The following is a 72,089-nucleotide window of genomic DNA, read 5'->3' as shown; positions in this document are numbered from 1 at the left end:
ATCAAAAAATGTATTTTTTGTCAGAGATAACCAAATACTCTATGATACTTAAAGAGGCATGATTCCAGGCCTGATGTAATGTAATGTATGAAATCAGCAGTAAACTAGAGTCTGGCTCCAACCCTTACTAAATATGTGTTTTTTTCCAAGCCATGTAATCTTTTTGTTTGTTTGTTTTATTTGTCAAATGTCCCTCTACCTTACAAAGTTATTTTAGAAGTCAGGTGAGATAATGAATGGGAAGATGATTTGTATAAAATTAAAATAGGTTATGCTTGCATAATGTTCCAAGAGAAGGAAAATAGCTACATTCAGTTCGTTTGCCTCTGTTTTCTTTCTAATTGACCATATTCAAACAAACATATAAGTAATATTAATATTCCATTTCAACAAAGCTGATTTTTTTTACTGCCTAATGGAAAATGATAGACTTCAAAAGTCCTTAGACATCCGATTGCAAACAGGGAAACCTTACTATCAGTTACTGGCTGGATATATAGATATTCTTCCTGTGTCACTTTTAGTGAAAAAAAAATAGTGTGTAAAAACATATAGTTAAGCATAAAGGGCAAGTTCTTATGTATCACTTGCGTTCCTTAGACGTATACAAAAATTTTCATTTTGATTACATTAATACTTTTTTTGGCCTCTGGGTTAAAAACAAAAATAAAGCAACATTATTTAACTGTTTAATTGCTTCCATTTTGTTTGGGAAACTTAACCTCAATTTAACCTTTGTGGCTACTGTGCAGGTCAAAATCAAATGACTTTGACGATCTCAGGCTCAGAATAATAAACTCTTTAGGGGCTTTAAGCCTCTTTACCTTTAACGGGGGAACGGAGCAGTCTTCAACTTGTTTGTGTTCGTTGATTGATAATGAGCAGTTTCTCTGTCTACATCTGTGTGGGACTATGTGAGTCTGCTTTAGCCTGCTGGGAGTTGAGAGGAGGGATAGGCAATCACAGAGGGTTTAAAAAATTGTTCTAAAGATGACATTTGGGAGGCAAATATTTTGGACACAGGCCAATAGGGATTTTTTTAACTCTAAAACAAGCTTGGCACTTTACATTTTCATTTTAATCTGTTTCTACAATTCAATGTAAGTTGACAGTTCACTATTTCTAAGTAATGGAAACTTTCTCCAAATGGCTACCTATAACAATAGGTTATTTTAAAAATATGCGATAAAGGAAAAATTCCAGTTATAGTATTTTATCCTGATTTCATCATTTCCTACAAAATCTATCAGGAATCACTTCTTATTGTCAATTACAGAATATTTGATTCTTCCTTTCATTTTCTGTTCAGTTTGGCAAAAAAAAAATGCCCATGTCCAGAATGGAGATAATCTCCTGTAGAGTTAAATATTTTTTATTAATTGTAGATGAGGCAGTAGTAATAAAACTCATAGAGCTGTAGGGTTTTTCTTATCATAAGAATTTCACAGTATAAATAAGTTCAAATATAACTCATGCCTTTTAAGCCATTTATGCAACGAAGGGAATGCTTGTTAAATTGCAACAAACTCAAGCTTTAATAACTCTATTCATTTCTTTATTCTATTCAGTCTTTAATTCTATCAATGTTGTGGTGCGTTGGGTTTTCAGGAGCATTGGTTAAAATGGAAAGCATCATTTCCTGATCCAAGGTGCTATGTTTTGGTAAGTCATCAGGAGAGCAGCTGGGTTGGAATTTCTGACTGAGAAACAGCAGGTTAGAAGCCAGGAGGACTGATTTACATGATCAGGAGCCAAGAGTCTGCTTCCAAGTGGACAGGAGGACTTGACGCCGATACACATGGTCAGAAGAACTGACTCCAGGATAAGCAGTGTGTTCTCATTTATCCCTAAGTGAGGACATCTATGCTTAAGTGAAGACAGGGAGACTGTTTTTGAGCCAGAAGGCTGACTCAAGAAAACTATATTTCTTTATAGCTTGAAAGGCTATCCATGGAGCAGAGGTCCCGCAGAAACCATGCTACACATCTAGTGACCGCCCCAGTACTCTTTACACAAAACTTATTACATGACTCATCTAGCCTCACCACATACTGAGCTTCCCCTGAGCAGCAAAAGCAGTTTGTTGTATCCTGAGAGCAATTAGTATGAATCTTTGGGTCACTGAATCTACAGAATTCTCTCAAGGACTAGGAACTCTCCTCTGATTAACCTAGAACAAGAGAACTCAGACCTTCTTGTCTCCCTTTGAGCTGCTAGTTAGACAATGAAGGTTAATACAATCAAGAATGTGATTCAAGGTCCACACAATAAAATAAACCAATTTCAGAGAACATATCCTATACTTATTCCTGGTACCGCAACTGGAGAAATTTCTTCTTAGGGTCCTGAGAAATTTGATGTCACATATACTTACAATAAATAAAACCATGAAAATAATACGGTTTTTAAAAATAACATTCTATAATTCGAGAAAAGTAATTCTATTAGGGGTCAAAATGATACACAACTGTTTGAATATTCAGATCAATCCAAGAATAGACTCTTACGGAGAGCCTTTAGAGCGGATGGAAAGCAAATGCTCCATCCCCAATGTCACTGCTCTCCGGAGGGTTTTGGTACGTACTGAGCAGGAGTACAATCAACGTTAGATCACTTGACTGTTACCTGGTGGACAGTGATTCTTTGGTGCTGCTAAAATAGAGTATCAGATAATATAGTCAGCCATGGGGAGATAGGCCGGATAATCAGTTATGAGGGATAAAATATGGAAAAACCATTGACACCAATAGAAGAATACTGGCCTCCATAGAAAGGCAAACCACAGAATAACGCAGGAGGAATGAGGCTTTTGTTTTTGTTTTTTTTGCCAGATGCGATACCGAGTCTGCTGTAGCATATACAACAAAATGGGGTAAACATTTAAGATCCATTGTTTTTTTTTTTTTTTTAAGATTTTTTTTTTATTTATTTGCGAGAGAGAGAATGAGAGACAGAGAGCATGAGAGGGAGGAGGGTCAGAGGGAGAAGCAGACTCCCCGCTGAGCAGGGAGCCCGATGTGGGACTCGATCCAGGGACTCCAGGATCATGACCTGAGCCGAAGGCAGTCGCTTAACCAACTGAGCCACCCAGGCGCCCCTTAAGATCCATTGTTGGAAGGGAAGTCTCATCATAAATTATGAACCTGTCAGAAAAGTACTGCTTACCTAAGGTATTTCCTTTGTTCTTGAAGAATATTTATCTTTTATGAAAACCAAATTTTCCCATATATATATATATTAGAAAAACAAGTTCTTGCATAGTAATTCTGGATGACAAAGAAACATTAAAAATCTCTGTTATACAATGAAGAATCAAGACATGTTGGATGTTATAATATAAAATACATTATTTTACTCTCCTATCCATTTAGAGAAATTGCATTATATAAACTCATCAATGTATTTTAAAATGCCAAAAGTGTGAACTTAAATAAAGTTGAATAAGAGATCTTGGCTCTGAAAGCTTTAGTAAATATTTCCTTTGTGCTTAAGTAACAGATGCTTTCTACAGAGGCTAAATGCAAGTTCTGGTAAAGAGTATTATAAGACCTTTTATAGCATTAGTTAAATTATACAGTAAATATTTACTGAGGATCTACTATGCGGGGTATGGAGATACAAGAGTAGGAAGACAGATCTAGCCCCAGCCCTCACAGAGTTTCTAATTTAGTGGCGAGAAAGGCCAAAAAAACAAAATCTATGATAAGGGTTGCAAAGTGTCTATTAGATTAAGTGACCTAGTTATCACCTAGTTATTTGCAACTTTGACGAGCTCATTTTTGCAGAGACAAAAAAGTATGCAAAACAGGTACAGGTATACAACCTAGGTATTATATGTGTGTGCATGTATATTTACATTATAGTTAGATATAGATATATAATGCATGTATTGAGTATGTATCATACGTGTTCATATATATAAATACATGTATGTAGGTACCTACATATTGTAGCATATTTAGTTGTGAAAGGAAGAAGAGAAAAAGGGGAGTGGCAGCTGGTGGGAGGTGCGGGCTAGAGGAAAGTTTTAGATGGAAGAGAATTGTAAAATCATGTTAGGAACTGTCTGGTATAGAAGTAAGAGTTGAGGCTACAGGAGTGAAGAGATAGAAGGCAGAGTGAGAGCTGCAAGAAGAGAGAATGTGATCCAGGACAGAAGTTGAACAGGAGGAAGAAAACATTTGCAGCTGTGTCAAAACGGAATAAGAAAATTACAAGTGATGAGACCCTTATATTTATCCATCGAGTGGCAGAAAGTTGATATGGTTCTCATTTGATGGCTATAATTTTCTCCACTGCGGTTAAGTGGCTAAATTGTCTCTGAGAGGGAGGGAAAGGCTGCAAGTAAGAAAGTTAAGTACACTTTGAAATGACTGCCGAGTAGAAGGGCAGAAGCAGGTGATGAGGAAAACTAAGAACCACTGGGCAGAATCACAGCCTGTTTGGTGCTGGTCATCATGAGTGTGTACTGTTGCCAACTTACATTGTTTTGTGATTTTCTCTAGCAGTTTCCGGTGGAAGCTTGGAGATGACAGGCGGTTCAAATGATCCAAGACTGGGGTTTAGCAGAAAGAAACAGGGGAGAAGAACTGGCCCAGAGGAATGAGGTGTTATCTTGATAGTGAATGATAAGTTAAACAAGGAAGATTGTCAAGAAATGAAAACATGGTAACCATTGAGAAAATAGAATCATCGGGGCTCTTTGGATGTGGGAATGAGACAAAGAACTGAACTGCTCTACTGGGAATCGCTGAATGAGAGTGCCCAAACGAAGGAGGCTGTGATAGATTTAGTCGTCTCAATCTTTTATTCCAAACCCCTCATGGTGATGACAAGGCCCATATGTGAGTAAGGAACTTAGTCACTGAGGTCGAGACAAATGGAGATGCGCCCAAGGAGCTGAGAGGGTAGGTTGTCAGCTGAGCAAAAACAAAGACATTGAATTTGCATAAGATAGCAATAAGATTTGGATGGGAAAAAAAGGACTTAAATTGGGTGCTAAAACTTTCAGTAAATAACAGGAAATGATTTAAAAGTCAATGAAACTAACTAGGAAAAAGAATGAAAGGAGACAGAGCCTAGTGCATGGCAAAAATGAGAAGGACTTGTTCCTAAGAGTTGAGGTGCAGCGGCTTAGGGACTTTCCTGAGAATTGAGTCCAGAGGGCAATGACCCATAATAATCCAGCGTGAATTTTAAATAATATGCATTTCATGAAAATCCTTACAATACTTCTAGATATCTCTTCTTCAAACATTTTTAGAACACTTCTATTTTGGACAATTGTAAAGTGTACATATTTTTAAGTGCCAGATGACAAATCATTATAAAATGGACATAACATGTAACCACCACCCAATCCAGATATAAAAGATTTCCAGTATCCCGGCAGCTTGCCTCTGCTGCCTCCCAGTCATCAGCTACCCATCTAGAGACGTAATTGCCAACCTGGCTTTTATCATCATGGGTTAGTTTTGTCTATTTTGCCGCCACCATGACCATGTCTCTTGGCCTACGCATATGTACCAAAAGGCATTTATAAGAGGTTCATGACAGCATTATTTCTAATGGCCTTCTTCACATTTTAATGAAATAAAATTTGACAAGGACTTCCTCTATGAAGCCTGCGTGTGTTGTTGAGTTCTATTTTTGACTGGAGACCATGGCAAAGTGAAAGATAGACTGAATTAAGATGAGGCTCCAAAGCTTTAACTTGAAAGTAGATCATCATGGAGTGAAGTACCCAGGAACATTAAGGACCTGGCATGGGCAGGCCTTGGCTCAAAGGTGAAAAATAATAAAGCAAATAGAAATAACAATCGATATTTTTGAACACTTACCATCATGCAGACCTTCCTTTAATAGCTACATATATATTATCTCTGCTACCTTCACAACCACTCTGTAAGGCTGCTATTCTTTTACCCCCACATTATACCTGACTAAACTGAGGCATAAAGAATTGAGATTTTGGAAAGCTTACTCCTGTCTCCACTGGTTTCCATGGCTACCTTCATTCACAGGCAATACTCCCTCATGGCCAGGCTCCTCTTCAACACTGAACCTTGACCCTCTCACAGAGATTGTGGAATTTCAACTAGAAATGCACAGAAACACATCTGCTACACCATGCGAACTCTGTTGAAACTTGAGACCTAAAGAAGTATTCAAATTTACAGTCTTTGGTGATTATCTCTGGAGTCTACATCGTCCGTTCTCTCTGATGTAACCTAGAAAACTTCAGAGGTTGATCTCCCCTGTGTCCTTGCTGTATTATTTCCATTGATTGCAAAACTCCTATAATTTTATTCTGAGGTCACAGTCATCATCAGTTTCAGTATGAGAACCAATATTGCTAAAGAGAAAGAGGAAGGATGCCTAGAGATTGGTAGCCATACCAAAGTCACATCCAAAAATAAGAAGAGAAACATTCTGCAACATGTTTTCTGAGATTTAAACAATTGCCAATGGGTAAAATAAGGCAAAACTTTTAAAACTGTAATGTCAAACTGTGATGGCAGATGAAACAATCCTGCTTCTATCACTTTTTATTCAGCTTTATTGAGTATCTGGAGATTTAAAATCTTTTCCCAAAGCACAAGAATAAAATACAACACTCAATTAGCATTTGGAGCTTTGAGAAAACAGTGTGGGTGACAGGGGTGACAATGATCATGTGACGAGGGCAACATCACATCCCAACTCAAGTCTCTGTACAATTGGTTTTGCACATTTGTGGTCCTTTTATTTGCTTAAATACATGCACAATGTAGAGAAAAATCTATGAATGTGACTCTCTTTTTAACAAGAAATGACATGTTCAGGTAGCTTGAAGAATGTTGTTCTGCCATATTTAGATGTCTATAAATGGTATATGAATTTGTGAAATGAAGGTAGTAAATGTAGCTATGTTATATGTCTTGTAATACTAAAAATTATATTGTTACCTGAAAGTAATGATTTATCTTTAACTTGTTTATTTTTGAAGGATGAAATATATTCTTAAAACCCTGGTAAAAGTCTTTATAATTGACCACTGCTCGGATACCCGAGGAGCCTTTGTACATTCTTTAGCCTATGATTTTTCAATTATGATTTTATCTAAAAGAGTTTTTTTAAGGGGCAAATAAGGAAAACAAAAGCCTAGTGAATATAAGCCTCTCTTTGAAGTATTCTGGTTAACTGCAGTAATAAAAATGATGTGCTATACTGTGTTTGCTGAACAAAGGGAGCCTACCATACACTCTAGAATAGCAATGAAGGGGTTACTGTTTATCATATTGTACAATGGAACAGAAAAGGCACACTGGCTCTCAAGTTCAAAGGGCTTGAGGGAACTTTGGTAACTTTATCCCCTTTAGTCACAAACTGCAAGATGGCATATGGTTAACATCCTTTTTTGGTGTTATTTTTAACCTTGTTTATGAGACATAAATAAAAAGTATTCTGAACCCTATAATGACTTTTCTCTCTGGATAGAAACTCAGTTGTGCTAGGCCAGACAGTACCTCTTCCAGTTTGACTATTTGATAACTTTTCTCTTTGCTGGTGAAGTAGAAATGGATGCTGGAAAAACTGAAATCTAAAAAGGTAATATATTACATTTTTGCTTTTCTTTTTTCCCCTCTGAGTTTTCCCATGGCATAGGTCTTCCAGACCGAGATGGCTAAGATAGTTGAAAGGGAGATTTAGAAAACTGTCAAAAATCATTTGGGGAAAGACAGTGTCTCCACGATTTTCCATGAATCAAATGGTGGTGACAAGGGAATATCATTTTCTGACTAACTTAATTTCTGACTCTATCACAGCCAGAGGTTTGGTCCTTTTAAATCACACAACATTTTTTTTTAAGGGAAAAGAAAAAGCCAAAGGAAGTAATAAATGTCAAACACTCATCAAAAACAGGCTGGGCACTTTAATTTTTTTTTTTTATTTTAGTCTCTACTGGAGTTCTTTGAACTTGTGACAAGTAACCCATCTGCAGTTCAAATCGACTGTAAAGCCAGTTTACCATGCTACCTGTTTGAAAACTTACATTTTTCCCTCAGGACATTAGGGATCTGGGGCCATAATGGATTCTGAAACTTAGACCTCTATTACCTTTAATTTTCCTTGGTATAGAATTAGAATTTCATACAATGTAATCAGGTAACATTTAAAGTATTAAGATGCATAAACATCTAGGCACTGGCAGAATACTCAAATCATTTGTTTTGGGACAAGAATGTGTACCTACTCTGTAACAGTAATCCTCGCAGAGAAACTAAACAATGCCTGCCGTGATTTTCCCTAATCTGATTCATCAACAGTATGTGTGCATTGGCTCTCCGTAAATGAAATGGAACAGCAATAAAGACTCAGAACAACATTTTATAAAGACGCTAATTTTTGCTAGTGCTTACATGTAGCAACAATTGGTGTGTTTATATTCCAAATGTGAAGAAAATGGTTTAGATGGAATGAATGTCATGACCCAAATAACTCAATAAACCAATAAAAGAAAAACATGTGGATCAAAATCAGATAAAATATGATAAAGATTTCTTGTCCTATTTCGGATATATTAAGTAGAATGGCATTTCACTTCTCATGTTTGCACCTTTTCTGTGATAACTCAAAAGCAATTGCAAATATTCATGATTTACCTGACACGAGAGAGAACCACCTCTCGCTTTAAGCTTTGAGGTCAAGTCTTTGTGTTCAAAGCCTCCTTCTCTTTCTTTCTTCTGACAGTTCTTGCTTACACAGGGTCAGAGCATGACCGAGTCTACCTCCTTCACCATCTAGATTAACCTCCAGCACTTCATTTACTAGGCTGTCCCTTCTCGGGGGGTCAGTGGGCAGATGAGAACTCCAGGTTCCCAAACCAGTGTTCTGATTTCCAAAAGCTTCTATTTCCAAAGGTCAGATGCTGCCATTGGCTAGTTGTGACTATTTTATTAAATTCACCTCACTTCCTGTGCACAATGGTATTCATAGATAGATGTTTGGTAGTGATGTTTCTGCTGAACTCTTGAGGAATTCTTTCCCACCATGTGAAAGTTCAAGGGAAAGAGAAAATGTGACATACTAATCCAAAGCAAGATTTATATACTGTATTTTGAGGAGATAATGCTACCCTTTTCAATATCATTCTCTCAACCTTGTGAAAGAAAAAAAAAAAAAAACTGAGACAATCACTCTTGGTTTCTGCATGATTTTACATATTTTCAGACTGGTGAAAATAAATCTTTCCTATGTTTCATTTATTTTGCCATCTGATATTTGAATAATCATATTTTAAATATTTCTGGTGACAATGAATATTTGCCTAGTGTGCTTTTCACAGAGTCCTAGAAACAGACTGCCTATATTTATTTATTAATCAGTGCTACTTCACCACTCTCAGAGACAATGAATAAATGGTGCAACCAAAATTATAACCTAGTATTCCTCACTTCTAGTCATAAATTCCAACCACAAAACCTCATTCTTCTTTTTAAGGTATTGCTATAGGAAACTAGTCTTATTCTAAAAGCAAAACTCTAGGGATTATCTAAACCAGAAGGGATGATTATTTTTTCTTTTCTGAGCTGTGGCTTTGCCATCTGCTCTATTTCCCTTGTTGCACAAAACTGGTTTCTGTGACCAAGAAACTGAAGTTCTGGCAAAGAAACAGGATATCTTAGGATGATCTGAAGTTTTAGAGACCAGGGCATTTGAACAACTTCAATATTGAGATATCTGTATTTTACTTATGTTCCTATGAATTAGTTTTCCCAAGAACATTAAAATAAAGCCTTGGAACATTCAAAAACCACATTGTATTCCTAACTAATCAATGATGATTAAGAACAACTTCTTCACTCGGTTTATACTACGGATGATAGGGTATAGAGAATAATATTTTTCTATTGATTCTGGGTCACTTGTCTATTCTTGAAGAGTTTGTTTTTTATGTCCTCGATTTGGATATCGCCTTTAGGATAAATTACCACCAAGGGCATGAGAAAATTTTCTAAATTTTCTACTCCACCCTCTCATTCTGAAAACAGGAATTGGTTCCCTAAAGCTGTGCAAGACTGACCTCTCAATGAAAAGGATGTAAGATATATACATATATATATATATATATATAATTGCACATGTGTGTGTTGGGGGGAGGGGTGGGAAAGGATCTGATGAGGGGTTTGGGGAAAGTGTGACCTAGATATGCTACTGAGAAAAAAAGAAGAGCATAAAAATAAACAATTATTATTTAAATTTCCTGCAATAAATCCTAGGTACTTATTTTAGAAATGAAAACAGGAATATTTATGGTGCTGGGAAAAAATTGATATCTTTCCTTGCTAAGGTCAAATGTTACTCAGGAGGAGATGGAGATGCCATAAAGGAGGACATTTAGTTAGGAGAAGACATTAAAAGCAGCCATAAGTGAAGAAGTGGGAGATTAGTCCAGTCAAAAAGGAAGTGGAGCCCTAGGAAGTATAACAAACCTTGAAAGGAGGGCAAGGCGTCCTGCTGTTTCTGGTGTGAGGGGGCTGTCTAGATCAAGGCTCACTAAGGATACCAACATGCATAGCAAGAGTTCTTGACGCTCTATATGATCATCTGCCTAAATTTTTTTTCAGATATTTTCTATACTTCAGAGGGGGTATAGCTCAGGGGCAGAGCATTTCACTGCAGATATTTTCTATACTTTGTTGCATCTACAACAATTAAAATGCAGACTAACATTTAGTTGGTAGTCAATAAATACATATTAAGTGAATGAGTGAATAAATGAATGAATAAATGAATAAAATGATATGAGAATGACTGAAACTTTTAAGCCTAGCATACCTTTACAAGCTTCATGGGAGAACAAGATAAATAACATATAATTATCTCCATTATAATAATAATATTTAAACATATGTTTAAAAAGTAATCTGTACCAGACACGCCAATGGGTACAGCAATATACTACTAATATTATTGACAATCCTCACAGTCATTCATTAAAGTGATCATTGTTATCTTCTTTTAAGAGAGGAAATCTTCTTTTAACAGATATGCAGGATCCTTTGAACCAAGAGCATCTATAAAAGCAAGGTTATGTACATTTGACCCTGTCCCGGAGGACTTTGTACACTTTAACTGGAGTAAATTTAATGCTACTAAATTTAATGCTACTTGATCACATTATTGCTTTATGTCAATTGAGAAACCATATCAAGTATACCTTTTACATAATTACTCTTTTCAGGATTGCTATATTTTCAATATATAATCATACTACTGTATACATTCAATGAAACATATACAACCTTTAAAAAGATGGTAACTTTTTTGCATTAAATTACTTTTCATGAGAGTAAGAGCTAAGGAAATCTACATCCATAACTATCGCCGTATCTATAAATTTACCTATAGATATGGGTGATAAAACAACTTTTTTATAAATATAATATAAATATAACTTTTTTTATAAATGTAAGTAGAAAGACTTACACTTAAGCCAATTTTTAATTCACCAATCTTGGGTAGACTGGCCCAATGTATGGTAAACATCTAAATAATTTTTTTCCTATCCATGCTCCATCAGCCTTACAGGCCAGATGAGTATTTCACAAATTATAGACTAAGAGCTTGCAGAAACTCTACTATGGCTTATTCAGAGTCAAGCTTACAGACAGAATAGATATCTCATGGATGATCCGTGGAAAGAAGAAAACATGGTTTATCTGTGGAGGAAGTTGAAGGAGTTGTCTTTAAGAAGCTATAATATTGGGTATAAATTATACATTTATAGGTCTTTTCAAATTTGGCATAATTAAAATAAATAGAACCTAGCAAATGGAACTTTTTCATTTACTTATAGTAACTTCCCTCTTTATTAGCCCTCGGACAATATATTTTCCCACTGACTCAATTTCTTTACGATACCTCCGAATTCTAAAAGACGTTTCATTATATGCATATGTATGGAATCTGTACTCTTATGTAACCTTGTGGACTACAACCAGGTATGTGCAGGCAGGCAAACTGAAGGTCTGGAAGTCTCAATATTACTTGGTAATATTGTAGGTAGTGCAGAACACAAGGTTAGGGGTTCTTGCCTCAGAACCAGAAAAACCCAATCTTGTAAGGCCTATAATTTTAGTGTTGGCAACAGGACATGTGGCATCTTTTTCTTAGCTTGATTTTGTATTACATTTCACTTCCCTTATTGGAATATTTTATACTATATGTCCTTCTGTGTCTATGAAATTCATTCAATAAAAGTATCTAACACATAGTTTTTTTGTGAGGATTAAATTAGTTTATATATATAAAGCATTTATAATATATCTGGCACATTGTCAATGCTACGTAAGTGTCTGCAGTTACTGCTTGCTCTCTCTACACACACAGACACACACACACACACACACACACACACACACACACTAACTGGCTTTAATAGTTATCTCTAGAAATGATGCTCAAACTCATTATTTCCTGCATCAGATTTTACAGTATTTGAAAGCCAGAAATTTATCCTACATCCCTTCAGTGTTCATTAAAAAGAGAGCACATATTAGATACATATGATAATCATAATCATGTTTCTTGGTCCTGAAAGGAAATAATGCATCCCAATATAAACTGTACCAACAATTAGTGCACTTTTTCTTTATAGTGTTAGAACTGACATTTGAGTAATGGAAGTAAAAATCTATGCTGGCATACCTGAAACTGTTAGATGTAAAACATAGCATAAAATATAACACCCAGTGCTCCATTCAGTACGTGCCCTCTTTAATACCCATCACAAACAATGAATCATGAAACACTACATGACAAACTAATGATGTAATGTATGGTGATTAACATAACATAATAAAAAAATAAATTAAAAAAATAAATAAAAAACAAAAAATAAAAATAATTTGAAATGAAAAAAAAAAAAACATAGCATAAAGTAATTTCCCTTTAAATGAAAGTTGTAAACAAATTATAAATGAGTCAGCATTATCACTACTTCCACCAAAGAGAGACATGGATGATAGAGCCTCCACTACTATTTATGACATTATGTTATTTTTTCTTTTTCTTGTACTAATTCAGTCTGTATTTTTTGTTTCAACCAGATAACGAATATCTTAGATCTTCATTAGTCCGTTTTCCTGCCAATACAGGTTTACAAATATTTTCTCAGTTCTTCACATAGATGGAATACTTTAGACAATTCAACATGATGATTCCAGAATGTGTTACAAGAGAATGTAAATATTTGAGAAAAATAAATAGTAACCTGAAGCAAACTACTTGGGAGGCCTACAACAATGTAGATAACTCTTTCCCCTGTTCTCTTTAACTTTGCTGACTATTTAGGCATTGTGCTTCTGGCTAAGGATGGCAGTAGAAGAGCCAAAATTCTATAAGAAAAATTACTCCTGTGGTTTTGTTCTGGCTCCTGTAACAGCAATAAATTCAGGGATACCAGATATATTAAGATAACGTATTTTCATTAGATTTCTAACCGAATTGTGGATCCATGTGGTTCAGATAAAATGCATTCATGTACATAGATCTGAGATGCTCGTCATAACCATACAGGACTCTAGTACCCTAGAGCACTATTCATCATAAGAATGAGCCACATTCATGCCTAAGAAAACAAAACCCAGTTTTTAATTTGGAGGGGAGAGGGCTTGGGAGCTCTTCTTGAGACTGATTGAGGCTGACTTGAGCCAGGGCACTGTTTTGCTCTTCAGTGGAAATTTAGATACCAAGTCATTGTCTCTGGTAAGTTTTCCTGGGTCATCCTATGTTAATGTTGGCTAGTTTGCTTCCAGACTCTTATGAGTTGAAGTTATTCAAACAACTCTCCCAATTTTCTGCACTAGGTTTCTCATGTGGCCTCTATTTTGAGTTCCTACCCTAGTCATCAGGCTACTGACTCATTTTCCTCGCCACCCAAGGTTCTGCAGATGCCCGAACCTATTAAGAACCCCCAAGATTTCTACTTGAGTTTTGTTTTCAAAACTTTATTTTTATTTATTTGTTTATTTTTTTTAAAATAGGCTCCACACCCAACATGGGGCTTGACCTCACAACCCTGAGAGCAAGAGTCTCATGCTGTACCCACTGAGCCAGCCAGGTGCCCCTGAAATTTTCAAAACTTCAAGTAGGGCTTAAAAAATTAAAAACTACCCCAGGTATGAGGGCTAGTAAACAACAAAGCTAAGTTTATAATCTCATCTAATCATATTTATTTGATTCCGAAGCTCATGTACATATTCTCTGAGCTATTACTTTTGCTCTAGCTTATGCTTCTTTTTCTGTGAATATAAGAAAAAGACCTCTGAACCAAATCTCAGAATTGTAACTATGTTCTTTTCTCTTCTTTGGGTATTCAGAGGGCTACGCAACTTTGTTAACAAATAGTTTGAATGAACCAGAACTAAATATTTATGTTCTACCATGTCACCATACCTGCCCGACTACTGGAAACCCCCCTTCACATACCTCTCTGTCTGCACTACTCAGCTTAGCCTAGTACACTAAGCCAGTGACAGATCTCAGCCCTCCAACTCCCCAGCTTCCTCTCTGCCCCAAACTCTGACTACTTTGCTTCCTTATGAGCAAGCAATCTTGCTTGGATGAAGCTCACGATGTGTTTTAAAGCACAGGAGATATAATTGATATACAAGCTCTATATAATAAATAATAAATACATCGCTAGAAAATTGTTAGAATCTCAGCATGAATGCTTTTTCTTGAATGTTAGACTAGGAATTAGAACATAATTTCGTAAGAAATGAGGGTCCACTAACCATTTGGATAGGTCAAAGTGGTGTTTTAGGAAATTTTATGGTAGTACTGCAGGAGCAGGGAAAGCAAGAGGCCATTCTGGCATTACAGAGCATGAGTGAGAATGGATATGAAAAAGTGACTTCAAAATTAAACAGCTTTAGTGTGAGCCTGTTACTATGGAATATGAAATCATTATCCTCTGGCAAATTTGGGGAATTTACATTTTTGAGTTAAGAAGAAATACATAAAAAAACAACAACAACAACACAAGAATGACTTATGAGTACCCAGTAAGAAAGAGGTACTGCCTAAAATTGGACTGAAATGGGAGGCCAAATACAACTCAAAAAAATTAAAAACAGAATTGAAAAGAAACTTGAAGTGCCAACTGGCACCCAAATGGAAGGAAATTGCTTTAGCTGGTGAGTGAGAAAATAGGGATGATGAATTAGCTGAGGTTTGGTCACCAGAGGACTTGCTAGAATTTTTCTGAAATGATGTGAATATTATATACAATAGCTTATTGAGAATATTTACAACCTTAATATAAGCATTACTTAATCATTGATGTGTCCATCAAATCACAGTTATAGATTGTTTATCATACACATAGAAATGACAAAGATTGTTAAGTGAAATATAGTCAAATTTATGAAAGTCATTTCATATTCCTTAATTTAATTTTCAGGATATTGGGTAAAAATTCTTGTCAAATTAATTTCACCAATTTTAGCAAAAGGTATGATGCCAAATTTTAAAATACATTATTAAGTATATTGTTTTAAAATATGTTTTTAAACTCTCTCATCTCTATTCAACTTTCCTACATATGTGCACATTGCACACACAAATGTGTGATTATCAACTTTTTGATGATAGAGATCACTATATAGGTTTTCTAAATTCCCAGAACCTAGTGTTTTGCCTAACACTGAGTAAATTTGTCAGAAAACAGTAATAAACTAAATCCTGTACTTAAGCCAACAAAGTGTCTGTTATTTTTTAGCAATAGTTCCTGGGTCTTTAAAAATGGAATTTTACTTCTAAATATTCCTACATAACATAGACCTATGCTTGAAAACACATATACTTCTACTTGTAATTCCTAATAAAAATAAAGACATTATAATGTCACAATTAACAAGATGATCTTTAGCTCATGACTATGTCTGTACAAAACTGTGGAAGTCAAAGCTAAAATAAAAGTGATTCAGTGGGCATTTAAAATGACTAAAATATTTAATAAAGCCACCAAATATTCCTTAACACACACGCACACAAACACACACTCAAACACACTCACAAGGACTATTTAACAAAATTAAATCGGCATTGTTTTTTAGTCACAGCTATGAAATGCCAAGTTGTAATTTTAGGGCAGGGAACACTTTTTCCACTTTTAAATCATATTAAGTGCTTGTTTATATTTCTCACAATTAACAGCCTGATTGGTGTATTAATTTCTATTTTTTGTTTGTAACCTGTCTGATTTTTTTAAGCAATAAATACGCAAAGTGTATTTGAATTGCATTAGGGCAGCTTAAAAAATGGAAATGGTGGCTAGGTAATTCTTACTTTGTTTCTGTTCTTTAGATGTTATTGAAGAGAATAACTGAATTAATTAGATAAAAACTTTTCTGCACTCAACTCAGCAGAGAACCACTGCTTTTAGACATGCCTTCCATATTAGCATCCTGTTTATTCTGGTGAAGCTGCCTGTCATTGCAATTTGGCCCTCTAGATATAGAACCAGGTCCCTATGGCCACGGTGATTTGTCTGTCAGGTGGAAGTACCAAACTACCAACCAAACTACCTGAGGGAAACAGAGTCCTTCCCCAGGAGATAGATATATAATATCTATACACACACAACACACACACACACACACACACACATATGTATATATATTCAACACACACACATATTCACATACATACCTATGTATGTATATATATTCAAATATATAACATTTGTATAATTTTAAAATAATATAATTATATAATGTTAAAACATATAACATTTATACATACATATAAACAGGAAAGGGAATATGATTAATATAATATGTAATATATGTAAAGAAAATACTCAGCATATGTACACATACACATATAGACATATAGCATGTGTGTGTGTGTGTGTGTGTGTGTGTGTGTATTGTGACGTTTGCTCTCCCACTTCCAGTTTGAAATGGAATGGTCTCCCTGCAGTAAGGGAATGAAGCCCAGACAGTTTTAGGTCCAAATAAGATAGGAAGGTTCAGTGGACTATTTGAGTGCCTGCTTCAATAAAGTCTGAGGCAAACCTCTATCCATCTCCTTCCCAGTATTCTACCTCTTTTCTTAGGCTAAATTGAGTTCAGTTTATGTAATTTTCATCCAAAGGGTTTCCTTGACTTTCTCAGCTAGACAGGCACTTACTATCAGAGTTGTGAACAATTTACAGCCCTCTATTACTCTACTTTTTCTTTCCTCTCAAGACAGAATGTCAGAATAGAAGCAAAAGGGTTATTTTTATAGGCTTAACCTAAATGTGTTCTGATTTACTTTAAAGAAAATCATTTGCAAAGTTTGCTCCTTTAACAAAGATCAAATTACTTGAAATTCACCTCCAACTAATCATGACCCATCAGTGTATCCACACCACTCCTGAGAATTGCAATGCCACCTCAAGGAAAACGAATGGTTCTAATTTGCTACTCATACGTATGGCTGATCATTGGCAACCTCAGAGGGACTCCTCCTGCGAACAAAATGAATCTTACTGTACAACTAGTAGAAGGCTTTTCTTACTCTCACTGCTCTTTGCTCCCTCCCTCCTCTCCTTCTTTCTTTCTTTCTTTCCTTCCTTCCTTCCTTTCTTCTTTTCCTCTCCCTTACCTCCTCTCCCCTCTGCATCTGTCCCCTTCCTTCCCTTCCCATTCTCTCTCTTTCTCTTTGGAAATTCTCCTTCCTTCTGGTATCCTGGATCAAAAAATAGCCTGAAATTGTCAACTGGCAAAAAAAAAATTATATTATGTACAAATATATATACATACATACCAGATTATTTGGCAGTATTTATCATCCTACAGAGCTGGAACACTCTGTTCCTGATATATCTGATTTGGTTTAATTGTTGGAATTAAAATGCTAATTATTTGATATATAACTTTAAAAATATATGTTAAAAATAAAATAAAAATATACGTTAAGAAAACCTAAGAAGTGAAACATAGCTTTGAAGTAGTTTATCCTTGGACACAATATCTATGTCATTAGTTCATATAAACCCTGATCAAAACTGGGCCAGATACAGGCATATGAACTGATGGAGATGGGAATTATGTGAGGTTGGCCTTTTAGCATCATAGAGATTTTAGAGCTTCCAGGGACCTAGGAGATAATATAGTCAAATTCTCCAATTTTAAGGATAATTGAATTTAAATCAAGAGAGGTTAAGGGAATTACATTTAAAAAAAAACAGCTAATTGATGGCAGAGCACAGATTAAAATCAGGGTCACCTATCTCTCAAGTCAAACATCTTGCCTCTGTAACATGTTCTACGTTAGCCTAAAATAAAGTTAATGAGATAAACATCATATTATTATTTATTATTATTATTAATTATTATTTAGGTTTGCACAGGGCACAGATTTGACTCTGTGGCAGAAATAACTTTTGGCTAAAATAGTGACTTTAATGTCTTTAGAAACTTCCATAGAATATATAAACAGGTTATAGTAATTATTTTATAATAAAAAGTAACTTTTTAAAAGAAGCATCATTTAACTGCTGAAAATAAGGATAAAGCATTTTCTCTAGGATGAATTCACATTGTTTCAAGGCAAAAAACATTTTTCTCTCCTACAAAACTTGTTGAGCAAGTATAGCTTGAAGCAGGAATATTTAGATGGAGAATATGATTTGGTATCCCCCTGAGGTAAGATCAGTTTTCAAAGGATTAAGCTTGGAAATCTTCTCAAATGATTTACCTGCTTGTCTGGTTGGTCATGAGAATCGAGGTGGCACTGAGTCTTGTTTTACTTTTCCACCTGGGTGGGCTTAATTCTGTGAACCAGGTACAGAAATTTCTGTGAATTATTTTCCATTAAAAATTTGCTCTTGGCATGATGGAAAATAAAGACTGAAACACCTGTGTACCAAATACAAACAGCTGTGTGCCTTATAGACTCACTGCAGCGTATACCACATACCAGACCTTTGTTTGACCCGCCCGTGAGAGTGAATGCAGGGGAAGAGTGAACCAAGGGAAGATGACAAATCTGAGAGCTAAATTCCACTCCCCTGGTTCCTCCCAGCAAGTCTGAAGGGCTTTGTTCTTTAGGATCTAGTTTGCTGTTCATTGGCTTGAGCCACAATCTTTCTTTTTTTCTGTTCTTATATACATCAATCTTTCATTGATTTGTTTTGCTTTCCTGATTGGTAAATCTCAGGGACACATTAAGATTGTGGGGTGTGTGTGTGTGTGTGTTTTAGGGGAAAAAAGGAATAAGAGACACTGCAAATATTAAATTTTAAAATAACCTATTAATTAAAGTTTTTAAGAAATATAATTAAAAAGAAGCACAATTTATAGACAGAAATTGTGTTTCGTGAGTTCTAGCCACAGAGCAATTTCTATACAATGGAACTTTCAAGTAGATTACTTCTCTCAATCCCTGGGTAGCTGGTTCACCTGGTGAATAGGTTGGTATTTGTCATATGACCAGGACCCAATTTCCCTACTATTTATTCATACTTCTGAAGCAATTTGCTATCATGGGACAAATTGAAGAATTATTATCTTTCGTAAGACCTACATAGAGACTATATATTGCAGACAATATCATCTTTTCTCCTAATCTCATTCTGATTTCCTCTCTCCTCTTTCTCTTTCTCTGTTTACTTTTTAGTTACCTCCTCTGAAGTGCACTAATTTCAAAGACACGATACATACCCATTTGAAGCTACTAAGATATGGACCCACGAAACAAAACTGGTTCAGCAGTTTCAACCCTAGTCAGAATTAATACTTCCGGACAGTCACATTCACTAAATCTTGAATAGAAACATCAATGTGAATAAAGGAAAAAATCAGATCATCAGACTTATAAAGAAGTTCTATCTGGTTTTTGAGTATTATTAGAAACTCATTTTGCCAAATGTCCAGGTAATTCTGATACTTGGGCAGATACTAGTAACACAATCGTAAACTTCCACAAGCACTGACTATCCTTTGTTTCACAACAATGGCCCTCACCTTTAACCTTAATCATGGAAGATACAGGAGGGGCTGGTGAAATGGGCTCAAATCTGGCAGCACTCTTCAAAGGTTATGTCTCACTGAAATCCAGCCAGAAAAATTATCCTCAGAAATTCAGGAACACACACACTACCAAAGATGCAAATATTTTGATTATAATAACATGCTTCTCATAATGCAACCTTTGTCTTTGATGTGAGGAAATAATATGTATAACATCAGGATTCCTTTCAACTACTAAACACAGTGTGTTTGCCTGTCATTGTCTTTCTCACCAATTTATAATATTTTTTAAGGCAGGTACCGTGTCTGTTCTGTTGAAAGATAAACCCAGAGTGTCCGGCACCTTGGCTGCTGCAGCTTGGATAATTGATGGAATTTATGAATATAATAACTAAAACAAAACATTCCATTATCTTGGTAAAGTTATATCATAGCTTATGTCTATTGGGCCATTATAATTGATCACATAAAAAGCAAAAAACCAAAGAAAATTTAGAACTTGTGAAAAGAAAGCCAGACATATCTGAGATAATTTCACATGTACCTGTTGTCAATTTTATGGAATTTGAAATTTTTTTGCAATAACTAAAGACCTAATATTTTAGATGCTTGTCACTTTACTAGTTTGTTAACTCAATAATTTATAATCACTTATAATTATATAATGGGCTGTTTATATCCATTACTATCAGCAATTAATACTAAACTCAGCTGAGAAATAACAGTAATAGAGTAAATATATTTATTATTCAATTCAAATATGTTAAGTGACTTTGGCTAAAAGAACTTGGTTTAAGGAAGTAGGCAACAGAATAAAACTGTATTGGTAATAACATCTTGGGACATTTTTAAATATCATTTTCCTTCACCAATACTATTTATTGGCTTTATTTTACTCTTCAAGTTGTATCACTCATATTGATTGTAAATGAGACTAGATTACAAAGTCCGGTGCTGAAAGATATTTTCCCACACTTCTACCAAGTTAACTACAGTACAGGCAGGTCAGATTACACCATTATCTCTGAGCATCTGGAAAACTTATACTATTTAGTCCCTAGGTACCAACAAGAAACTCTTCAGGGAATTTTCTATTTTTCTAGCCCAGCTTTTTTTTTCACCTTAAGAAATAAATAATAATCATGAGCTGAAATGTAAAGGCAGTTATTTTCGAACAGTATATTATATCATCCAAATGGCAACAGTGATGATTTTCAACATTGTACTTCTGAGTGTATGTCTATCTCATTTCAGAAATATGCAGTATGGTTAAAATTCATAGATAGATAGATAGATAGATAGATAGATAGATAGATAGACAGATAGATAGATAGACAGATCTATATGTCCATCCTAGAATCACAGATTTCATATTTGAGAATATCTCAATATTATTTGTCAGGTTCTTTGTTAACCAGGTCTTTTGCCAATGCATTAATGTAGGAGTGAAAATAACACTGCTATTTCAGACACAGAGAAAGGCTCAAATAACTGAGCAAGGGAAATGTAAATTCAACTAAAATTTCAAAAAATGCTTCTTAATACTATCTTTGCTTTTCTTTAAACTTAGGTATTCATATCAAGGCCAACAGCATCCTAGAAATAGTAGTATCCCAGCAATATTCCTCCATCCCGGCAATTTCCAAAATGTTTTCTGTGGCAGATTAGTTTCCTGGAATATTAATAGTTGTTACTGACAGTAAAGTTTCTGAAATTTAAGATGCTGAAGTAATGGTGAAATAAAGAAAGTCAAACAACAAATTTGGCTACTGTAAGAAATTCTAAGACCATTAAGTATGTGAATGTGCAATGTGAATTTTAGGACAGTAATAAAGTGTGAAAGTTGTCCTACATTTACTTGAGAGTGGTATCTTTTCCCATGGCATATTGGGAAATCAGTGTTCCAAAGACTACCTTTTGGGAAAAGTTTCCCCCATCTAAACCATCATTATGTGAAAAATACCAGATCTGTTGTAGGCAGTGCTGGGGACGCTGAGAGAGCAATTGCATATGATTGGACATTCTCTAAGTAGAATATACACACCTGCAATTTAAGTTGCTGACAGCATTCCCTGCCAAATGTCTGCTATGTTTAGTAGGCTTTGTGTCCTCCTTCACATTTTTTCTCCTATATGAAGAGTCATGTTTGACAGATAACCTTACGTTTCTTTGATTTCCACAGGGGCGTTCAATTGCTGGTTCAGTTGACCCCTCCCCAAAAGTCCTTACCTGTCTCATTCTGTGGGTCACTCACATTTCATCACTCATTCTCCAAAGTTTGTTAATCTTAATTCTCTTCGGTTTAAATAAAAAAAATTAATAGTATATTTACACAAAATGGCAAAGAACAACTATGTAAGTTTTATTTCCTCCATATAGACTTCTAGAGTATGTTTAACTTGTCCCAGGCAAACCTACGTGGACGATCCACTTTGCAGTTTCCAGATTTGCCTTCAAGGCTCTCCAGGCCACTCTTACTCAGCTTGGTTAAGTGGCTTCCTCCTGTTGGTTCTGCCTTTCCTTCGGTCAGTAAACAATGTGCAATGTAGGAAAGGTCTCTGAAATTCCTAACAATTATTTCCCCCTCTTCCCACAATTAGGGAGCAGAGAGAGGAGAGAGAGGAGAGAAAAATACACAGTTCTGCTTAGACTGTCACTTTGCATCAGTATGAGAGGGAGCACATATTCCTGGCCTGAAAGGGGCTGCCGGGAATAATTAAGCACGGGGCTAAGAGTGAACCTGGGAAACATTCCAGTATTTCACAAGTCAGGTCTTCACTGTGTGATCTCCAACATAATGAAAAAAAAAATTTTTTTTTTTTTTTTTACCAGAATATATGGTCATTCATCTTAAAATTGTATACGTGTACTGTACTTATACATTACATACATTATGAAACACCCAAAAGAGAAATTTTAAGTTCATGTGATAAACAGGGTGACCAAATGATTTATTTTCCAAACAGGGTCTCTTTTGAGAACAAAAGGGGGTGCTATTAATAATTATATTGAGATAACTGTTGTAAATTGGAACTCCCTGAGGCAAAGCTGAATGGAGGAAATGTCTAACAAAGAAGATTAAATTAAAAATATTTCAAATGTCTTACTAATTATACTGGCTTTATACTATTATTAGGTAATATCTCAAAGTACAATATACACTGGGGGCTAAATTCACCATTAACTATGGCAATATTAATCTATCTTTCAAGTAGATATTTTGATTTTAGGGGTTTCACCTTACTGCTTAGTAAGTCTGATTATATCATCATTATTTTTTTTCTTATAATTAAGACCGAGGAAGACTTTCTGTAAGAATTAAAAGGGTTAGCTCTGTCACTTTTAGTTTTGTTTTGTTTTCTTTTATTTGCAAAAATGAATTTGCAAAAATATTTTATAGTCTCTATTCTGTTAGCTTAATTATTGCCAGGAAACATAATAAATAATAAAATCCATAAATCCAATCCGCCTACCAGGTATTGAGGACAGACACTTCAAACTTTTACTTCAGGTTACCAGGTATTAATAACATGAGACAATCTGACATTTGGATGAAATAAAAGCACCAATGTGAATATGATATTACATATACGTAAAGCTTTATTTACTTCGTAGTTTTAAGACAAATATAAATAATAGTTCTAATCTTTCCTAATTCCAATAGCGTGTATCTTCTGTACTGCTTGGGGTGCACATACCTACCATTAAAGCTTATCTAGACCAGTGCTTTGTCAACTGTCATGTACATACGACTACCTGAAGTTCTGGGGAAAATACAGATTTTGATTGAATGGATCTGGAGTATGGTAAAAGATTCTATATTTCTACCTTCTCAAGTGTTGTTGGTCTAAGGACCACACTTAGTTGCAAGACCCCTAGACTTAGACTCTGTTTAACACAGTAATCACCAGGCACATGTGACTGTTGAGCATTTAAAATGTAGCTAATCTAAGTTGAGATTGACTGTAAATATAAAATACACACCAGATTTCAATGGCAGTATGAAAAGGAATGTAAAATATTTCATTAATAATTTTAATATTGATGATATGAAATAATAATTTTGACCCTAATGATATATAAATGGTATTTAATATTGAGTATGGATGTATTAATAATTTTTAATATGACTATTAGAAACTCCAAAATTATTTGTGTGTCTCACATTATATTTTCTTTGGATGCTGCGCTCAAGTTCACAGAACAATATCCTGATTATATAAAGTGATAGTGAAAACGCTCATTATATGCCTCAATTAATATTTCCAGATTTGCCTTTTGCCACTCCCCATTCCATGCCCTAAGTTTCAGCTACATGATGTTATTTAGTATTCACCCAAAATTTATTCTTTCATTTGTTTATTCAATAAATATTTATTGAGCATCTACTGTGAACCAGGCAACACTAGTAGGTAATGGGGGTATAGCAGGGAAAAGGGTAGATATGGCCCAGCTTCAGTGAACAAATTATCTCTAATTCTTTTTTCAAAAAGGAAAATTCCTTTTATCTCTTATATCCCTCTCTCTCTCTTTCTCTCTCTCTTTTTTTTGAAGGTACTTGCTGGCCTCTTAATCTGTACTTCTACAGTGACTTGTATGTATTTCACAAAAAGCATTTCCTAATGTTATATTTAATATATACTGTATTAAAACTCTTATTAACTATATGTTTTCCCAAATACAGATTGTCAACTAAGTCTTTGATTGTATAATTTAATCACCATATCTTCCATTAAAAGCACAATTTCCAGCATATAGGTACTGAATAAACCAATTTTTAAGTGGATTCACTATTTCAAAAATAAGATGGTAAAAATTTTAAACATCAGTCACTTCCACAATCTAATTTTAAAAATCAATGCTTATTTTAATTTGCTTGCCATTTGGCATGGTTCACTCTAGCCTTCCTTCTGTTATTATAAATATCTTATGTAATAAGGTACTGTCCAGCTCAGCAGGTTTAAAATCAATTCAGCAAAATTTGAGCCATACGTAATGATTATACTAGACTTCAAGCAATTCATTTAGTCTTCTTGAATACTGGTCTTCTCATTATTAAAAGGGGTTTTTAATTACTATGGCATGTTTTTGTTGAAAAGATTGAAAGATTCAAATCATGACATAGTGCCCAGTTTATAGCAATCCCTCAATAAATATGAAATCGAATTGGTTAAGTCTTAGTCATTTCATTTCCTTTTTAGTAACTAAATGTAAAATAATGCTTGGTAGGTAAGGCATTAGACCACCTTCATGCTGTGGGTAAAACTTACGGATTTATATTTACCTAATGTCAAGTAGTATCATTTCCCTCCACCTCAGTTATTTCAGGTGTAAAATGAGGGGACTGGAAAAATCCTTCTATTTTTAAAAGTCAATGAGTATTTGGAGATGATGATAAAGCCTTGAAAAAAATTAGCAACAAAAAGCTTTTTAATTCTCTTCTTTCTTTTGTTCTTCCCTCTCTCCCATTTCAGTCCAAAAGTCATTGTACAGTCACAGCTGATAATAGATTAAAAATGAATCTATTTATAGGTCTTATGGACATGAAAAGGATAATAATGAAATACCATGAACAACTCTATACCCACAGGTTTTATAAACTAGATGAAATGGGCCAATTCCTTGAAAGATAATAATTTACCAAAACTCATATAAGAAGAAAAGTTCTATATGAATTGGCCCATATTAAAGAAATTTAATCAATAGCTAATAACCTTCCAAAGCAGAAAGCATCAGGCCCAGATGGATTCAGGCATGAATTCTACCAAGTGTTTAAGGAAAAAATTATATCAATTTTCTATAATCTTTTTCACAGGATAGAAGCAGAAGGAATACTTCCTAATTCATTTTATGAGTCCAGCATTTCCTTATTACCAAACTAGACAAAGAATTACAAGTAAAGAATATTACAGATCAACATTTTTCATGAACATAGATGCAAAAATGTTCAACAAAATATTAGTAAATCAAATCCAACAAGGTATAAAGTGAATTACACACCACAATCAAGTGAGATTTATCATAGGTATGCAAGGCTGATTCAACATTGAAAAATCAATTAATGTAATCCATCACATCAACAGGCTAAAGAAGAAAAACAACATGATTGCGTCAATAGATGCAGAAAAAGCATTTGCTAAAATCCAACATCCATTCATGATAAAAACTCTCAGTAAATTAGGGATAGTTGGGGACCTTCCTCAACTTAATAAAGAATATGTATGAAAAACGTACAGTGAACATCATATTCAGTAGTGAGAAACTCAAAGCTTGTCTGTATAGAAAATCCAAAAAAATCAATAAGAAAACTCCTGGAACTAAGAAGTTATTACAGCAAGGTTGCAGGATACAAGGTTAAGAAACAAAAGTCAATCTCATTCCCCTATACGAATGAACAAGTGGAACTTGAAATTAAGCACAATATCATTTAAATGAAATGAAATACTTAGATATAAGTCTAACGAAATATGTACTAGCTCTATATGAGGATAACTGCAAAACTCAGATGAATTAAATCAAAGAAGAACTAAATAAACAGAGAAATATTTTATGTTCATGGATGAGTAGATTTGATATTGTCAGGATGTTGGTTGATCTATAAATTCAATGGAATCCCAATTAAGATCCTAGCAACTTATTTTGTGGATATTGACAAGCTGATTCTAAAGTTTATATGGAGAGACAATGAACCCAGAAAAGCCAATAAAATATTGAAAGAGAATAACAAAGATGGAGGCCTGGCATTACCTGACTTCAGGGCTTACTATAAAGCATAGTAATCAAGACAGTGTAGTATTAGTAAAATAATAGACAAATAGATGGATGAAACAGAACAGATCCCCCAGAAATAGACCCCCTCCTTAGATATAGTCAACTCACTTTGACAAAGAAGGAAAGGCAATACGATGAAGAAAAGATTACTTTTCAATAAATGGGGCTGGATCAACTGGACATCCACACGCAAAAAGATGAATCTAGACCAGATTTTACCCTATTAACAAAAATTAACTGAAAATGGATCACAGACTTAAATGTAAAATTTAGTGTATAAACACCTAAAAAACAACACAGGAGAAAACCTAGATGACCTTGGGTGTGATGATGACGTTTTAGACAAAACACCAAAGGCATGATCTCAGTGACTCAGCTATGAACTTGGTAACAAATGTTCCACTCTGGTGGGGATGCTGATAATGGGAGAAGCTATGTATGTGTGGGGGTGGGAGGTACATGAGAGATCTCTGTACCTTCCCTTCAATTTTGCAGTGAATCTAAAATTTTCTGAAAAAAAAAATGAAGTCTTAAAATATTTGAATCTATTAATATGAAGTCATGGCTTAATATATAGTATAAATATAGATACAGAGATAGATGTGAAGCTGTGTATGTGCATGCATGTGTGTGAATATTTGTACTTCCTAGTTCTTTCTGTCCACTGAGAGGGCCTATGAGTAGCAAAACCCCAATAGCAAGAATTACATCTAGCACTCAGATCTTGGTTTCCACACACTATTTTCCATTGAAAGGAACCAGGGCTCCTTGAAGAAATGGCTAATTTCTGAGCTGCAGCAGAGAAAGTCCTAGAACATCGTGTTGTCTCAGATAGTAATGAAGTACTTAAAGAATGATCTGGATATTCAAAATAATTAAGGGTCTAGCTAAAAGAACTCTCACTGGTCAACTGTGGACAATTATAAAAATGATTCTAATACACTGAATAAAATTGGCATCCATTGGTTCACACTGATATAAACAACTGAATAAATGAAGCGGGAAAAGATAAATATCTTCCTTACAGTAGAATATCAACTAATAAATGCATTGGTATGAATAATATTAGCAAATAATCATCAATAATGACCAAAGTAATACTACAGGCAAGAAATATCAATAGTTTCTAAAATTAATGAGAGAAGTGGGATGAGGAAAAGAATATTCATTTAGTTTCAAAATATCTTTCTGCAAAATACTTACTGATTACAAAGAACAAAATAAATGTACCTTTCCAATGGAGAAACCTGGCAGTGGCCACCTTAATCAAGTACTAAATTTAACACCACACAAAATGGGACACATCAATATCATATGCTCATTGATAGGATACAACAAGGATAAGATATCATGTCTGTGCATTCCTGGCCAAAAGCCATAAATTAGGTATGATCTTGAAGAAACACTAGACAGTCCTGCATTGAGGAACATTCTACAAAATGCCTTATATATCTTCAAAAATGTCAAGGTTGTGAAAGTCAAGGGAAAAATGAGGAACTGCCCTCATGGAAGGAGATGAGAGTGACATGACCCTTGGGTACAAGGGCGCAAGCTGGACTGGATTCAGTTGTGATCACTGACTGTGCAACTGGCAAAAGTGAATGGTGGGTGAAGGGCATGTGGTTGTTCTTTGTAGCATTTTTGCAATTTTTTGGCAAATTTGAATTTTTTTCAAATAAAATTAGTTTTACTAAAAAGTTGAAAGCAAAACAAAGCAGAGCAAAGTATTGAGGGTTTTTGTGTGTTTTTTTTGAAATAATAGAAGGTAATAAACATTTTCTGCAGGTAGTCAAATGTATCAGAATTTGAAGCCAGTGTGCTCACGGAGAATATGTGATGTTGGCCGGCTGCATACTCACTCCTAATGATTACATTTTTCCCTTCCTTGTGCAGACAAGTAACCTCAAATTTATGTAGCTTATTCCTAATAAAAATCATGTCAATATTGTCTGATCTCCCAATCTATTTAGATATTTTTCACTATATATTTTCCATAGCATTCTGTAGACACCTCTATCAGCACAAATCACAGTGTCTCTTGAGCTCAGATATGAGCTCTTTGGTGGGAGGAAGCTTATTATAAAAGATCACTATACCACTGCAATGAATATCAGAGATAAAAGTTACAGTATGTCCAGGTTGTGAACTATGTATTTTTTTATCAATGTAAAAGTAACTTTGTCCTATTTAATCTTCTTTTTCATTGAAGTGTCTATACAGAAATATTAAAATTGCACTGTCATTTTTGTTCTCATTTTAATGACCAGGTAGAGTTTCACCCATTATCTGGCTTTTAATTTTTCTGTTAAAATTTACAAATTTCCAGGGGCGCCCAGGTGGTTCAATCAGCTGAGCACCTGACTCTTGGTTTTGGCTCAGGTCATGGTCTCATGGGTCTTGGGATCTTCCCACTCAGCGGAGAGTCTGCTTGCGAGTCTCTCCCTCTCCCTCTGCCCCTCTCCCTGCTTGCTCTCCCTCTCTCTCTCTCAAATAAATAAATAAATAAATAAATATTTTAAAAAATTAACAAATTTCTATAACACCAAATTTTAGGCATTTCATCTCTCAAACAGCATATCACTGAGTTTATTTTTTTTCTTTTTACCCCAAATAAGAGAATGTATCTTTTAAGATGGAATTTTCCCACTTGATGATTATAACTCATATGCTTCTTTCTTCTTTTCTTGAATCCTGTGCATCCTTGACATCTCTTTTATTCTTGTTATATGGGTTATGTTCAATTTGATCTTAAATTCACTTGTATGTAAGAAGATGCATATTGTGTTTAAAATTTGCCAGTGATTGCTCCTAAGTTTTTCAAAAGCATTTATAAAACCACTGTCATTGTCTCTGATTGTTTAAAGATTTATTTCTTGGATAACTCAATTCTGAAACAAGGATTATATTCTCTTTTCCCTTCTTCTCCATTACTGGAAGAGTTGGATGGAGACGGGTGAGATTGGTATAATGATCATCAATAGAAGTCTGGGGTGCTAAAAGGGAAGAAAGCTAGCCCTAGGGTGAGCACTTGAAGCAAGTAGGGGGCAGTCTGGGGAGACTGCTGGGCATGACCCATTGCTACTCCCGGGGAGTCAGGGCAGCTGTGTGGAAGTCAGTTAAGATCTGGAGTTAGTGTGTGAATAATTAAGTGGGCATCACCGACTTAGGACCGGATAGGAACATCCTACTCCTCCCTCCAAGAAAACAGGGGAAAATAGTTTAGTTCATCAACAGAAGCCTGGGTTTCTCACATTCAAACCATATTTTTCTCGATTTGTTCCAACTTAAAATTATTATCAATTTCTCATAAGCTTTATCATTAAACAATATAATATGTTTAATAGAACAGCCTTTGTAGCCACATTTAGTAGGTTCAAGTTCCAACTCTTGTTGATTAGCTATAAAACCGTCAGGATTTTACTTAACTTCTGACCTTAATTTCTTCAGCTGAAAAATGAGGATAATTTATAGATTATAATAAAATATTTTCAAAGATAAACTGAGTCACTACATACGACTGACTATGTTTGGCTGACATGATAAGAACTCAGTAAATGTTCACTGTCATTATTACGGTGCTTTTTGTTAGTGTTGTGACATTTTTGTTTGTTTCATGTTTTTTAAATTCTAGTTAGTTAACATATAGTGTAATATTGGTTTCAGGAATAGAATTTAGCGATTCATCACTTACATAACACTCAGTGCTCATCACAAGTGCCCTCCTTAATACCCATCCCCCACCCACCTCCCCTCCAGCAAGCCTCCATTTATTCTCTGTAGTTAAAAGTGTCTTGTGGTTTGCCTCCCTCTTTTCTTTTCCTTCCATGACATTTTCTTTTTCTTTCATATCTTCATGGATAATTAAAAGAACAGAGAAGTGGCCATTAGGCTGCTCCCCACAATCTATATTAAAGTATAATATTTTGACCATCCATTTCAAATGATCATTTCCATAACATTCAAAATTGTCTGGGCTCTTTACTGCCCCAGGCCTACATTACCAAAGGTGACACATATCAACACCCCCATCCACACCTACTCATCATCTTTTTCTGGAATAAATCCACCTTTTTTAATTAGCTTCAAAGTAAAGTCACATTTTAAAACCACGGCTGGACTCTCAAAGCTAGTTTACAAATCTTTTTTTTACCCCTAATTTTCTAGAGGACTCCTTGTTGCATTTCTTCTTGTGGCTGTTACAAAGCACTTCCAGTCTCTTTAAGATCACCATATTATTTCTCCAATCTCCAGAAAAGCTCCCTCTCCAAAAGCTTTTTAAGCAAACTCCTTTTTATGTTAGTGATTAAATGGATATTTTTATAATTATCTTTGTGATCTTTTTTCTCAACCTCAAAACTTGTTGAAATTTCATGCTATCTCTATTGACTTTCTCCTCCATCTACTAACAAACATAATTAAATCTTTTCAATCCTAAAACATCTTCTGTCATCTTCCTTCCTTAATGTTGGAAACCTCTACTCTCATTCTTTTGTGCTGCCTTCTTTACTCATTAGATAACCTTGAACCAGGCTTTCCTAGAGGATAAATATTTGTCTTTCTATATAGTAGCAGTTGTGCTCTCTCTCTTTTAAAAAATAAAGTATTATGACAAAATAAATTTGGGAAAAAAGTGAATAAAATTATGTAAATTAAATATTAAAATTATGTAAGTTATACAGAAGGCTAATATGGATTGTTAATGTTCAAAAATTATGTATGGGTGTGCATGTGCATGGCTGTGTATTTGTGTTTGAGAGTGTCAAGGTCATGGGTTGTATTGGGTAGTCTGGCTTCCTAACCTACTTGAACACTTAAATCTTTGTTCTCAGAATACCCAAGATGATACCATTCTAGAATCAGTATGCCAATGAACACATGCTGACCACTGACGCAATCCACGCAAACACAGATACACAGGTGTTAAACTGTGTGTTGGTATTTCTAAATGAATGTATCAGGCTGGATTTATAGTAAAGTCTAAATTGAAGTGAAATTTCAACACCTATATTCTCTTCTAAAGTAAGTGCTATGTGTATCTGTTTCTGAGTATTTGCTTTACCTCCTAGCTGACTGTGGTTAGTAGGAACAGCAAAGGGACCATCTACTAGGGAAATATTTAACCTGGTTCTCCTGATTGCCAAAGACTAGCAAGTACTACATTTTCCTTTCTTCCCCCAAGTATTATGATTCAGGAACAATCTGAAAAGTGGACTTTGAGGTACTAAAACATAGGCAAAACATCAGATACAGCCCTAAATCTATCCTCGTTGACAATATCAGCAACTAAGATCATTAGACTTTACCTACACAATTTTGGGGTGAGAGCAGACAGGGCTAGGTAAATAGCTGGTCAACCTTAGGAGGGTAAAATGCTTCATTTCCTCACACTCATCAAAACTTAAAAACAACTCTAGGCCTTCAATTTGAGTGTCTATTTTGTAGAGTATTGAGCAATTCAAACGGAATGCTGTTTAATCCCCTTTAATCATTGTATCCTATGAAGGGAATGACTTTTTCAAAGTTATAAATAACAAAGGTCATGAGGTCGGAGAATGTGCTTATTTTTAAATCTCACTATCAAAACTTTTTCCAATTTTCTAGATGATTTTTTTTTTTTTCTGATTGATGGGCCTATTAAGTTTGTGGGAATAAAAGCCGAACGAACATATATAGGTTTTCTTTACGCACTCAAATTCAATTCCTATTTAACACAGTGGGGTCACCAAACAACCAGTAAAGCTTTTGCCAATGTTTGTGTTTTCTTGCAATTAGATGAAAATCAAAGCCATGTGACACCAACAGGGAAAACAGCAGGTCTCAATGTGTGCTTGGTGGGGCATATTCTGTTATTCTCCTGTACTCTTTTAAGTCTTGAGAGTTGTAACCAAAGCTTTATTATTTCTGTCATGGTTGTGGTATTCTAATTCCCCCCCCCCCCATTTTACTTATGCTGCTTATCTTCAGTTCCCAGATGGCTTCAGAGAAGAAAATCAAACTTCCTTTACTGTTTAAATACAGAAGACAAAATAGCAGGTGCCTGAAAACTTATGGGAAGACATTAAACAAAAGGCATAAAGAATTCTGACTTTTTGCTCTACTAAAAGCTTTTCCAGGAAATGAAAGCAATACAGGTATAACAAAGGTATCTGCGAAAAAAATATGTGCATATTCATGCACACAAACATGCATGCACACAGTTGAATTCCCAAAATATGTGGTTATGGCAAGAAATAATAAACCCAATTCATTTAACAGGAAAGTTATTATTTTTCTTTTTAGCTAAATATTAAGATGTAAAGGCTGGTGATGCCAATAATATTAAGTCACTAATATAAATGTTAGCATAAAAATCTTTATTTTTTTCTGAGAATTTTATTGAATGTTTTGTTTTGCTTTTAACTGACATGATGGTTCTCACAACAGAAGTTGCCTATAAAGGAATCTTTTTCTTTGGTAACAGAGAACTTCTTGGAAGAGAAAAAAAATAACTGTTCACATTAGCAACAGCATTGCCCTCAATAAATATGCATACATTACAATGATTCAAGTGCTGTTGAAGTTTTGGAATGTTAAATTTAGTTAAAAACATTTAATTCACCTCCTTCCCCCCTCGCCTCAGCTAAAAAGATGCAGAACAGTGGATTTTTTACTCTAAGGGAGGAAAGAGGAAATAAATATAAGGCACCTCCATGTAGCAGGGCTGGCTTTGGTCTGACCTGTATCCAAGGCAAACTCTTTCATTCACATCTTGAAGTCTCACTGAATTCAGTACAAGAGAGCGAAGGAATGTAAAACAGATAGAAAGTAATGCAGATAAAGAATGGAGTGGCCTTAGAATTCCATTTTGATATATAATACCTTCTGTTTAAAAAAAAATTCAAGAATTGCTGAGTTTTATCTAAAATAATAGACCCCGATTAAAGAATAAATAACACATAAGAGCCTCTAGGAAAGAAAAAAAGAAAACAGTATTCAAAGCGCTCCAATTCACTACCTTTAGTTTGATAGAATCCTTATTTTTATTAGATAATGATAGCTAACATTTCTTGAAAAAAAAAAAAAAACCTGTTAATCCTTTATTACATTTACCTTTCAGAATAGTTCTGTGATACAAGAACTATTGTTTCTTTCCATTTTATAGAAACAGGGCTTAGAGAATTCGAGCAAGTTTATCAAAATAAAAGGCAGAACTCAAGGAAATTGCCAGAATTCACAGACAGGCAACGTTTGAAATCCTCCTCCTCCTCTGCTCCAGAGCCCACATGCTTTAATGCTGTGCTCTACTGACTTAGGATCCTGACTATGTTTTATATATCACTTTTTAAATGCAAGGAACTACATTTGCACTATTTAAGAATGCACTGATTATGTATTTCCAAGGATCATAGTATTTGATGCCATTCATATCATCAATAATCTATATTCAACATCTAAACAAATATAATCATATGATGTAGCCATACTTACACAGTTTTTAGAAAATATATTTTCTAAATAATTCACAGAGCAAAGAAGTTCCTTAAGTGCTTAACTCAGCACATACTGAAATTAATGGGCTAATTCCATTGAAAAAAATGAGTGGCCCTGATTACATACCAGGTGCCGCCCAATGTACTGCTCCATCTAAATGCTCACGAGTCATTATTTTTCAATCTTTCCAGTGAAAATAAAAACTCTGTGAAGTTTTTATTACTCTAACCTAGTATAAATAACTAAACTTGCCACGGTTTCTTACTTTTTCATTCCAAATCATCTAAAGCCCTAAAATCATAGTGTCTTTAAAGCTGAAAAAGATCATCTATTTTGGTTTCCCAATGTATCATCTCGCTTTTCTTTTACTATTCTCTTATTTTATCTTTGTTGTTGTTGTTGTTGCTTTTTCTCTCTCTCTCTCTCTTTTTTCCCCTCTTATCATTTTAAAATTCATGCTATCAAAGAGATCACTCTAAAAGCACTCCTCTTCCACCAGGCCTCAGTCCTTTATGTTCTTCACTGCATTTTCCCAGCCTATTTGGTTTCTGAAAATCCATTACCTACTCTATGTGTTGTGGTTATTAATGACATGGGGAAGCTGAAGGGATGCTATTTTGGAAAGGCTCCATTTCCGCTGTTTTTGCGCTAGGCCCTTCTTACTTGTGTTCTGTATTTTACCTTGCATCTGAGTAAAATCCAAAGGAGTTATGTTTCACTCCAAGGAGGAAACAAGAAAGTTAATCATTGTCTTAGTTTTGTCCTAACCCCAAACCCCTGATAACATCTAGGAAGAGCTGGATCCCAAATATGTTTTAGGATGTTCGCTTCAAACAAAATTTGGTATCAATACCCCCTATCTTCCATGACTTATGAAATAAAATCCATTATTCACCTGTCACTGGCCTTTCATTGTACCCTATACTGGATTCCTGAAGGAACACATCCTTGACCCCTTTCCCTTTCCAATATAAACCCCTAGCCCCAAGCCATGGAGATACTTACTTCTCCTTTCCTTTCTGAGTCTCCCAGACACTCCCAGACACTTCCAGAGTGACACATTTGTCACTCATGCTATTCAATAAACTCTGCTCTCACATTCTCTGGCTAGCATTTGATTTCTGTCCTGCTCAAAGCCAAGGACTCTCTTGGCTGGTGCTGCGGGACATCCTCGGGTCCTTGGACCCAGCCTGCCTGTAACACTGAGGTTATTTTTTATTTTTATTTTTTTTGGAAGTTAATTTTTTTTTTTTTTTAAAGATTTTATTTATTTATTTGACAGAGAGAGACATAGCGAGAGCAGGAACACAGGCAGGGGGAGCGGGAGAGGGAGAAGCAGGCTTCCCACGGAGCAGGGAGCCCGACGTGGGGCTCGATCCCAGGACCCTGGGATCATGACCTGAGCCGAAGGCAGACGCTTAACGACTGAGCCACCCAGGCGCCCCGAGATTATTTTTTTTAAGGTATATTCCATTTGATTCAAAAAGTATTTCTTTTTCATTTTTCGATAATTTCAAAAGAATGTGTCTTTGAGAAACATTTCTGATTAGAAGATGGATTGTGAGAAACTGTCAACTCAGTCACTTTCCAACAGAAGCTCTTGTCAAAGAATGCAAATCTTAACCTTAACTAAAACTTTACAGTTTCTTCCATTTGTTTATTTTAGTCCTCATTTATGTATTTACATACCTTGAGAAGTAGGCCCAACACATTTTTTTTTTCACATTTATCGTTATATGTATTAAATGGAGGTAAGTTTAGAAAAACGTGTACCTTCAGTATTCTATCCAGTGTGCCATTGTGTAAACTCCTAGACCAAGGACTACATATGTTCTCGTTTTGGAACAGATTTACCATAATATCTGCAGCTTCAGCTTGAGCCTTTGTGGTTTATTGTGAATAGAAGGTTCTTATAAGACAGAGAGAGAGATAATTTAATCTGATTATTTCAATTAATTTTATTAAACTCATGACAATGAAAATGATAATGACAATCAATGTTGGGTTTAGAAAAATGGGAAGGAAAGAAAAATTTACCTTCTGTATTCCAGTATCTTTCTTTGAGCATCATCACCCCCTCCATACAAAAACACAGTGTGGAGTCTAGTTTTCCTATACTTTAGGCAATGGATGGATGTTTCCATCTTTATCCTTTTTAAAATTTACTATCAAAATTTGTATATATATACATATATATAATATAATATATAGTACATTATATATTATTCTACAATATTACATATTGATATTTACATATAATATATAATATAATGGTGATATTAATATATAAGCTTAAGTAACCTCAGAGAAAAGTTATCCTTTGTAATAACTTCAAGACAGCTCATTCCACTTTGAGAGGTTTCTATAAGCTAAAAAGTTATTCTTTATATTCCCCTAGATTGTTTCTGAGGACCACAGAGCATACTGACTACTCCCTGGTGGATTCACTCAGCCGACTTCATCTTCCTTTCATGGGACAGCCTTCAAATTGCCTCTTTTCCCCAATTCTCCCAGCGTGTGTGTGTGTGTGTGTGTGTGTGTGTGTATTTTTTTTTTTTCCCAAATGGCATGATGAGTCCCCTCACCATGGAAACAGTTCTCATCTGAATTAAGTCCCCTTTTAAAAAAATTATTATTTTTATTTATTTATTTATTTATTTGAGAGAGAGAGAGAGAATGAGAAAGAGAGAGAGCATGAGGGGGCGAGGTTCAGAGGGAGAAGCAGACTCCCCGCTGAGTAGGAAGCCCGATGTGGGACTCAATCCTGGGACTCTGGGATCATGACCTGAGCTGAAGGCAGTCGCTTAACCAACTGAGCCACCCAGTCTCCCCCCCCCAAAATTAATTATTCATATGAAGTCTGAACATAATAATTCTTTGGAAGTATTAAATGGGACTAACACCATCCTTGTTACATGAACTAAACTTCTTCAAGGTAATATGCTACCTCTATTAGGAATATTTCATTTGGAGAGTAACATCCAACTGTAGATTAGATAAATTGTCCTTTCTTGAAAGGATTTTTGCATGAGTAGATTGAAAAATAATTTGAGACAAGAAACCCTTTACTTTGCCCCTAAAATCTTAAACAGTATTGTTTGGCCAATCATAGCCTTGTTTTCCTTTTCTCCAGAACAGGTCAGGCAGCGGACTGAAATGTAATATTGCTGATAAATTTGTTATTAACTACAAAGACATCATCTATCTTACATAAAAACAAAAGACTCTGAAGGTTTTAGACCATATACCAGATACTGCTCAGACTAGTGCCAAAGTATTAATCATAAATTATTGTCGACAAATTCCTTTCCTTGTGTTGCATTACCTGAAATACTGTTCCTGCCACCTCATTACATATCATATCAAATTTAAAGAGCTACAAAATAAAAATTTCCAGATAAATAATACTATTATTTAGATGTTAAATATCATTTGTTTAAGCTATAAAGTGGAATTTGTTTATACTCTACAGATTTGCAATTCAAATTGTTTTACCTTCCCTCAATAATATTTGCAAACAACCAGTGAAGAAATTCAGGGAGGATAAGAATCTAAGGATTATTGGCAGAGGATCTAATATTAAAATTTGTTGTAAATTCATTTGACTGAATTTCTTTTTATTCTTCATTGCCAACTAATTGGCATGGCCTAGAAGAAAAGCTAAAGGACTTTAAAAATTAGTTAATGCTAGCTCTTACACTTTAAGATGAAATTCTTAATCTTTAAAACATCGAACCTTTCCAACCTGGAAATTATATAATATTCTTTCAAGTTACAAAGGCAGGTAGGCAGTCTTACGCTATAAAATTTTAAACATAAGAATGTGCCATCCAGACACATAATAGAGGATAATTTCCTCCTCTTAAGTTGTTTAGTCTTTGTTACAGGCCGGGCATTACTGACATGTGACACTGGTCATTCCTTAGTTTAAAAGTGAAAAGCTTCTTAGGAAGAAAAGCCTCGCGTCCATTTTAATTCCCTGAAGAGTTTATTCCTTTGGGCAAAATAATCATGTGGAGCACCTGTGGTGCAAGTGCTAAAGAACTATCAGGCAAAACCCAGCCACAGCTGTGCTGTAATCACTGAAGTGTGCCCAGTGCATAATGGCACATTAGGTAGGCATTGATCTCTGCCAGTTTATGAGGTCTCTTACAGAATTAGGCAGACTTTTTCACTAAAACCCATGGAGCAGAAATTGCTACTTCTAAGCTAATCCATTTTCAAATTACTATCCAATTGTGACTGATGACCTCACTACAAATCCGCTTATCTACCTCCAACCACTCAACAAGCAAAGGGAAATCAATCGTTATTTCCCTTTATTTTAAACTCTTTATGAAAAACTCTTCTTGCCATTCTTAGTCACCTTTAGTAACACTGCAGCTGCGAAGATAAGCATGATAAATGTTAAGTGCTGCCTAATTGTCAGTACTTATTTGGAAGGTAAAATGGGAAAGGAAAATATGTGCTAGTATGATACATGGTTTAAGATTTCGTTTAAAAATTGATGCTATAAATTATGGCTAATTTTGTGAATTTATTTTAAATAATTTAGTCAGATTGTGGTATATCGATGCCTGATTTTTTTTTTTTTTTAAAGTCCATTACTACGATATGCAGCTATTTCTTATTGAAGGCAGTATCATGTAAAAATATGTAGGAGGCATAAAACACACAAAGTAGAATCAGCCAAAACCTATTCCTGATTTCTCCTCATCAAGCGTTATCACAGAAGGTTAACATTTGGTGGTTACAAGAACGTGTAAATAAAAAAAAAGTACAAAAGTGATGACTTATATCTTTTTCTGTCGGAAAATTAGAATTAGTCCTAACATTCAAAGTCCGTTAGCTATAGTCTAAAAGTCCACATTTTGTTATCTATTTTGTGTTATTTATATCGTGAAAAATATCCTGCCTGGTTCTCTGAAAGATTTTCATGTGGATCAACTAGGAGAGCCCTAATCGGTGAATATATTAATGTATGTATGGGAATGTTGATTTACATATTTCTTGAAGCAAATTATAAACAAGTAGTAATTTGAAAACAGTTCCAGCAAAATTGTGGAATGTCTGTTTACAAATGCATTGGACAAAGCAGTAGTTACAAAAATCTTAGCCTTGGCAGGGTGATGGATGAGGCAGAGAAATAATTATTTCCATGTCTATAATTAAAGCACATATTTTTGAATGTTTCCATCTCGAACATAATCAGAATTCAAACATCTGGACCAGTCATTGCTATGAAGCCTCATCTTAGCTGTGTTATCCATGGTGCCCTGTGCAATGGATGGACATGATTCAGAGCCAAGTTAGCAGCACTTGGGTTTTCTGAAAGAATATCTTCTCAAAGGGGTTGGACTTGCTCTCTCACAGCTGAATTTTGATTTATTTAAGTATGTCAGGACTTCCTTCTGAATATCAATCAATAGTGTTTCTTATGTTTGGTGTATGGACGAGGGCAAGTATTTGTAAAGTAAGACAATACTACCTACTCCAATCTACCTACTAGTAGGTAGGATAAAAGATAACAAACTAATTCACAAATTGATGTAAAAAGAAAACTAACAATTTTATTTTGGCTTAAAATAGCTTAATTTTAAGAGTAATATTATCAATTTCTTGATTACCTGTACACACATATGGGAAAAAGCTACAGGCCTACAGCTTATAATTAATAATCTAAAAAATATTTCAAATGCATTTGACGAAGGATAATTGGAAGAAAGGCAGGCAGGGACAAGGGGCCCCACTCTAAGAGGAAACCAACCTTAAAAGGATTTTACACTACCCTGGAAGGATCCCTCCACCCTTTTATTGTGATAGATAGATGACAAAAGCCTGATTGGATGACAGGCGCACGGAGGATTAATTAGATTAAAACAGCCCACCAACCAGCCCATAAAAACTCTAGACTTAGAAACTCCGGTGGCAACCCTCTTGGGTCCCTTCCCTCTTGAGGAGCTTTGTACTAAAACTCAATAACTTTACTATCACTCAATAAACTTTGCTTTGTTGCCCACCACTCTTTGTCTGGTCTACCTCTTCATTCTTCAAAGCAGTGTGACCAGGAAACATGGGCACCAAAGGAAAAGAAATCCTGCCAACACATTCATCTCATTATTTTCCAGAATATCTATATGTTTTGTTATAATTAATATTTGGAAAACAAAATCGACATGTGTTTGCCTCAACTAGTAGAAATATAAGAAGCTATGTAAGGGGAAAATTTTATATTAAATTCCTTTAAAAAGATTTATTTATTAGAGAAAGAGTGAGAGAGCATGAACGAGATGGGCAGAGGAGGAGAGGGAGAGAGAATCTCAAGCAGATTCCATGCTGAGTGTAGAGCCCAATGCAGGGCTCAATCTCAGGACCTGAGCCAAAACCAGGAGTCTGACGCTTAACCAACTGTACCACCCAAGCATCCCTAAAATTAAATTACTTGTATTAACTCTCTTCCTCAAGCCCCACGTTTCTGAGGTCAACAGTAGCTCCTTCCACATCTTCATTCACATTGATGAAAACATATATACCTAAATATCATACAGACTGAGTTTTATGTTATGTTTAAAAAAACAGTAGCAATATAAATATTGCCTAGCAAAAATGTTTTTTTCATGAAACAAACATCATGAAGAGCCACCAGTCAAAGGCCAACACCTGACCTGTGCTGTTAAAAGTGTAATATTCAATAGCATAGATTAAAACCACATTATTTTTCCCCATTTAGATACTCATCAAGGGGTTTTTATTCTTGTCCTTGTTACTTTGTCTTATTTTTTGGTTAGTTGTTATTTTATTAAAATACAGTTAAAAAAATAAAAATAAAATACAGTTGGCCCTTGGATTTGAACTGTGTGGGTCCACGCATACACAAATTTTTTCTCAATAAATATACGTAGAGTACCATAAATGTATTTTCTTTTCCTTATGATTTTCTTAACATTTTCCTTTCTCTAGTCTATTTTATTGTAAAACTACATTATATAATATATAAAACATACAAAATATGTATTGCATGACTGTTTATGTTATTGGCATTTAGCTTAACAGTAGGCTAGTAATAGTTATTTTGGGGGAGTCAAAAATTATACATGAATATTTGAATTCTGCATTGTCCAAAGGTCAGCTGTATATGTGTTTTTATTTTAGTAGATATTTCTTGTTTAGCTTTCATGAATTTATGGCCATTTGGAAACCCTCCAGCAATGAGTGTGCCTACTTGCTGGCACCCTCGAAAACACTGACTAGATTTCCTCTTTTCAGTTTTCACCAACCTGATGGAAGAAAACTGTTATCTCCCTACTGGTGCAGTTGGCAGTTCCCTACTACTAAGCTTTAGCATCCTTTCATATGTTTGCTGTACAGTATAGCTTGGTCTGTTGTAATTTCCTATTTATATGCTTTGGTCAGTTTTATATTAGGTTATTTGTCTATATTTATCAATATAATTAAATAAATTAAATTCCTATGGTCTTCTCATGGGAATTATGTGAAAGCCAAGTGAAGACCGAGAAGTGGGCACGCTGCCATCTTAGCACTTACCATATTTTATTGAACTTTTTACTATATTGCTCCCATGATGACATTCCTGTGATTGTAGGGCATTTATTTTTATTTCTCTTTCCCAATAATTTATCATAATAACTGGAATACTCTAAATATTCAGGAAATGAATGTTAAGCTGGTAAAATGGTGACAAAAATACAACTTCAATTAAACTGATGGATACTTGAGGGAAGGAATCACATCTTGTATGCATGTGTTTTCAACAGAAAGCTGTTTAGAAAATACCTCTGAATTAATTCGTTGCTCAATCTTTTTTTTTCTAGCTTTACTGAGATATAATTGACATATAACATTGTGTAAGTTGAAGGTGTACAACACGATGATTTGACGTATGTTATGTATTACTAAATGATTACCACAATAAGGTTAGTTAACACATCCATCACCTCACATAATCAATATTTGTGTTTGTATGTGTGTTAAACATTTGAGATCTACTTTCTTAGCAAATTCAAGTACAGTAACAATACAGTATTGTTAACTCTAGTCACCATGCTATACATTAGATCCCCAGAACTTATTATTCTTATAACTGGAATTTTGTACTCTTTAATCAAAATCTCCCCATCTCCCCCACCCCCAAGGTCCTGGCAACCATCATTCTACTCTGTTTCAGCTTTTTTAGATTCCACATATTAATGACATCATACAGTATTTGTCTTTCTCTGATTTTTTTCAATTTTGGTTGCTCGGGTTTATAACTCTTTTCCTTACCTTTGTAATTCCTCCCTAGAGCTAAGAACAGTTCCTCTTCAAGTTTAAATCTGGGAGTAAAGAATGCTAGAGGCCCTTCTCTTCTCACTGCTATCTGTAACACTTTGTATAATATACATTTTTTAATGTTAATTTTTCTTAGTTTCTTACTTTTAGTATTATGTTCATTCTATCCAAACTTGGCAATTGAGGATTGCGTGGAATTTCAGCTAACACATCTCAGATGTGCATGATCTCAGCCTGTGGGATATGAAAGGATTTAATTTACAAGGCACCTCCATCTAGTTTCACAGTCTAGACTAGCAATTGGTCTAGAATATTTCTATGAGACAATGGTCTCTTGATTCAAAATAGACATTAATAAAAAGGCTGACAGTATCATTTTGTTGTTAAATGAGTGACATTAGGTTTGCTCTTTTTGTTGGATATTCTGGCACTAAGTCACCAGGCCGTAGAGGTAAACATTTACTTCATTCACAAAACATGGAAGCTATAATTTATTTTTTGCTTAAGGCAAAACTTTTTAAAAGAATACAAATTTTAAGGCGGGAAATAACTGAAATGAAGCCCACATGTTGGTAGTAGAAAAACTGTCTTTATAGCTTTCAAAAATTTGATTTCTATACCTATGCTTTCTATTGACTCTGTTTGTTTGGGACAAATGGTTTTGCCTTTTTCATTTCTTTAATTCTTATACCTAAATAAGTTGTGCAGAATGATCTTTAACATCTCTTCCTGAATTAACTTTGCTCTCTTTGGTAAAACAAAACAACTAGAAAGTAAATAAATTTGTAATTATGTCCCCTGATACACAATCCAAAGTCGTAAGCTATATATATATATATATATATATATATATATATATATATATATTTTCATAACTATACATATATATAGTTTACACATACCTATGTGTGTGTGTATATATGTGTGTGCCACTTCTTGGTTGCACTTAACTCTCAGTTATAATCAAGGATTCTTACTATGATTTTGAAAATAAATCAACCAACACATTGAGGATAATTTTGCAAAAGGTTGAGATACGATAACCATTACCATGGTTGGGTTTGACAACAAACATGTCCATAAATGCACAAGTCAAAGCTACTTTCATAGTTAATATTCTCATATATTATTGGAAATGGCAAGAAGCCATAAAAATAATTAAGCAAAATATATAATATTTAAATGTAAACTCTACAAATCAAATGATCATTATATTAATTGAGCAACTATGAGTGAATAAACTAGCAAATAGAAACACAATCCCCAACTTAATAAAAAGTATAATTTATAGAAGACAGAGACTGTGACAAGAACTATAAAATATTAAGGGTTTTTTTGTGGAATTAATATTGAGCCGAGACATGAAGGTTTATACTGAGTTAGCTAGATGAGTGATGAGATTGAAATTAGTAACTTTGGCAGGCCAACAAAACCATTTTATGTAGTTTCTTCAAAATGGCCACCTTGACATGTATACCCTCTTTTTGAATTATGAATTCAAGCAACACACTTATCTCCTAGTTTAGAAATTGGATGAGATTCATGATAAAGGATGGATATGTTTTGCATATTATCTAGTAATCAAAATATAAGTGTCCATTTGCTCTCAGACTGGCAGTCATATAGCAAGTTAGAGTAGTCATTGTGCAAAAAGACTTCTTGATTGCTTGATAGAAATTTAGGGCGGTCTCAAATGATTATAGAACTGCAATAGATTTTTCTACTGATATGAATAAGTACATTCTACACATCCCTAGAATCTTTATTATTATACATGCTTTTATTTTATTCATCTTGGTATCTCCATATCCCACTTGATAACTTTTTAATCAATATCCAAGGATAATTTAGTATTGTAAGTAAAAAAACTCTATAAAATGTTAAGTGAGGGGAACCTGGGTGGCTCAATGGGTTAAGCATCTGACTCTTGATTTTGGCTCAGGTCACGATCTCAGGGTTGTGAGATCAAGCCCCATGTCAGGCATGGAGCCTGCTTAAGATTCTTTCTCCCTCTCCCTCTGCCCTTCCTCCCCCTCTATCTCCCTCTCTAAAACACAAACAAATAAAAAAAGCTGTTAAGTGAAAAAATGTTTAAATGCTATCTTTTTTTACACACTTTCACTAAATCCCCCTCCCTCTCAAATAAATCACAATATGGCAATACGACAATGTATTTACAGCTTTAACACAACTTCAAGTCATGTCAGTTTTGATGCACTATTCACTAAGATGGCTTTCTGAATACCATTTGATACTGTTTTTTGAGATTTTAAAAATATCTTGGAAAGTACTACTTAAAACACAGACTGTTAGGAAATTTTATCTGAACTCATGCTCTTCTGATTAAAAAATAATTCTATGGTTTGGTCTGAATTTTTTTTTAACTTCACTATTTTAGAAACAAAAGAAAATTGTCCTTAACAAAGAAAGTTCAAACTTGTGACCACATATTTAGAATGATGTGGGTTAAAAGTCCCCCAAAACATGAGGACCTGTGTCTCAATTTGTGTAGTGTAGATTAAAATAACTTGTTGCAGATATTCCATTTATAATAACTAATCTACATGGATCTACGTACAACAGTCTACAATTGCAAGAGTTAACACTCTTCTTCTTTCTGCTTATTTCTTCACCTTTTGTTATTTTCAGCTCTGGCTAACTGCTGTCGGTTATGGTTTCACTAAAGAAGAGTGGAGTAGGACAGATTCCATAGCAACTGTCTCAGACTTCAGGCAAATCCCTGATGACTATGGGTAGCACTTCCAGACATAAGTTGTTTCAAAGTCCAGTTGTGGCCCAATAGGGATATAATTTTGATGAAACCCAGATGAGCTGCAACTATATTTCAGTCTATACTCCCACTTAAATTATAGTCAATTATCTATGGTAATAGGAGTACAAAAATAACATGAGTAATGAAATCCGCATATAATCTCAAAGCATAATTTTAGCCAATAATTTCCGATTCTTCCTCTATCAAACCTCTAAGTAAAAATTCTTAGCATATATTCAAATGGATAGATGTGAGTTTTCTTCTCTTCCTATGGTAAAAGTGCCAAAAAGTAATAAATGATCCACAAAATATGGCCACAAAGGAGGGAAGACTGATTAATCACTGGTCTAGATCTCTGTTCCTGAGAAACTCAGGAGATTATTTTTTCTGCCTATCAAACCTCTGAACACACATTACTATCATCCATAATAATATTTAAGTCAAGTAAATCTATCTTAAAAATATCTGATTATTTGTTAAGAATATAATGTAAATTCTAATTAAATGAGAAAGATTAAACATACAAATTCACCTCTTCTCCCTACCTTAACCCCAATAAAGATATAATAAAAGAACTGTAACAACCAAACAAAAATGTATTCATCCACTATGACCATGAGAATGATAAAAGTGGTTGTAGCGCTATAAGACTTTAAGGAATTTTGGGGTAAGAATTCACATAAGCTTATTTAACATGGCAGAGTGGAGTCAGAGAGCTTCTCAGGGCAAGCAAGCCCACACTGACCCTGAGGAACCTGAGACAATGAGCACTTAATAGCATGCCTTATTAGAAGAAGACTTCAAGACCAACTTTCCCCCACCCTACACCCAAATATCAGCAATCAGGAGGTACTTCCCCTCTGTCAACTATTACAGAAACTACACAGACCTCAAAAAAGTACACATTTCTTCCATATGTTGTTGTTTGATGGCCCATTGTGAAAAGATTGATTTGTTTACTGGCCAATATAAAGTGCAGTCTAATGGTCCACAAAATGTTCTCTAATCCTTCCCACCCCAACTTTAGCTCACAAAGTACTTCCAAAAATGATTTGATATCTCACCCATACACCAATGTACAGTCCAGAATTATCTGTCTCATGAAGAAAGCTATCACCACGAATGAAGAAGAACAACAACAAAACCCTAAAAATCACCAATGAAAGAACTTGGAGAAAACAAAGACAATGAAGGAAATGAAGAACATGTCAAAACGATAATAAATATTCTTCATGAATAAGAAAGATGTTTATTCTTTTAAAAACAAACAAGCAAACAGAAAATCAACAAGGAAACAGAGGCTTTAAATGATACACTGGATCAGATGGATCTAACAGATATATTCACAACATTCCATCCCAAGACAGCAGAATATACATTCTTTCAAGTACACATGGAAAATTATCCAGAATAGGCCATAAAACAAGTCTCAACAAATTCAAAAGACTGAAATCATCATGCATCTTTTCTGGCCACAATGGTATGAAACTAGAAGTCAATCACAAGAAAAATCTGGAAAGAAGAGAAATACATGGAGGTTAAATAACATGCTACTAAACAATGTATGGGTCAACCAAGAAATCAAAGTGGAAATAAAAAAAATACATAGAGACAAATGAAGATGAAAACATGACATTCCGAAATCTTTGGGATGCTGCAAAAGCTGTTCTAAGAGGAAACACTACAGCAATACAGGCCTACCTCAAAAAAAAAGAAAAAAGAAAAAAAGAAAAAAAAAATTTCAAACAAACATTCTAACCTTACACCTAAAGGAGCTAGAAGAAAAGGAGAAGCAAACCCACAGCCATCAGAATGAAGGAAATAATGAAGATTACAGCAGAAATAAGTGAAATAGAGATTTTAAAAAACAGTAGGATAGATCAATGAAACCAGTAGCTGGGGTTTTTGAAAAGATTAGCAAAATTGATAAACCTTTAGCCAATGCATAAGGAGAGAGAAGGGGCGAGAACTAAAAAAAAAAAAAAAAAAAAGCAGAAATGAAAGAGGAGAAATAACCACTGACACCACAGTATTACAAAAGATTGTAAGAAAATATTATAAAAAATCATATGCCAACAAATTGGAAGACCTAGAAGAAATGAATAAATTTCTAGAGACATATAACCTTCCAAAACTGAATCAGGAAAGGAACAGAAAATCTGAACAGACTGATTACTAGGAATGAAATGGAATCAGTAATTAAAAAAAACCCAACAGGGGCACCTGGGTGGCTCAGTTGGTTAAGCAACTGCCTTCGGTTCAGGTCATGATTCTGGAGTCCCAGGATCGAGTCCCGCATCGGGCTCCCTGCTCAGCGGGGGGTCTGCTTCTCCCTCTGACCCTTCCCCTCTCATGCTCTCTGTCTCCCATTCTCTCTCTCAGATAAATAAATAAAAAAATCTTTAAAAAAAAAAAATAAAAAAAAATAAAAAAATAAAAAATAAAAAAAATAAAATAAAATAAAAAAAACCCAACAAACAAAAATCCAGAACCAGATGGCCTCACAAGTGAATTTTACCAAACATTGAAAGAAGAGTTAACATCTACTCTTCTCAAATTATTCCAAGAAATAGAAGAGAAACGAAAGCTTCCAAATTCATTATATGAAGCCACCATTACCCTGATATCAAAACCAGATAAAGATACTACAGAAAAAGAAAACTATAGGTCAATGTCTGTGATGAACATAAATGCAAAAATTCTCAACAAAATATTAGCAAAACAAATCTAACAGTATTTTTTAAAAAATCATTCACCATGAGATCAAAGTGGGATTTATTCCAGGGATGCAAGGATGATTCATATTTGCAAGTCAATCAGTGTCGTTCATCTCATTAACAAGAGAAAGGACAAAAAACAAATAATCACTTCAGTAGATGCAGAAAAAACATTTGAGAAAATACAACATGCATTTATGATAAAAACTCTCAACAAAGTAGGTTTAGAGGGAATATACCACAACATAACAAAGGCCATATATGAAAAACTCCCAGCTAACATCATCCTCAGTGGTGAAAACCTGAGTGCTTTACCTCTGTGATCAGGGAACAAGACAAGGATAGGCACTCTCACAACTTTTTTTTTTTTAAAGATTTTATTTATTTATTTGAGAGAAAGAGAGCACAAGCGGGGGAGGGGCCAAGGGAGGGAGAGAGAGAGACAGACAGACAGACTCCCGCTGAGCAGGGAGCTTGATGTGGGGCTCGATCCCAGAACCCTGAGATCATGACCTGAGCCGAAGGCAGATGCTTAACCGACTGAGCCACTCAGGCGCCCCCCATCCACTCTCACAACTTTTATTCAACATAGCACTGGAAGTCCTAGTCACAGCAATCAGGCAAAAAACAAAAACAAACACACACGAAACAAAAACAAAAAACAAGACATCCAAATTGGTGAAGTAAAACTTTCACAATTTGCAGATGACATAATACTATACACAGAAAACCCTAAATACTCCACCAAAAAACTACTAGAACTGATTAATGAATTCAGTGCAGTTGCAGGATACCAAATAAATATACAGAAATCTGTTGTATTTCTATACTCTAATAATGAAGTAGTAGAAAGGGAAATTAAGAACACAATCACATTTACAATTGCACCAAAAAGAATAAAATACCTAGGAATAAACTTAACTAAGGAGATGAGACCTATACTATAAAAACTACAAAGCATTGATGAAAGAAAGTGAAGATAACACAAATAAATGGATAGATGCTTCATGCTCATGGATTGGGAGAATCGATATTGTTAAGATGTCCATACCATCCAAAGCAATCTACAGATTTAATGTAACCCCTATCAAATATCAATAGCATTTTTCACAGAACTAGACCAAATAATCCCAAAATTTGTATGGAATCACAAAAGAAACTGAATAATGAAAATAATCTTGAGAAAGAAGAACAAAGCTGGAGGTATCACAATCCCAGATTTCAAGATCCACTACAAAGCCACAATAATCAAAACAGTATGATACTGGCACAAAAAAATGACACATAGATCAACAGAACAAAACAGAGAATCCAGAAATAAACCCATGCTATTATGGTCAATTAATTTACAACAGAGGAGACAAGAATATACAATGGCAAAGACAGTCTCTTTGACAAATGGAATTGGGAAAACTGCAGAGCTACAAGCAAAAGAATGTGACTAGACCACTTTCTCATATTATACACAAGAATAAACTCAAAATAGATTAAGGACCTAAATGTAAGACCTGAAACCATAAAATTCCTAGAGAAAACAGGCAGTAATCTCTTTGACATCAACTTTAGAAACATTTTTCTAGATATGTCTCCTTTGGCAAGGGAAACAAAAGTAAAATTAAACTACTGGGACTACACTGAAAAAAAAAAAAAGCTTTTGTACAGTGAAGAAAGCCATCAACAAAGCAAAAAGACAACCTACTGTTGTCTGGAGAAGATATTTGCAAATGATGTAACCAATAAGGGGTTAATATCCAAAATATATAAAGAATTTATACACCGTAACACCCAAAATCAAATAATTCAATTAAAAAATGGGCAGAGACAGGGCACTTGGGTGGTACTGTAAGTTAAGTGTTTGGCTCTTGGTTTTGACTCAGGTCTGATCTCTGGGTTGTGAGACTGAGCCCCACATCGGCTCTGCACTCAGCGGGGAGTCTGCTTGGGTTTCTCTCTCCCTCTCCTTCTGCCCCTGCCTCCCACGCACACTGTCTCTCTATCTAAAATAGATAAATCAAATCTTAAAAAAAAATGGGCAGAGGACATATACAGACATTTTTCCCAGAGAAGACATACAGATGGCCAACAGACACATGAAAAAATTCTCAACATCATTAATCATCAAGGAAATACAAATGAAAACAACAATGAAATATCACTTCACACCTTTCAGAATGGCTAAAATCAAAAACATAGGAAATAGCAACGGTTGACAAGGATGTGAAGAAAAAGGAACACTCGTGCACTGTTGGTGGGAATATAAATTGGTATGACTACTGTGGAAAACAGTATAAAGGCTCCTCAAAAAATTAAAAATAGATTTACCCTATGAACCAGTATTTTTACTACTGGGTATTTACCAAAAAAAAAAAAAAGAAAACACTAGTTTGAAAAGACATGCGCACCCCTATGTTTACTGCAGCATTATTTACAATAGCCAAGATATGGAAGCAACCCAAGTATCCATCCATCCATAGAGGAATGGGTAAGGCATATGTGGTATATATACGCAATGCAATATTACTCAGGATAAAAAAGAGTGAGATCTTGCCATTTGCAACAACATGGATGGTTCTAGAGGGTAGAATGCTAAATATTTAAAAATAAATCAGTCAGAGAAAGACAAGTAACATGATTTCATAATACATGGAATTTAAGAAATAAATAAACAAGGATAAAAAGGGAAAAACAAACAAAAAAAAGGACCCAAATATAAAGCACAAACTGGTGGTTGCCAGAGGGGAGGTGGGTCAGGAGATGGGTGGCACAGGTGAAGGGGATTAAGAGTACACTTACTGTGGTGAGCACTGAGTAATATATAGAATTTTTGAATCATTATATTGTATACTTAAAACTGATATAACACTGTATGTTAATTATGCTTGAACACAAAAAATCAAGAGACATGAAAAACAAACAAGACTATAAGAAAATGAAACAGAACCAGAAAGGGCTCCTAGAAATTACAACTATCATAACTGAAATAAGAAATTCAGTACAAGGGTTGGAAAACAAAGCCAAGAAAAATTTCTACAAAACAAAACAGCAAAAACATGAGATGGAAGAATAGAAGTAAAGGAAAATTAATGGATCAGTTAAAGCAGCCAAATATCAGATTTTTAGGACTAACATAATGGGAAGACAGAAAACTCAGGGAAGAAATTTATATATAAATTTCTCTATATATGTATATGTGATATATATATATAGGAGAATATTACAGAAATATTGGAGAAAAAATTATAATATGTATCACATATACTATATACAAATATATAATATGATAATATAATATATATCACATATACATATAGCTATATAAATCTTCATATATAGAGATATATCTACATCTATCCATCTAAATTTAGATGTAGATATTTCTATATCTATATCCATATATCAATAATATTTCCCATAACTGAAAGGGCATAAGTCTTCAGATTAAAAGGGTCTTCTTAGTGCATATTGCAATGATGACAAAATAAAACAAATCCTAAAAGGCATAACATAACTCTATTTCAGAATATCAAGGATAAAAGTAGAATCCGAAAAGTTTTTCTTTTCTTGGTGGGGTTGGGGGAATAAACATTACAAAGGAACAGAAATCAGAATGCATTAAATGCTCAACTGCAGCTCTAACAGATGACTTGAAAATGAACAGATACAAATATTACGCATAAAAATACTGCAGTGGCTATTTTAAAATCAGCTAAAATAGACATTAAGCCAACAGCATTATCAAAGATAAAAAGAAATGGTACCTAATGATAAGAGGGTCAATTCAGTAGGAAGACATACAAAGCATAAATGTGTACGAATTTACAAAAGTACCACAAAGTATAAGAAACAATAACTGACAGAATTAAAGGAAAAAACTTTTAATTACATAACCATAGGAAAGGATTTTATTAGAACATCTAGACAAAAATAAATCAGTAAACACATAGTGGATATAAAGAACACAATGAAGCACATATGGTGGGTCTTAAAATAACTCGCAGTAGATTTTAAATGATTGATATCAGAGTATGTTCTCTGAACACAGTAGAATTGAATTAAATATCAGTAATAATAAGATATCTAAAGAAACATAAATTGATTTACAGAGTCAACAGAATTCCAATAAATTTTTTTTAAAGATTTTTTTTTTTATTTATTTGACAGAGAGAGACACAGCGAGAGAGGGAATACAAGCCAGGGGAGTGGGAGAGGGAGAAGCAGGCCTCCCGCCGAGCAGGGAGCCCGATGTGGGGCTCGATCCCAGGACCCTGGGATCATGACCTGAGCCGAAGGCAGACGCTTAATGACTGAGCCACCCAGGCGCCCCCCAATAAATTTTTAAGAGGCTTTCTGTATGTGTGAGGGAGTGGGTAGAGGAGTCATATGGGAGAACAAACAACCTAGAAATACCAAAGAAATTTTAAAATGCAGCTGAATTGGTCATCTTATACAAGTCACCAATTTCAAGACAGTGTAAATCTACAAAAATCAAGATGGTGTGTCATTGGCAAAAGTAGTTATAGTCCAGTGGAAACAATTAGTTCAGAAGGAGGCTATTAATCTTGGACGAAGTTCCTAAGGTAAGGCAATGGAAAGAAATGACCTTTCAACAAAGGATGCTAGAACAATTAGACACTGGCATGGAAAAAAAAAAAAAAAAGATTTATCTCAACATCTCTTATTATGTGCAAAAAGTGACTCAAAATAGATCATAGTCCTTCCTTCAAAAACTAAAACAATAAAACTCTTAGAAGAAAATACTGGAGAAATATTGGAGAAAAAAAATTTTAACTGGGATAAGCAAAGGTTTCTTAGTACCCAACAGTACAAATGATAAGAAATGATATATTGTATTTCATCAATATTAAAATTTTTTGCTATTCAAAAGAAACTTAAGAATATGAAAATAAAAGCCGTTGAATGGGAGAAAATATTCATAAAACATATCTATCTACTAAAGGATTTGTATCCAGAATATATAAAGCGCTCTTACAACTGAAAGCTAATAAGAGAAATGGCCAGTTAAAAAAACAGAGCAAAATATTTCAATGGATAATTCAGAGAAGAAGATATACTGATGGCAAATACACAAATTAAAAGATGCTCAATATCATTAGTCGTCAGGGAAATGCAAATTAAATCCCACTGAAATACGATCACATATACATTAAAATGGCTAAAATTAAGAAAGACTGACAAGAAATTTTGCAAGGATGCAGAGCAGGGATCAGCAAACTTTTTGTTTAAAGGGCCAGAAAGTACATATTTTAAGCTTTGAAGTCCATATGGTTTCTGTCACAATTACTTAATTCTGCTTTTGTAGCACGAAGCACCTCATTTATAACAAGAGTGTGGCTGTGTTCCAATACAACTTTATTTACAAATAAAGCCGATTTGGCTCAAGAACTATAGTTTGAAGACCTCTGATGCAGAACAACAGGAATTCTCATACACTGCTCAGGTGAATGCCAAATGGTGCAACCACTTGGGAAAACTGTTTGTGATTTCTTAAAAAGTTAAGCATACACCTACCAAAGACCCTGATATTCCAATTCTACATGTTTTTCCAAGAGAAATGAAAACATATATCCACACAATGACTTGTACACAAATGCTCATAGAGAATTAATCCACAAAAGTCAAAAGAAACAACTAATTATCCATCAAAGAGCGAATGAATAAACAAATGTAGTATAGCCTCAATGGAACACTATTCAGCAATAAAAAGAAATGAACTACTGATACAAAAAAGTACATAAATAAATCTCTGTATCATTATGCTAAGTGAAAAAAATACTCAAAAACACATACTTACATGATTCCATTTATATAAAATGCAAGCTAGTACAGAGTATGAAAAAAGTAAAGGGTCATAAAGAATCTTGTTGGGGTGATAGAAATATTCTGTATCTAGCTTCTGGTGGTGGTTTCATGGGTATACACCACTGTCAAAACTCATAGAATTGAGCCCTTTAAAACAGATGGAGTTTATACGGAGTTTATATTACTAATTTATCCCTCAATAAAGTTAGTAAGGAAAAATAAATACAGAGGTTTCACCCAAAGAAGCTACACATCTCACTGAATTTAACCAAGACAAAAGTTCTATGCACTGTTTTGCCTTTCATATATATATATCTCAACATATATTTAGCCGGCCGTAAAATGTCATTTCCTGAACAGAGCTGTTCCCTGAGGTAGTGTACTATGTACGTGTTTCTCTTATTACCCAATCTTTCTTGCTCAATTATTTTTACCTACTGACAGGCTTGTCTTTGTGGAAGAAGAGGATGTCGCCTCTTTATTTTGTCTATATAAGTTATAAATTTCAGTTGAAGACAATGCTGATAAATAATAGAAACTGTCAACAGATAATCCTAAAATGAGTAAGAAAGAAAGTGCAGCAAAAAGAGTATCTTGGGAACAAGATATTATGAAATAAAAGAAAGAACTCTAAAATTAGAGTTTGGAGTTTGGGTTCCTGGTGTCTATAACTTGTATTAGATTTATCTTGGCCTTAGTTTCCTTATGTAAACAATGAAATGATCTCTTAAAACCCTTCTGGCTCAGAAGTTCTGTGGACTTAAAAACATTTAGCACAAATTATCAAAGGTAGAAGAAGAAGAAGAAAAAGAACAGTATGGGGGCACCTGGGTGGCTCAGTTGGTTAAGCGACTGCCTTCAGCTCAGGTCATGATCCTGGAGTCCCGGGATCGAGTCCCGCATCGGGCTCCCTGCTCAGTGGAGAGTCTGCTTCTCCCTCTGACCCTCCCCCCTCTCATGCTCTCTCTCTCTATCTCATTGTCTCTCTCAAATAAATAAATAAAATCTTTAAAAAAAAAAAAAAAGAACAGTATGAAGAAGGAATTATTAGCTAGAAAAATAAATAAATGATTCCGTCTGAATCGGATAGAGAATTTGTACAAACATACAAACAATGAAATTTTTCAGAGGTTGGTAACACTTCTGCCCTACTCATGGCCACAGCGATCCCACCCTCACTAGATGCAGAGGAGGTTAGGCAAGGGTTAGATTTTCCTCAGGTGTGAGGCCACGCCTCTAAGCACTCCTTTTGACCCTGTGGTCACTAACATCCAAGCCAAGGTGAGGAGATGAGGGCTTGCTAGTCAAGCAGATCACTATGGTTTCTTGTTACTATTATTAAATGGGAGCTCAGTTCCAGAATGATTTTCTTACACATCTGAGCAATCTACCTTTCTCTCTTTCTTTGAAAGATGGCTAGGAAATTCTATGATAAAGAAAATACATTCTAATTCCTTGAAAATCTTAGAAGTGGTTAAAGCAGAATAAGATATTATTATGTTATAAGCTAAGAGACCCTATTTAGAAATAAAATTAAACAGGCTAAATTAATAGGTGGGTATATTGAGTCAAAAGGATTTTTCATTTTGGAAAAAAGTCTATCTTCTAAATAGTGACTTTTTAAAAGAGTATTTAAATGTTTTAAATGGTTTCAGCTTAATTCAATTCAGCAGCAACATGTCTATATAAAAAAGTTCTTATTCTTTCTTTTAGTCACTCACTAAATAAAGTCTATCTCTCAAACTGATGGGTAGGGGCAGGCATAAATAAGAAAAAATATTTTTAATCTTGAAAAGTTTATAATCTAGAGTAGAAAAATAAGAGTTAAACAACCAGAAAAAAAGCAGAACACTTTTGAAAAATAAAATGAATAAAAAGTAGTTTGAAAGTATTCAAAGAGAAAACTATACCATATACTTCAAAATGTAATTTAAAAAATCATAAAATATTTCAAAATTTGTAAAAATTATAAGCAAGTAAAAGTAGGTAAGTAAAAAGTAGTCTCAATGTATAAATGAGAAAATTAAATAAGATTTAATTAATTAATGAAATGAGATTAAATAAAATAAATAAATAAGAAAATTAAATTCTCAAGGTCACAAAGTGATTCAGCTTGAAATTCCAGAACTATATGAGTTTGGAGTGTCATTTTATTCTACTGTATGAGACAACCTCTCTAAAAACATATCAAAGTTATTCCAGTCATATAGACTGAATCTCAAGTGGAAAAACAAATTATATATACAATACTCTTGATTTTTTTAGCATTCTGATTTACATTGTTTTCTTCCTTTTCATCCATACATTTTCAATTTTCCTTTTTAGTTAATGTGGAATATTATCTCATTTTCCTCTCTTCCACATTAATACATCCTTTTCTTAACTACAGTTTCCTTTAGCTGTCTTCTATTTTTTTTTAATGCTTGAAATCTTTGTCATGAGCTTACTAGTAAAGTATCTGTATTTTTCAATTTAGAATTTATTACAGAATTTATTACAGAATCAAACATATATGGAGCCGTGTCAAGGGAATAATCAATAATTGCAAAACAATTTTCAGATTCAGGAAAGAAAAAAATGTCTTGGATCTTGCTACATTGGCATTCTCTTAGCAAGTAAGCCATTAAACAATAGGATTAGCAGGACAAACAAAATAAATATACTGTTTATCTACTCTTTTTAAATAATCATTTACATTAAATATTTGATTATACATTTGACATGCCAATAATTCTCATTTAGGTTACTTCTGTTAAAAAAAAAAAAAAAGGGAGAAACTAAGGGATAGAATAACCTTGTCAGTGAAATGGACATTAAAAAAAAAAAGTCTCAAGTCCTCCAGTTTGGGATGACCAGATCACATTTTCCAACAAACCAATATTTATCAACCCCAGTTTACATTTGTATTACTCAAAGCCTAGAATCAAAAGTTTAATTCTGCAAATAGTTCCATTAGATGCAATACCTGGAAGTAAATTTCATCAGATTTTAGTTGAATTTGCTACTTGGACTTTAATAAAAATGCATTAGTTGACTACTAATTACTATCTTACTTCAATCCCACATGTACATTGTTAATTACATTCAATAATTTAAGACTCATCCATTTGGACTGTTGATGTGTTTATAAATTAATTTTGAAAAACTCGCTTGATCTTCAAGTATACATCTTCAAGTATACACTATGTTTGACTTTGGCCTCCATAAATTTGGAGCAGATTTTAATTAGTATCCAAGAAATGCATTTTGTGAATTTTTCCTCCTTTATTGGTGCCCTATGAGGCAACTGTAATTGGAAAATTAGAAGGTTCTTATTGCTGAAAAAGAAAGTAATGTTTAGTATTTGTGCACAGGATGCACTAATGAAAATTAGCATCCAGGAAACTGGTACTGTGGAAGGCTAAAAATTAATCTAACCCAATAATGAATATTTATACATATGTATAGATGTGTTTACATGCATGTATATATGTATGTATACATATAGAGAACTGGCAATACAAAAGTCATATTTTGGAGTCTTTTTGACCTACCAGTACTAAAGATATGAGATGTGCTCACTTGCCATCAGAGAAATACAAATCAATGAGATACCACCTTACACTAGTTAGAATGGCTAAAATTAACAAGACAGGGAACAACAAATGTTGGTGAGGATGTGGAGAAAGGGGAACCCTCTTACACTGTTGGTGGGAATGCAAGCTGGTACAGCCACTCTGGAAAACAGTATGGAGGTTCCTCAAGAAGTTAAAAATAGAGCTACCCTACGACCCAGCAATTGAACTACTGGGTATTTACCCCAAAGATACAGATGTAGTAAAAAGAAGGGGCACATGCACCCCAATGTTCATAGTAGCAATGTCCACAATAGCCAAACTGTGGAAGGAACTGAGATGTCTTTCAACAGATGAATGGATAAAGAAGATGTGGTTCATATATACAATGGAATATCACTCAGCCATCAGAAAGGATGAATATCTACCATTTGCAACGACGTGGATAGAACTTGAGGGGGTTATGCTAAGTGAAATAAGTCAATCGGAGAAAGTCAATTACCATATGGTTTCACTCATATGTGGAATATAAGGTAGAGTGCAGGGGATCATAGGGGAAGGGAAGGAAAACTGAATGGGAAGAAATCAGAGGGAGAGACAAACCATGAGAGACTCTGGACTCTGGGAAACAAATTGAGGGTTGCAGAAGGGAGGGGGGGTAGAGGGATGGGGTAACTGGGTGATGGGCATTAAGGAAGGCACGTGATCTGATGAGCACTGGGTGTTACACAACTAATGAATCACTGAACACTACATCAAAAACTAATGATGTACTGTATGTTGGCTAACTGAATTTAAATTTAAAAAGAAAGATATGAGATGTGCCATAAAAAATTAAAAATCCATAATGACTTGGTATTAACTTTAACAGCTTCAATGTTCATCTCATATCACTAAATTTTTTGCTTACCTGATAAATGTTTTGCGTATGTGATGCTTCGATATAGCAACTGTAATTTCCTTAAAATTCTTAAAAATCTTAGTTTTCTTGATACTAATTATGAAAAACCGAGGAAAAAAGCGTTTGTTCACATTAAATAGAAATAATCATCTAGTTAAATCCCAAGGGACTTAATAAAATTTGGACTTCTTTAGTTTTAGTGAAATAAAATAAAATTAATAAATGAATTTTATTCAACTCAAACACCTATAAGGGAAATAATATTTAGATTCAGGGTTTTCTTTCTTACAATTCCCATGCACTAGTCCTAGATCTTAAAATATATGTTTTAATTCCTTTATTCATTTCTTCTAATAGCAATTCCTGCTGGTAGCAATATATATAATAAAGTGTGATGGTAAGCCTAACGCAGCCAAATTTTCTTTGTACTTACAATGAAATGAAGCTTGAGGAACATTTATAGTTAAAGAGGGTGAAAAAAAAGTAGTATGTATTCATTCAGATTTCTAAGTGTATTTTACTTTAAGGGTAATATTTCAGTCTCACATCTTAGGTCAAAATTAAGATAGTGTTAACACATTAAAAACTGACTCCTCCCTCTGCGCTTGGCACTCAAGCCTTTGAATGGATTCTAGTTGATGGTAACCATATGTGGTCCAGGAAATGTAGAAGGGGCAGGCTAGCCAACGGATCTTTCTTGATGGCAATCTGCCCACACATCAGCTATCTTTGCTCTGTGGCTCTTGGGGAACGTGGCAAACCCAGTCTAAGTCCTATATATAAAGATTAAAAAAAAAAAAAAAGCAAAATAGTAGCGATCCAGATCTTGACATTTTGAAGTGGCAATGTGGCTTCCCTACAAACCATTTTCTTTTTGAAATGTTACAGCAATCTCATATATCCAAGTCATTCCACAGAATAAAAGATTATTTAAGTAAAAACAGAAAGTGCCCTTAATTTTTTAAAAATTATCCTCTAAATTATACATCAAAGAAATATACTAGTATATCTATATTTTCACCAAAACTCATTAACATGCAAATGTGTGCATATTTTAAGATCTCTTACCTCCTTCTGGAAAAATTCTTAATTCCTTAGGTACATTTGTTCAATCCAATTGGTTATTTTAAGTTTCTGGACACTTTAAGTATCCTACAAAAATAAACAAATTCATTCTTAGAATTCCAATATAATTCAAACAATTAGCAATCAATTAATAGGTGCTCCACTAAATTAAAAGTCAGTATAAATGTCTTTTAAAGGTTGCATAGGAAAATGTAATGTAGGAAGGAAAAAGGCATTATGGGAATTTGACAAACATTTCACTCTGCCTCCTTTAACCAAATTACGATTTGTAATCGTTAATTGGATTTGAGGTACTTTGAAATTATTCATTATTTAGGCTCTGACTCTGGTAAAGAGTAACTGATTTATTTGAGAATTAGTTGAAACTCTAACACGCTCTATTGATTTGTCCATAATGCTATGATGTCATTAACATTTTTCACTACTGATGATGAAAGGCTCACACTGACAACCAAGCTAAGCAGTAATTTCATGGCACTGTTAGCAAGTAACTGGATTTTGCTTTAACAAAAGCTTTTTTCCTCACCAAATAAGGAAATTATACAACATATGAAAAGTAAGTAGAAATTTTAAATAATTAAATCTCTCAAAATATGAAATAAAAACATCCTTTGAATAATTTTATTTTACTAAAACAGATGCTTTGTCAGTAATCATACAGTATTTCACATTTGAATAATGAAAATAATTTAGGAAACAAAATAAAGACCACTCAAATCTGGGCCAGAGACTTAAAAATATCTCAGTGAGAAAATACACAAATTGGTCAAAACAAAAAAAGTATGCAATAGAGATTCACTGGCTAAGTACTAACCTTATTAAACAATTTTAATCTTATTTAAGTCATAGAAACTACATTCTGAAGTAGTATTTCTCTCACAGTTACATCCACTCCTGTTTTTTTACCGTACATTTTGTGAGAAATACAGAGTATTTCTAGATTACTATATATTTTTTTTATTTTTTTATTATGTTATATTAATCACCATATGTTACATCATTAGTTTTTGATGTAGTGTTCCATGATTCATTATTTGCGTATAACACCTAGCGCTCCATGCAGAACGTGCCCTCTTTAATACCCATCACCACACTAATCCATCCTCCCACCCCCCTCCCCTCTAGAACCCTCAGTTTGTTTTTCAGACTCCATCGTCTCTCATGGTTAATCTCCCCCTCCGATTGCCCCCCCTTCATTCTTCCCCTCCTGCTATCTTCTTCTTCTTCTTTTTTTTTAACATTTAATGTATTATTTGTTTCAGAGGTACAGATCTGTGATTCAACAGATCAGTATAGATTACTATATTTTTGAGAAACATAGACTATATTATCCTATATGCATTTATATAGCATATTTTTGTTGGATTCCTTACAATCCAATAGGATTAGGGAAAACTTTAAGAGTTGATTTAAGCAAAGAATTTATGCTAGGTATATAAGTAAGTAAACAGATAATCTATGACCCCAAGTGTAAATGCAAACACTGAAACTCCAATGTCAATACCATGTTAAATATTCCTTGGACACATGTATCACATGATAGTGAAATTATTTCAAGACAGTGATAGGGTGGAAAACAAGATCTTTGGGGGAGAGGAGTCAAGTAACTGAGAGACTAGTGTTTTTGAAGTCTACGTGGGTATTGAAATTATCATACTGTATGACAAGAAAGATGTTGGAGAGAGAGGCAGTAAGCTAAAACTAAAATCTTAACAGAAGACAGGAAGTAACCAGAGGTTGGTAAAAGATTTCTATAAAGAGAAGTAGCAGCTGGTATCCGCTAATGCCATGAGATCACAGGGAGGAGGTTTTAGGGAGGAGGAAGGAGACTGTTTTGGAAGTGACACTGAAGAGCAAGAGAACATCGCCTCACCTCCAATCTCAGTGATTTAAGTGGTGTGGTAGGGAACTAGCCGTCTCTCAGAGGCTGGTATGAGAAGCAGGGTCATCAAAGAAGAATCAGGCTTCATTTAGAGAGAAGATAAGGGGAAATTACAGAAAATTGGTTGAAGATAGAGGGGCTTTGTTGGTGAGTTCAAGAGAGCAGCATGGTGAAAGGGTATCAGGAGGCAGAGAGGGATCGGGATGAAGATTAGAGACTTGGGAATCAGGAATGCCTTGGAAGTTTTGGGTTCCTTTTAGCCACCGACATAAAATGAGAGAGCAGGCATGAGAAATCAAATCCCAATTTTCCCAAGACAGTCCATAGTGATGAGGCTGCCAGTGTCAGTGGGGACAGGGGGATGGTTGTGAGGTCTTGTCAGGGGTGTTCAGGGCTTCAGGGTAACTATTTGACGCTTGATGATAGTGCTCTCTGACCCAGCAAAGGATGTGTGAATTTTTCTTGACTTCTGATGGACATCTTTAGGCTGGAACGGGTTCCCCCTTGACCCGCAACAGTGGTGGCCTGTAGAAGAGGGACGTACACCATGTGTGGGCTTCCTTTTGACTTATGCAGAAGGCATCCTATGGCCAGTAAGAGCTCAACTTACTCTGAGCACACTGGTGATCTCCTATGCCCTTCTGGTGATGGCTTCACTCCTATCTTTGGTTGAATCTCCTGCACATGAAAACCTAAAGGCCTGCAGAGGGGCAGATCAGAACACTTCAGCATTCTGATCTCCTTCTGACTTCTGTTATTGGAAGCCTAAAGAAAGGGAAGTTTTATTCCAAATATAAGGGCTTCCATTTTTTATATGTTTGAATTTTCTATTATCCTGATATAAATGTTCTAACTATTTCATGAACAGCTTCATAAACTTCAACTGGTCTAATTGTTCATAACCCATGTAAATATGTATTATTAATTCATTAAATATTTATTATTCACTATGTGCCAGGCACTATTTTAGGCAGCATAATTGATGTGCCTGGCCTTGAGACACTTAAACTGTATATAAACCATAAACCAAATAATATACAAATGCATAATATAATGTCAGGTGATAGTAGGTGCTATAAAATAAGAGGATCAAAGGTGGTTGAGTATTAATTTGCTTGGAATGGTCAGGTAAGTCCTCTCTGAGTTGGTGACATTTTACCTGAAGTCTGAAGGAAGAAACTGGGAGGCATATGTAAGGCATATTTAAGACCAAAGGAGTAATAAATACAAAGGTCCTGAGGCAAGATTGTACATAGATTGTTCCAGAAATAGCAATAAAATCCGTGAGTAATGAGTGAGAAAGAAATGATAAGAAGGGGGTGGAGAAGCAAAATATAATATGGTTATAACTATAAACAAACTGGAACTGATAGGAAAATACACTACAAACATTGGTAAAATCTATGCCATGAACACAGTTCTCTAGTTAACAATAAAACATTGGTCGAATCAAAATACTGGGGAAAAAATGCTGTGGATAACTTAATTAAAACAGCTTATTTACACAATGGAAGTTTTACTACTTCATTTATCTCTATATGCAATTGATCAAATGGAACCATCACGTTGGGAAAAAAAACTAACACTTGGAATATTGGTTAATTCAATAGTTATAACTATGATTAAAATATACTCGTTTGACAGAATGAAAATATGCATCTTCTTTGATAATGTAGAGAATCCTCTGGCACAGATGAGTTTTTCCACCTATCGCTGGGAACATTATAGGAGCCAAGTAGGCACCTGCAGATACAAAATATCTGATCCAACCTGACAGTTCTTTTTTTCAATTCACACCATATAATTTTTCAACAAAAAAATCTGTCAAAGGAGGTTCCATTAGTGTCAGGTAAAGATTCCTAACCAGCATACTTTTAACTTGTTCTAAAATGATAGTAACAAGTGAATCTTAAATGGGAAACTCCTATTGCAAATAAAGTGTAAGTCTTTATCTTATCTATTTATTTTCTTTGATCCTGGTGTTCTCCTGGAAACTCTAAAGAAGTTGTGACTTTGACAAATCTGATGTCTGCCAGTTCCTACAGGGATGTACTAAGAACAAGTGCAACATTTTACTTTCTGCTCCACTTATTTTCTTTAAACAATGATTTACTAGGAGTTAGCTGAATTGAAACCTACATTGGTCATTTTCTTTAAAAATAACATAGCAAATTTATTGGAAAGACTTAAAATTGTCATTAATATTTTTAGAGAAGTTCATTCCAAATTTAAGCTCATTCTCTCTCGCTCTCTCTTTCTCAATCCTCCTCCTTTCCTTCCTCCATCTCTCCTTCTCTTTGTCTCTTATGAGAAGATGGGAGGATGAGGCCATTTGGGAAAAACATATGCATAAATTAAAAACTAATCAACTGAGGTTTAATTTCATTTACAACACAGAATTCCAATTGATTTTGATTTGCATTAGTAGATGTATTATATTTCAAATAACTTGAAGATATGTGTTGTCCTGAATACTTAAATTGTATTACAGTGTGTAAATTTAAATAACTTCATTCTTATGTTTAATTGCACAATTTCCTTATTTATTTATTTATTTATGCATTTAAAAATACTTATTATCTATATCCAATATGTTAGGCAACGTTTTAGGTGCAAAATTAAATTAGGTGTGCAGCTAAAATATAACCTCTAGTGAGTGGGGACTTGATTTTTATTTGCCATTATACCCTTAGTGAATCGAACAAACCCTGGCAGAGAGTAGCATTTAAATATATATAATGAATATGTATTTTAAGTGGATGTATGTATTTGAATGACTGTACATATTTGAGTAAATAAATGAATGTGTTCTCATCTTCTTCTTTTATGTTACTGAGAATCAGACAACTAAATTAATGACTAGAGTACAATGCAATGAATATGATGATGATGGTCCCAAGTACTGAATGCTCAGGAAGCTTAGGGGTAAGAATCCAAATTAGATTACAGGGGTGATCAGGGCTCCAAGTCTGGAAACAGAGGATTAAAGATGCATAGTCAAGATTTCGAGTACATACATCTGGGGCTGAATCTCATTAGGCACTAGAGAAAATTGCTCAGGGATCAAACATATACTTTTCAAGGTCCTGGAAAAATATTTAGGTTGTAAAAAATTAATATGGCTTCTAGAATATGAAAAAAGATGCCAATCAGATATTAAGGGATATGAAACTAAATGCCTGTTAAACTTAACCTCTCAACCTTAATTATTAAATTGAAACTTCTTATAATTAAGATTTTTTACTGTTAATCACTCTTAATTACTCTGCAATTATCCCTCAAGATGCATAATAATTATTGAAAAAATCCCAGAAGATAATAATGAAAGGGCAAATTTATAAAGTCCTGTCAAATTTTTAATATAAACAAACAAAAGTGTTTAATGTAGGACAAAGGTAGATTTAATATATTTGAAATGCTATTTAATATATTTGAAACACCAAAACAAATAATGACACCTAGGGTTTCAAAAGACCTAAAACAGGCCCGTATCATCCAATCTCAGACTGGTTCTGACATAGGCTGAAAATAAATACAATTTAATTAAAATATTTGCACGGTATCTATTTTGTAAGCAAGCAATTTCTACACCCTAAACTGTCATTGATTGTCCCAAATTTAGAGTAGAGACATGAAACTAAAAACATCATTTTTATGTTTCAGTGAGAGTAGAAAGTATACACAAATAGGCAATTAATGCAGTTGTCCTTACTTTAAGACTCGTCAGGACAATTGTTGTCTGAAATAAACTGCCAGTTTCTTTTTTAGCAGACTTTAAATCAGCCTGGACACATTTCTTAGGACAGTTTTAGGTCATTAAAAGGTGAAGAGAACTCCAATGATAAAGGATAATTTCTGAAGGCTTTTAAAAATTACAATTTTAAAAATTACAATAAAAATTACAATTACAAAAATTGAAAACAAATTTCCCCTTCAAAAATGAACAAAAATTTTATGAACTATTATAGAACTAATCAGCTATAGCTTAAATGCTTGAATATACACACATGTTAATAATGCTATCTTGTAAATTTTCATTTATATATATCTCATAATATATATGCATTATGTACATTCATATGCAATTTATAAAATATCTGCTATTATGTATAACATATGGCCAACACATATGCATATGCATGCGTGTGTTTCACACACAAACACACAGCACACATATATACACCTTGGAGAATCCTTAACTGATTTGTACATACTTTGTTACATTTTAATTAGACTTTAAGCTTGAATCACCCAAGAGCTTAGTACCAACAAAATTTTTGGAATGCCTATTTCCTTCTGAATATATGTGATCATTTATTCTAAATATGTAGACTTTCTTATCCTGAATATCTATGATTTGTTAGAAGACTTTGAATCTACAATTTCTTAATCATAGTTATAAACATTATTGATACAAATATTTTTTGAAGCTTCCTGATGTTTGCAACATCTCTTTTCTAAAGTTATTTGGGATGTAGATTTAGCATTTTTCTTTTCAAAACTTTGCGAATAAAATATCAGATGTTTTTAACCACAGTGACCACTTGACTCTAATTAAATCATGCACTGTTATTTATCATTGTTTTTTGATAATATCAGCTGTGATATACTTTTAAACAATTATTTTTTTTTTCCTGAAATTCTTTTGCCCTCAAAATCAAAAGAATCTAATTTTGAGAGTAAAACAGTAGTAATTATGTAGGAATAATGAAACTATAAGTCTACAAGTCTCAAGCTATTTATTGTGCAATTCACAGTTATTTGAGAATAAATCAAATTAATTCCTTATTGTCCTTTCCTGTTGTCTCAAACATTTTAACAATAGGCTTTCATCCTTTAATTACCTGTTAAGAAACTGTTTTTTTTTTCTTTCCTCCTAAGTTGAATGGTGCCATATTCCCTTTTACACTTAATAGGTAAAACTGTGCTTGTTGAGCAGGCTTTTGATAGAAAGGTCTAGCAGTGTATGCAATGTTCACAGGTAAAAGCCGATGAGTGAAGAGAGATCTTTTTTTAACAAATATAACATCCACCTTTTCTAACCTTCAAGTGTGTCTCCCATAGCTTCTAAGTTCATTGTAGACGTGGCCCATGTCCTAAGATTTTTTGATAGTCTCCTGTCTATAAAAACCCCTCAGGCTTCACTCAGTGAATGTATCTAGTTTTGTAATTAGATCAAGAGGTAAAATTCTAATCAGGAAGAGATTGACATAAATCTATGGCTTAATTTCTTGGAAACATTAGGGAAATAAAAGTTACAAACATATATTTAGGTATCTTGTAAACTGTGTATTACAAGGCACTCTATTTTTTCCCCAGTATCTGATATTATATATGTGAAACAGATCACTATATTATACTAATCTTAGTAATATCAAGCCAAATATTTATACGCAGCATCGGCATTATTAGCTCCATTAGAAAAACAACAATTATCCAAAAATGTCAAGCAACTGGCATGTTAGTATACTCAATAAGTAGCAGGCCTTAGTCATATAACTCCAAATTCTATGTACTTTCAAGCTATGTCTCTTCTAAGACAAATGTGTAAGATTGCATATTGTCAAAATATTTACATCCCTGCCCTACTGTGTCCTTCCATATCAGGAAGATCATACTTCCCACTCTTTTGACTTAAGAGTGAGCAATGTAACTTGCTTTGGAAAATAAAGTGTGAGTAAAAGTGACGTGGTCTACTTCTGAGCAGAGGCTGTAGGGGCCACAACATGGTTTGGTCATCACCTTTCTTCCTGGGGATATACGCTAGTTCCTGAGTCTGGGTACAAAATAATGAAGCAGAACTGAAACCATCACACAAAATAATTATCATGTGAGTGATAAAGAAAAATGTTTATTCTTATTGTAGAGCCATTAATTACCTGAGCGTAAACTTAGCCTGTGCTAATTGATATGAAATTTGGTGCTTAGAAGTAAAGTATTACAGTGACAATAAATTATAGATCAGCCCTGAGGTCAAGCAGTAGGTAGTAAGCAATTTTTTTCTGGAGGTTGGAAAGATGGCAACGCATGTAATGCAATGGAGAAACATTTGGTAAAACTGCAAAATTCTAATGCTTGGGAAGCAAACAATGCTCTAAATGAGCTGTGGCTTCAAGTTATGCTCATACCTTAGTTGTACTGGCCAGTTGGTAGACAGAGTCAACAGGAACAGAGAGAATCTGGAATCTACAGGCCTTGCGGCATTGAAAGATGAAACTGTTTCTTATCTCCAATTAGTAAAAGAGAAAATTGTGGAAAGCTTTGAGTTACAAAAACTAATCGTAACTCAGCATCTTAGCAAAAAGCAAATCAAGGGTATCTCTGTACTGATTAAGGTAGCAGCCAGTAAATACTTTCCTTTGGATGAAATGACTCAGAGAAAATAGAATGAAAATGGGTACAAGTCTTTTAGAAGCCAAAAAACACAAGGTACCTGAGTTTAGAGAAAAAATCATGGATGAGGCTATTGGTGCATGGTTGTGAATAAAATAAGATACTATAAATAAGAGCCCACTATGTTTCGAGAAAGTTGTGCTGCCAAATGAGTTATCAGCCTGGAATAAAAGAGAATGTGAGTGTTCAAGATTTAAAGTAAACTTTAGGATTCCCAAATTTCTACTGGCAGCAAGATCAGACTAAGAAAGCTGCTTAGCCTGCCGGGGGGCATATTCTACAATGCCCATTTCAGATAATGTCAAGGAGGAAGAATAATGTAAAGGATCTGTCAGAGGATAGAGCTAAGAATGATAGAGAATAACAGGCTAGGCAATTACTGGCCGACTTTAGAACTGGGGAGCAATCAGGGAACATTCCAGGAAATTTCCAGAACCAGGAAAGGATCATGCCCACTATGATTTCAAATTTGCTATGATCGACATGGTGACTGCTTTGTAATTTACTTCTTTTCCTTTCTGATTAAAAGTATCTTGCTGTTCCACTACAGTGTATTAGAAGTGTGTGTGTGTGTGTGTGTGTGTGTGTGTGTGTGTGTGGTTGGGCAGGAGGATAAAGTAGATAAATGGTTTTTTTAGTTCCTAGTTATTCAGATTAAGATCTTCATCTGGTTCTAGATTTTGAGTCAGACACTGTGATGAGATGGAATTTTATATAACAGAGGGAAGTGAATATTTGTGACCAGACTTCGGGTAGATTGTATTGTTGTCAAGATGAGTGTTGCTGCTCCCCATTGGGCCAGTCCCTGCAGGAAGATTAGATTTCCAGCACCAGTGACTTTTTACATAGTCATATGACTTGCTTTGGGCAATGACATGTGACTGCAAATAAACGTGCCACATCTGAGCAGAAGCTTCAAAATCCAGCTCATGGTTCTTCCCTTGTTCTTTTCCTTCTGCTCTGAGATTAGTAGGTCTCAGATAGATCTGCTTCTTCATTTTAGAAGATTGGAGCAGAGCCTTAACTGTCCCAGGAGGGACATACAACATGTGCAATATATAAACTCTATTATTATAAAGACACCTAGATGTTGAGACCATCTGTTACTGTAGCACAACTTAGTGTAGCCTCACTGATTGAACACTACAATCAAAAGTGCCCAGAAGCCAGAGGTGCAGAGAAAACAGCATGTCAGAGATGATAGTTGCTTTTGCTCAGCCAAGCAATGACTGCTGTAGAAAGGACTCATTTCATGCCCTGTCTGTCTTAGTACAGCGGGAGAAATTCCAGGGAAATGGCATGTGAGATTTAGTCAGAAAGCCATTTTTTCTGACTAAAATCTGGTTTTCTCTGGATATAAAAAGAACAATGCAACACTAATGGAAAGTAGTTTGATTCGTTTCAATCTCATAATAAGTCTTTTACAGTACTGTAGAAATATGAGGAATAAGTAAATAACTTACTGAAAAGATTATTATCTGGAGAAGTTCTCTGTGGTGAATAATTTTCTACTAACTGTGCTAGCTGGGAGGATTGGGTCAGTAAGCCATTCATTTCCAAATGGGTAATTAACCTTATCAAAATAATACTGCAAAGATTCTAAAGCATCATATCAAGTTGAAATTTAAAGATACATAAATGTAATCGCTAAATTTGTCAGCTCACTGCACAGGTAGAATATGAAAATGTAAACCTTCAGGCTAGAGAGAACATGAACTGTTCTCCTTCAGATATTTTTCACTTTTGAAGACCTTGGTTTTATTGATGACACCACTAGAGACACAAGCCCCATGGAGAAAAGATCACAAGATATGAAAGTCTAAACACTTTCTATTCTTTGATGATTGGCACAAAAATAACACATACAAGTTTGAACTCTGTTTTTTGAAATACCAGCTATAGTCATTAAGTCATAAAATCATAGGATACAAACAAATAATGAGAAATTATCTAAATTCTCTCTGTTACAACCAGTCTTGTAGTAGTTTATTGCCTTCCTAAACAATTATGTAAGCAATCTCTAGCCAACAAAGTTTCTCTCCATTTTGTTTTTAATGTGATACAATAATATAAAAAACAACCATACAATACTGATAAAGGCAATCAGTTACATATTTTTGTTATAAATAATGAAATTTACCAAATGTTTCAGGTTTATGGTTAAGAATTCCTTCAAAGAAATTTACAAAAACTTATTTTTTGAATTAGATTCAAATACCTTACTCTGATACTAAATCTTGATATAAAATCTTTATATAAGATATTTTGATGCTATTACTTTTCATTATAAATTTACCCAATTTAAATATGTGCATTAAAATTAATATATACATTGGTTAAAATTGCAGAGATTACTTCCTCTTAGTATTTTTGTAGTACTAATTTTTTTTCTTTTCACTTTTTAAAGTTTGGGTCCTATTCCTCTAACTTCATTTTCTTGTGTCTTTTGTTATTTATTTTAAAAAGTGTTCCCTGTTTTCAAACTAAACATGCTTTTTACCATTTTCTCATATTTTTCTTTCATTTTCATTGGAGAGAAATTGAGATAAAATTGTTTTAGTTAGAAAGACCACTGCCTTAAGTTGTATGTACCATTTTTAACTTAACATTAAAAGCAAAATAGGCACTGACATGAAGAACTATTTGGAAGCAAATCAGCTAATATTTTCAAATAATAATAATTTAAAATCCTGGGGCTGAGAAAAGGACCTATTTCATAACATACAGAATGCAGGTGCACAAACTAAAAATCTACTAAGTCACATACCAAAAACTCCTTTGCTTTTGCATCATAGAGAGTACACTGATGCTGTATCATATCTCTCATTAAAGATTAAAAGTATACTACTTGAAAACATTGAGAAACAGAGAGAGAGCATGAATTACCATTTCAGAGCTCCTGTGAGTCTTCTTTCCTAGGACTTGCTGATGATTTTTTATAAAGCAGATTTTTAATCTTCCCAAATCACATTCTTTCACTTTCTTTTAAAACTATAATCCAATAGAAGAAAATTTTTCCAAACTGCTAGTGGTCAAATAAAATAAGAGACAAGGAGAGCAGTGGGGTGCCCACAATCAAGCTGATTAAACTCTGCAGGATCTGCAGTTTGTCAAAAACCTTTTTGCTGCCTCACATTTTCTAAAAATGGAAAAGGTGAAGCTTTCACAAGTAGCGGGCTCCACATAAACCAGTACACCGGCACAGAGCTCACGATACCAGAAAAAAAAAAAAATTTTTTTTTTCACACATTAGGAAGTTCTCCTATTAGTGGGTACCCATCATCCTAATAGGACACTTCTCCATATTAATGTAAGATTCAGCTTTTGGACCCAAAAAACTCTTTCCATCCCTCAGGCTACATTTGTCCCAAAGAAGCATTAGTTGCATGTAGCCTTGAGGGACTTTTATACAAAACCTGTGGAAATAATGTATAGATTCTTTCCTTGGAGGGGAAAAAGACAAAATAAAACTGGGTCACTGATAGTAACTGTGAAAACAGTAAAGCTAAGAGTGCACTTTTACTTCTTCTTCCATGTCACTTAATTTCCTAAGTTTTACTCTGATTTTCGAGGGCCAAGTGCGCTGTGTATAGACAATTATATTCAGGCTATATGATAGTTACCCATGATATTACGTAGTCAGTGACATCTCATCCTTTCTGGGTGTTAAAAGTAATAGGCTAATAATTTTTTTTGGCATAGTGTCGCTCTTTTAGTTTTAATTTCTATTTTGACACAACTCCTCTTTCCCTAAATATCACTATTTTTTCAGCTTAAAACTATTAATAACAAATATAATCATTATTTTATAGGCATTACTCTTCATTTTTCCTGGCATATGCTCTACCTATTCTAAAATTCGCAGTACATTTCACATTCACTATACCTGACTACTCCTTGTCTCAACATATTTCATCAGTTACTATGGTCGCTGAGTTGCCAATAAATTATTTAACTGAAATAACTGCTCTCTGGTGGACAGCATTTCTTAGGACAAACTCCATGAAAATGCAACTACTTCAGGAACTCCTGAAACTGCAAAACTGTCATAAAAATGCCTCCTTTCTAATTAAGCTTTGAAATAAATATCATTTGAAAAGATATATTTGTTTCCTAAAAAACAATTGGTCTGGAGCTATCGGCTACATTTTTATATAGTGAAAGAAACAAAGTACGAATGATGAAATGAGCAAAACAAATTGTCCATCAAATGGCTTTTAGGTCAGATCTGAGTCTCCTTTTCCTCATCCATTAAAATGAATGATACATAATTCTTGGGCATTTAGTATGAAATTGGTATGTTTTTAAATACTGGATCATTTAAAAAATAGAAATATGGCTTTTCCACATTTAGTCCTGTGCTTTCTTTAGCTATTAAATGTTAATACCAAATTGATAATCACCAACTAATTGTTAATAAA

This window comes from Phoca vitulina, unplaced genomic scaffold (genome assembly GCF_004348235.1).
Source record: "Phoca vitulina isolate PV1807 unplaced genomic scaffold, GSC_HSeal_1.0 scaffold4, whole genome shotgun sequence".
In the NCBI taxonomy this organism is placed as follows: Eukaryota; Metazoa; Chordata; class Mammalia; order Carnivora; family Phocidae; genus Phoca; species Phoca vitulina.
Note: the sequence above shows the minus strand (reverse complement) of the source record.